This window comes from Diabrotica virgifera, chromosome 9, assembly GCF_917563875.1.
Source record: "Diabrotica virgifera virgifera chromosome 9, PGI_DIABVI_V3a".
In the NCBI taxonomy this organism is placed as follows: Eukaryota; Metazoa; Arthropoda; class Insecta; order Coleoptera; family Chrysomelidae; genus Diabrotica; species Diabrotica virgifera.
In genome coordinates, this window is record NC_065451.1 from 201790543 (window position 1) to 201845987 (window position 55445).

General features: G+C 34.1%; 2 protein-coding genes across 2 annotated transcripts in view; one reads left to right on the plus strand and one right to left on the minus strand.

Moving 5' to 3' along the window:
• Positions 1 to 912, plus strand: part of LOC114334089 (zinc finger protein 664) — a 16442-nt gene extending 15530 nt beyond the window's left edge. Inside the window, exon 3 of the mRNA XM_050661517.1 lies at positions 1 to 912. This exon is cut by the window's left edge and continues 2353 nt beyond it. The gene's annotated coding sequence lies outside the window, so the exon portion shown is untranslated.
• Positions 913 to 17357: 16445 nt separating this feature from the next.
• Positions 17358 to 47997, minus strand: LOC114334088 (zinc finger protein OZF). The gene is made up of 2 exons (XM_028284104.2): positions 47234 to 47997; positions 17358 to 18597 (listed from the first exon to the last, which is right to left on the minus strand). Exons 1-2 carry the CDS (start codon positions 47553 to 47555, stop codon positions 17564 to 17566), a joined length of 1356 nt encoding a protein of 451 aa, XP_028139905.1. The 5' UTR covers positions 47556 to 47997; the 3' UTR covers positions 17358 to 17563.
• Between the last annotated feature and the right edge of the window lie 7448 nt (positions 47998 to 55445).

Here is a 55445-nt window from a genome sequence, read left to right on the forward strand (position 1 = left end):
TTATTGCAAAAATGGTGAAATTTTTGTGCTTGTACCACGAGCGTTTCGTTTACAATACCATTTGCCGCCCCGCGCTGCAGTTTCGTCTAACATGACTATTAAGACTTAAGTTAGGAACTTTGAAAGTAGTGGTTCGAGATCACAAAAAAGAGGTGGCAGTGTCATAAGTAGTCGCACACTACAGAATATTGAAGCGATGCGAAATTCATTACACGCAAGTTCTTGAAGATCCCTTCGACGACTTGCATGTAACGAATTTCGCACCGCTTCAATATTTTGTGCTGTACGAGCAGTTCTGAAGATCCCTGAGACGACCCGTATTGTGACATTTGTTTGAAACATTTTTCTGAACGAGCAACGTTGAGAATTCACTCTAGAATACATACTGGAGAAAAACCATATCAGTGTGAAATTTGTTTTAAGCGATTTATACAAAATTGTAAATTAAATAGACATGGATGTTCACGTTAAAAATAAAGACACTTCCTATCAAATAGACACACAAAGTGGTAAAAAATGCACACTTGTGAAGTTTGTTTGCGTCAATTTAGTAAAAAAAGTAATTTAAATGTTCACACTGGAGAGAAACCTCATCAATGCGACATTTGTTTGAAACAATTTGGTCACAGTGGACATTTGAATAGACATTTGAAAGTTCACACTAGAGATTAACCGTAAATGTGAGGAAGACCAAGAATGTCAATTAAGGGACTATCATTGTGGGTATCACCATGATTCTTAATCAAAACAAGAGGGTAAAAAGTGGTGTGAACCTGGTTCTTCGGTTATTATCGGAACGAGCTCGTGTACAGAAATCGGCCAAGGTGTTAGCATAAGTTTTTTGGATGTCGAGTATTATGTGACTGAAAGATATTTAATAATAAATATATATCGGATTACCTCAAGGGTCAACATTGGAACCACTTTTATTTCTAATTTATATTACTGATCTTCCACAGACAGACCTTACCAGTTCATTTAAAAAAATTGAAGAATCAAGGAAAAAAATCTTCTGTGTAAAAGGTATATTTATTTGAAAACCCCAATAAAGAGCTACATTAAAAAACAGAACGTTTTCGCTCTATAGAGAGCATCATCGGTGTTCTAAGCCTAAAATAAGTATAACCATAATTAGTGAAGACAAAGTAAAAAATTTAAAGGTTGACTACGATAAAAAATTAGGTTATACTCACAAGCTCTACATGCTAAGCCAGCAAAATTACATGGGTTAGAACCCTTAAAATTTGGACTCAAAGTCTTGCATTGACGTGTTGAATATTAAATCCTGGCGATGCTATGGATGAAATTTAGAAAGATACCACAAAGCATCACATGACTATACCACGAGCATGTGGGTGGTTCAGTGCCGGTGCTAGGGTATAAGGCGCCTGCCTGCAACACTAGCATAGGCGCCCTTCGGTTTTTTAAATTGATATTTTGTATTGCACCAGCTGAACAAAAAGCTCAGTTTGGCGCCCCCTGAACAGGGGCGCCCGCCTGCAGTGCATCCCTTGCAGGCCCGTTATCGCCGGCCCTGGGTGGTTGAGTCGATTTCTCTGTCTTCATAAAGAGAAAGGTGAAAGCCAACTGATTACAGGTGACAGGTGCGAAAGCGTTTCTGACTAATGACAGTACGAGACAGACAGTGTAACATGAAGTTTTGTGAACTGATATATTGTTAGGTACACTAGCCACTAGTTTTAAAAAAATAAGTTCATTTACTCTTTTTGCTGATGATACTACTATTACCTGCAAAGATTGGGATTGTAATGCAGCAATAGAGGCATCAAAATAAGCATAAGATAAGGCAGAACAATGGTTTGCAGCAAATATGTTGCTTCTAAACATCAATAAAACCCAGTCTTTGATTTTTTCAACAAGACAGCTTCCATCCGGAGATGCAGACAAACAAATAAAATTTTTGGGGGTTTACTTGGATGTAGGACTATGTTGGAAAGCTCATACACGGTCCCTTGTTGCTAAGTTAGGAACTGCAACTTTTCTGATTAGAAGACTTTCTGAGTGTGTATCTCAGTTCACTTTACAACAGGCCTTTTGCACTGTGTCATTAATACATCAGCTATGCAATTTTGGCATGGGGGTCACAGTGCTGGAGCCAAAGATGTCTTTCGTATTCAGAGAAGAATAGTAAGGATAATTGCTGGCCTGTCCTATCAGAAAGAATGTCGGCAAGCATTTGTTGCACTGAACATACTAACTCTGCCTTCGCTATTGATTCTAGAGAGTCTTGTTCATGTGAAACAAAATATAGATCGTCATCAAATACATGAGGATGTACACCGATATGAAACCAGAAATAAGCATGCCTTAATACTGCCCTACACCAGGCTCCAAAGAAGTAGAGACGGACCAAACTCTTATGATGTAACATTCTACAACAAGTTGCCAAGGGCCGTCCGTTACCGAAAGGGGTGGGAGGGGTCCATAAAAAATCACGAAATGTCCAAATACACGTGATATAGGGTGTCTTAAACCTCTAAATGTATCACCAAGGGGGAGGGGGGGTTAAAAAATGCAAAAAAAACATCACGTGATTAATGGACGGCCCTAAGTCAAGCGTTTTACAGCAGTGATGAATTTTTAAATTTTAACTTTAATATTTGGAACTGGGTTGTGAATTGTTGAATTGTACTTTGTTTATTCTTAGAAACCCAGAAAGTGTTTGTCTTAATGGATGTATGTATTATTTCATATTATGCCTTGTGTTTTTATATTTGTGAACCAAAGTTGTACACTATTTTTGACGTATGTAAGTACTTTCGTATATTAACATGAATAAATGACTTGACTTGACTTAGTAGAAGCCCTGTGCATCTCATTAAGCAGTGTAAGCAATATTTTGACTAAAGTATTGGTTTCAGAAAATTCTGTTCACATTTGCTAACAACCGGAATTCCGGATATTCGCCGGAAATGACAGACAGCAGATGAGAAACATTTGGTTAGCATTGTACGTCGCGGCTAGCCGAGATGCTAGTTTATCTTTATGGGATGTAGCGCATCGACGAGGTTTCGATAAATTCACCTATTATTGGTAATTTTGAACGACTGTAATTAAATTCTATATTAGGGGTACAGGTCTAGAGTCTAGGACACTAACAACACGCTCTACTAAGGAGATTAGTATGGTCAACGTATAATATACGTCGTATTTTATTAATTTAAAAAGAAAGATAGGGGGTCGCCATAAACATTGTGATTCAAAATTAGGTCCCGAATACTTAAAGGTTTAAAATCGCTAGGTTAAGGAACAATCCTCGTACTTACTTATTTTTCTCATATCCATTTGCCCTATCAGGCATCGGATTGCGTTCCAGGTTCTTTTACCCATTTTTTTAATTCTTCAACAGTCTTCTTTTTATTCCTTTCTATTTCTTCGATTTGGTCTATCGATATCCTTCTGAGTCTTTTTATATTCTCTTTTTCCTTCTACTCACCAAATTAGAATGAAAAAGACAAGGGGAAGATTCATACCCAAATTAGAATAAACAAACAAATACGTAATGAAACAATAATATTATATTCACATTGACTAGGACATAATAAAAGGGGTTTACAAACGTGAAAATGGGATTGAACAATAACAACAAATACTATGATTAATTTCCAACTAGATCATCCACCGTCACAGATTATCCAGTATATTCCAAGTAGTGTAACAAAAGAGATCTGGGCAGTCACTTGAAACATATGTACCTTTGTTAGATAATAATCAACGTAGGTACTGGCTTTTTCCCGCAGTGCGATCGCTGGTGTACTTTTAAATTAGAACCTCTTTGAAATCGCTTAGAACACAATCCGCATGTCAAAGGTTTCTCTTCTTCGTGACTCTCCATGTGTATTAACAAATTATCCTTTCCTGAAACGGTTTCGGAACAAATCTTACATTTCAACTCTTTGACGTGAATTAGCGTATGTTTCCGCAAATTACCCCTTTGGGTGTATTGCTTGGGACAATAATCGCAAGTAAAAAGTTTTTCTCTAGTATGCAATCTAACGTGAGTCCTTAAGCAATTCTTACTAGAAAATCCTTTATAACATATTTCGCATTGATGAGGTATTTTTCCTGAGTGAATTTGTGAATGTGTTTTTAAACTGCTGATATTTATGAATCGTTTGTCGCAAACTCTGCATTGTTAAGGTTTTTCTCCAGTATGCGACCGCATATGGGTGTCCAAATGGCTTGCCAAGGAAAACTGCTTCGAACAAAACTTGCAGCTGAGCGTTTTTTCTCCGGAGTGAAACAGCATATGGCTGTTTAAGTTAGTCGCTTGTGAAAATTGTTTGGAGCAAATATGACAACTATATGGTTTTTTCCATAGACGTATATATTATCATAGACTGAGCCTACCCTCCTCGCTTCCTGACAAGATCTCTTGGATATGTTTACGGTATCTCTTCCTAGCACATTGTATCGAGAAACTAACATGAAACTAAATGGGTGTATAGACACGGAAGGGAAGGACTACTGTCGCAGAGCGAAACACCTGTAATGTATGCTACCTGTAACAGTTATGTTACTTCCCACCTCTACAAATCTATCTATGACCAACTTCACAGATAACCTACAATATGTAATTCAGATATTAACCTATGTTCATTTAGTATAATGAATAAAGGTTTTCATGCCGTCTAAATTGTTTAATATTCTTAGATGTGGACACCACATAATTTGGCGACGAAGATAAATAAGCAGTAGACAATTTTACAAGCAAGGCGCTTGAATAATTTAGTATTTGCAAGGTGCAAAATGGAAGGTGCAGTATTTCCTTCAACTCAAGTGAGTGTTCTAAGGGGCGCAATAGGCAGCTTACAAGAGTACCGGATAGGTACTGATTGGAATATATACCAGGAGAGGTTAGAGCAATATTTTATTGCAAATTATGTAGAGAATGATAGAATGGTTCCAGTATTATTGACAATAATTGGTGATAAGGCCTATGAAATATTAAAAGGGTTGTGTGACCCAGTTTTACCTAAGAATAAGACTTTCGATGAACTATGTATCCTTCTACAAAAGCAATTCACTAAAAAAGTTTCTGTTTTTAAGGAACGAATAGAATTTTATTCTTTGAGACAAGCTGAAAAGGAGTCCGTGGCAGACTTTTACGTAAGAATTAAAAATAAAGCAATAGATTGCAAGTTTGGGACTACATTAAACGATGTTTTAAAAGACAAATTCGTTTGTGGTGTGAGAAAGGGACCAGTCCTGGATCGCTTATGTGAGGAGGATCATACAAAAACCTTAGAACACCTATATGAGTTGGCGTTGAGAAAAGAGGCTGCAGCAGTAGAAGCCAACACTTCAGTTCCAGTAAATAAGATATCAAGCACCAGTGTTAACCAAGGCAGAAATAGAGAAGCACGAGAAGGAGGTTCAGGAGGTTTGTATGGAGAGTCAAAGTGTAATGCGTGTGGAGGAATAAAACATGACTTTAGAAATTGTAAGTACCGAAAATATAGTTGTAAGATCTGTAGGAAGGTTGGCCATCTGGCTAAAATGTGTAATAAAAACAAAGGAAAAAGTACTCATTATGTAGAACCTGTAGAGAGTGAAAATTCTGATTCAGAAAATGTACAAGATTTTGATTTTGTAAACATGTACCATACCTCTTTTGATAATGTTAATAATGGTTTTATAAAACCACACAAGGCAAATATGTTAATTAATGATTGTACTATTTTAATGGAACTGGATTCGGGCGCAGGTATCTCTGTCCTTCCTGAAAATATTTATATCAGATATTTCAAAACCAGTGCATTACTTCCAACTAAAGTTAGACTCAGATCATTTGATGGAAGTATTATTACACCTTTAGGTGAGATTTTCGTAACTATTCAATATAATAATGTTAGGGTAGATAACTGTAGGTTAATTATAATAAAAAATGGAACAACAGCCTTAATTGGTAGAGATTTAATGAAGACATTTAATTTCGAGATTAAATTACCGGGAGTTCCTAACATTAATATAAATAAAATAGATCAGGATGCAGAGATAGCAAGGTTAGTAAAAAAATATAGTTCTCTCTTTAGTAATGAATTAGGGCATTATAGGTTTGAAAAGGTTGACTTAAAAATGGAACCAAATGCAAAACCTATATTTTGCAAACCAAGGCCATTACCTTTTGCTTTTAAAAGGGATGTTAATGCAGAATTAGATGAACTTGAAAGTAAGGGTGTCATTACCTTGATTGAAAATGCTGAATGGGGCACCCCACTGGTTCCCATTGTCAAGGAGACAGGCAAAATCCGTGTATGTGCTGACTACAAAATAACCGTAAATAAATTTCTAATTGATGTCAAGCATCCATTGCCAAGAGTGGAGGAGTTATTTGCAGCCCTCCAGGGTGGGCACCTTTTTACAAAACTTGATTTCAAAAATGCTTACAACCAATTGGAGCTAACGGAGGAGACAAAAAAACTTTTAAGTTGGAGCACACACAGAGGTATTTATCAGGTAAACAGGCTACCATATGGTACAAGACCGGCCTGTAGCATTTTTCAAAAAATTGTAGAAAAAGTTTTGTTAGGTATTCCAAATGTTATTAATTTCTTAGATGATATTGTGGTAACAGGTCCTAATAGAGAGGAGCATCTAAAAAATTTGGAAAATGTCTTTAATAGACTTCAGAAGGCAGGCTTTAAATTAAATTTAGATAAGTGCATGTTTTTCCGGCCTGAAATAAGGTATCTGGGGCATATTATTGATAAGGAAGGGTTACATAAAGATCCAGGAAAAATTAAAGCCATTATTGAGTGCCCCAGACCCCAAAATATCTCTGAAGTTAGGGCATATGTCGGGATGATCAATTATTATGGTCGTTTTGTGGCCAACTTATCAACAGTACTGGAGCCATTGTATAGGTTATTAAGAAGAGATGAACGTTTTAAGTGGACTTCAGAGTGTGAGAATGCATTTTTAAAGGCAAAGAGGGAAATTTCTTCAGGTGCGGGCCTTTCACACTATGATCCACAGAGGACTTAAAATTGGTTTGTGATGCTTCCAGCGTGGGCTTAGGTGCTGTTTTAATGCATGTGTATCCAGATGGGTCAGAGAAGCCAATCAGTTTTGCTTCAAGAGTGTTAAGCAAACATGAAGCTAAGTATTCCGTTATACACCAAGAGGCTTTGGCAATATATTGGGGTGTACAAAAATTTTATCAATATTTATTAGGGAAGCATTTCTTTTTATGTTCTGATCACAAACCACTGATGGCCATATTCGGAGAGACAAAGGGCATTCCGCAAATGGCAGCAGGGAGACTGCAGAGGTGGTCACTATTTTTAAGTGGATTTCATTACACCTTTAAACATATTAAGGGAGTAGAGAATAAAACAGCTGATGGACTTTCACGCTTGCCTCTTTCCATACCTAAGGAGGTACAAAGTGATGTTGAGTTTGATTATTTTAATTTTCTGGTAGAGGATAAATTACCAGTTACCGCTGTAGAAATAATTAAAGGAATACGGTCAGACATCTGTTTGAGCAAAGTTTTTAAGTATGTAAGAGATGGCTGGCCAAAAACAGTTCCAGATGAATTGAAAGCATATGCTAACAGCGTTGACTGATAAATATACTGGAAGATACGAAACTAAATGAGCGTTTATGTACGACACCAGTGGTTTTAGAAATAGATGGCGTTAGCAGCTTTCTAGGTGCGAGATTGAATTTACCTGAGACAACGATGAGACGTATTCAGGTAGCTTTGGTTATCGGAATATGGGGTCGGTCGGGTCGATCGGATTAAAATAAAAATTATTTAATTCTTTTGATGCATTTAAATTTGAGTTCTCATTCAACGATAACAATGGCAATCTTTAAAATAATTATTGGAGTGTACCTATGTATTACTTTCTAAACTCGTTTTTAAATTAGCAAGAATAATTTTGTAGTTGTAATTTGTCTTCTAATTTGAATTCTTGAAACAAATCATTAAATATTCTAAAGTTTATTTAATAATTTTATATAATATATATGTATAATAATATAATTTATTTAATAAAAAATTTATTTAACGAGAAAAATACTCACTCGGTGATTTTAGATATTGTACATTTCTTATTTGCCTCATAATCTCGATAAAAAAATAGGTAGTTATTTTCGTTAATTACAGTCTCTTCTGATAATTGTATATTTGTTTGGAGATATTGCAAACGTATTTACTTAAATGAAATTGACTTAGTAACCCGCTCGGCCACTTTAAACTCTTCGAGAGAAAAATGGTAAGGACTCATGAATGGTTGCAATCGCGATTTCCAACAATTTCTTCCAAGTTTTTTCGTGCCGTTGATATTTTCCGAGTTAGGGAGAAAATAGTTACTAAGTATAATTATTGAATTATTTATTATTAACTTTACTTCTTAAAGGTGCCGTGTATTTCTGCGTAGACGTCCACCGTGCATTGTATTGTGAGGTGAGATATTAGATAGTCACGATTACATTATTCTATTAAGAGTAATTTCATTATTATCATTTGGCGAATATTAACCAGCCATGACATCTTTTTCTAGACCTCTCTTACCCTCTATATTTCCTTCGAGTTCCAGTTGCCGACAAGTATATCGTTCTCCTCGCAATATGTCCCTAAATATGTCCATGATATTTTAAGCATTCGGTGCAGGCACCTCATTTCAAAGACTTCAAGTTTGTTAGTGGAGCTGGCCTTTACTATCCATGCTTTCATTACATACAAGAGAACAAGCCAAACGTAACACTTTAGCGTATTGTACAGTAGAAAAAATGAAAGAATACCCATGAACGAACATAAAAAACACGCTGTATTTTCCTGTCACCGTGTCACACAAAAAATTGGCCAGCACAGGTACATGTAATAATTATTATTACATGTACTTGCGCTGGGCAATTTTCTTTGCGACATGATGACAGGAAAATACAGCGTGTTTTATATGTTCGTTCATGGGTATTCTTTCATTTTTCCGACTGTATCTCAGGTTGAAACCCAAATTTCAGTGAACAGTCATAAGAGTTTGGACGTCGACATCCCATTGTTTATGAGAGATATTTTTCATTAAGTTGAGCGGAGTGAGTGTATATTGTCTTACCAATATAGACGATTATCCAGTTTTATTCCCAAGAAGTTAATCAATTATGAATAATTTATTGTAAACTCTTTAGGAACTACTTATTAACTTTTGCTCTCAGAACGAATTTCGAATGAACAATACGTTCTTCAGACACAAAGATCAAGAAAAATATACATTCAAAAATACAAGAGCACACAGATCCGATATTGATTATATATTGACAAACAGAAACATCCATCATTCTCAAGTACTAGACATAAGATGTTTAAGTGCAGCTAATATCGGAAGTGATCACAACCTAGTACTTGGAAAAATCAGAATACATCTACAAAAAAACAGGAAAAAAGACCCTATTGAATGTGAGACAAGAATAAAGGTAAAACAGCTACAAGACTTGTCAACACGAGATTTATACCAGAGAAGACTGCAAAAAGTACTGAACGAAAACTACATAACACCAGATGAAGACATAGAAGAAATTTGGAGGAAGATTAGAGATAATATCAAAATGGCAGCAACGGACGCATTTGGAGATCGTAAGATAAGTAAACATATACGAAAGAAAAGGAGAACACCCCATGGATCTGTGAAGAAATAAAAATTAAATGCCAAAAAAAAAGAAAATCTAGCTAGAATACAAATTCCAAAGAACGAGACAAACATATGTGAAGAATATAAAAGAGTTTGAAATGAGTTAAACTCAATAGTAAGAAGGAAGAAAACAGAACATTGGTAAGCATTTTCAAAAGAGATGGAGCACGACTTATACGGGATGCAAAAGGAAATGTGGAAAATGATAAGAGGTCAAACAGCAGAGATGAAGGAATTGATAGTAGAAGTAAAACATATTGATACAAATACATGGACAACTTACCTAGAAAACCTGTATCAAACAGCTAATCATGAAGAACTGGAAAACCAGGATTAGAATCGGATGAGCAAACAGAAATTAAAGAGGAAGATAACGAACGCCTTAAAACAGATGAAAAATCGAAAAGCACCAGGGAAAGATGGAATAGCTAATGAACTTTTAAAATACGGAGGAGAGAGACTTCACAAATAACTGAATATCCTGATAAGTAAAATAATAAATACAGGAAGAATTCCAGAAGAATGGAGTACCACTTAGATGATAGCGTTATTTAAGAAAAGTGATAGGGCAGACCCCAGTAATTATAGAGGGATTAATTTACGGAGCACTATACTGAAACTCCCAACAAAAATACTGATGAAGAAAATAATGGCGTGCATAAATATATCGGTTGAACAACAAGGATTTAGAAGGGGAAGATCATAAAGATGCAGTTTTTGTGATAAAACAAATAGCGGAGAAATCATTAGAGTATAACAAGCGAGGGTTTTTCTGTTTTATATACCTAGAGAAAGCGTTTGATAGAATACAATTAAAAGACGTGATACACCTACTATATGACAAAAATTTACCACTGGATATTATAAAACTGATAGAAAACCTTTATGTACGAAATAAAATAGAAATGAAGTCAATGGAATAATAACAGAACCCATATAGAAGCAAACACAGGAATCAAGCAAGGAGATTCACTAAGCCCTCTGCTGTTAAACATAACGCTGGATGCAATGATAAAACAAGTGAAGAAAAAAGAGGGTAAAAAATGGGCGATAAAGAGATAAAAATACTCTGTTACGCTGATGACACCGTGTTAGTAGCAGAGTGCGAAGACGACCTACAAAGATTACTGCACGAATTCAACATTAGCGCAAAAGAAATGAATATGAAAATATCAGCCCAAAAACAAAAAGCTTAGTAATATCCAAAGAACCAATAAGATGCCAATTGGACTTAGAAAATAAAAGTAAATACCTGGGAATTAATCTATCAGCCGACAATAATATCGAAGAAGAGGTTAAAGACTAATAATTAAAGCCAGTAGAACGGCCGGATGCCTAAACGACACAATTTGGAAAAACAAATACCTTAGAGTGGAATCAAAGGACCGAATATATAAGTCATTTGACTGAAGTTATTAGACCAGTTATGACTTACACTGCCGAAACAAGACCAGATGCAAGCAAAATACAAAGATGTCTGGATACCAACAAAATGAAGATTTTAAGAAGGATTGCTGGAAAAGGACTACGGGACAGGGTAAGAAGTGAGGAAATCAGATGCATATGTGGGGTAGACAATATAAATACCTGGGTAAAGAATAGAAAAGAAGAGTGGAATCAACACATAAGCAGGATGTCTGAATCAAGGATAATAAGAATAGCCAGGGACAAGTCACCGTTAGGCCGAAGAAGTATAGGATGCCCAAGGAAAAGATGGAATGACAATTTAGGGACAGAATGAAAGGCACCGTTGAAGAAAAACAGGCAGTACTGCCTATATAAAAGAAAAAGTAGAAGAAGAAATTCTTTAGGTAGATTTTTGGTAGTATAATGTGCTTCTTTGGAGTTTTACTGAAGATTATTGTTTTCGTTTTAGTGGGAGAAAATTCTAGGCCAGTAGTGTTTGACCAATTCTCTAATTTCTAAATGACTAGTGGGTTAAGTGATTTAGCGATGTCATTGATTGCAATAAGGAAAAGTGCAACGAGTAGACCATTGAGGAATGTCGTTTAATTGGATTTTTGAGTCTAAAAGGACGTTATCTATTCGAATAAGTTTCGTCTATATAGGAAATTAGTAATAAATTTTATGTTTCCTGGAATTGACCAACTTAATAGAATTCTTATATCTAATCCCCAAATGGTACGCGTTATACAATATAATAAAAGATAGCCAGCCATAAGCCAAACATACTTTATCAGATCCAAATTACCCATGAATTACAGATTCAATATCCACTAGGTTGTCTAATGTAGATGTGGACTTTCTAAATCCACTTTGTATAAGGCTAGGTAGCTATAATATCAATAAGTCTAATACTATCTAGTATCTATCAAGTGGATAAACTGATTAATTGTAGCAAGTTTTATTCCATTCAGTTTTTTGACTAAGCTAATACTTTTCGAGTTATTTGAGAGTGAATATGTTCGTTTTTAACAAAAAAATACACGTTTTTAGACGGTTTTACGCAAATAACACAATAAGTATTTTATCGAAAAAGGTATTCATTAAAAATATACTTTATAAAAAATTTAAAAAAAATGTCTGTATAAAATCTTTATACTCAGTAGATGCAGAGTTGTAGCTAAAAAAGTAAGTTCTTATTCGTCAAATTCCAAATCGAATATTTCAACGTGAAATAACCAAAAAATAAAGCACATTTCTTTAAAAAAGGTTTTTGTTTTTAAAAAAGTTTCTAGCATTAAAGTAAGCACTTAAGTTTCTTGTAAAAGATAGTTTTAAAAAAGCGTGAAAATCACCCTCTAAAAGGGAACTTGCATAACATTTTTATTTCGAAAGAGATGCTATAAATTTGCTAACTCATCGCAACTTTTTTAAAGTGTTTAAAAAGCTTTGTTTTTGTTTTTAAAACTGTTTCTAGCATAAAGTAAGCACGTTACGCTGAAAATAAAGTTGGTCCTTTTTTGTAAAAATAGTTTTAAAAAAGCGTGAAAATCACCCTCTAAAAGGGAACTTGCATAAAATTTTTATTTCGAAAGAGGTGCTATAAATTTGCTATAAATCACAACAGCACACGATTTAAAAAGAAAAAAAGTAGTTTGTGTTTTTCGTTTGGCCCCTCAAGACGAATAAAATCAAATTATTGTTACCGCTTCACAAGTGACTTTACTTATGTATTGTTTATAATACACATGATCTGTAAATTTCATCGTAAATTTAGTTTTACAGTATTTTTTTTTATTTTGAAAAAAATGCCTTTTTTTTAAATAACTTGTGATACGAAATATCCCAAAGTTTAAAGATTTTGGTTTTCTGAATATTTTGTTTTTCTGTAATACAAAAATTGGTTAAGATATGGCTGTTCCGAATTTGCATATACTCGTGATTAGTGACTCATTGAAGCCCTTTTAACTACAGCCTTTCAAAAATAAGCACTATGAACCGATGAAACTTACAGATCCTCTATAATAAGCATACATACGTAAAGTAACTTATGAAGCGCTACTGATTAATTTCATTTGAGATGCTAATTAGGAGGTGATTTTTAGATATTTTTACAAAAAAAAGGATCAACTTTATTTTGTGCGCAACTTGTTTACTTCTGATACTAGAAACTCAAAAAAATAAAGCTTATTTTAAACTTTTTAAAAAAGTTATGATGAGTTTTCCCCGAAAAGTTCTTAATTTTTTGGTTATTTCATGTAGAAATATTCAATTTTGAATTTGACAAATAATAAGAACCTACTTTTCATTAGCTATAACTCTGCTTTTACTGGGTCTACGACTTCATAATATGTCATATTTATATAAAACATTTTTTTCACTTTTTGATAAGCTGTATTTTTGCTATGAATGTTTTTTTGGTGAAATACTTCCTTTTTATTTATTTGCGAAAATCCGTCTAAAAACGTACTATTTTTTGAGAAATGAATATATTCACTCGCAAATAACTCGAAAAGTATTTACTTGTGAGGTCAAGAGTAGTGAAAAAAACTCTATAGTCAATTTATATTTTCAACATTTTTGCAGAAACAAAAACAAAAAAAATTAATACAGATTAATATGATAGTGACTGCTGCGTTAAAATTTTGAATACGGGCCACGTGAAATAACCGCGTGTTCTTGGCTAGTTCCTTGAGTAGGGAGAATTTTACACTTCCCTCTAAGGCTAGTTCCAACAAATTTAAGCTAGGCGCGCCACTATACGGGCAGGTTTTAAAGACAACAAAATAATGCATAGGGTTTCGTATCTTTCCGTATTTATCAATCAACGCTAACAGGGCTAATGAGCTTACCATTGATAATAATTTAATTATGTGGGGGTATAGGGTAGTGGTACCTTCCAAGTTTCATAAACAAATCTTACAGGAATTGCATAGTACTCATAGCGGAATAGTTCGAATGAAGACAGTAGCAAGGCAATATTTTTGGTGGCCTGGCTTAGATGGAGATATTGAATTGTTTGTAAAATCTTGTGAAGCATGTTTAAAGAATACTACAACTCCACGGAAGGCACCTTTAATTAAGTTCCAAGAAGGAGCTCATGTGTTTGATAGAATTCACATTGATTTTTTAGGACCGTATCATGGGAAGAATTATCTTGTTATTACAGATGCATACTCGAAGTGGCCCGAGGTATATGAGATGTCAAAGACTGACTCAGAACATACCATCGGTAAACTTCGAGACTGTTTTGCCCGATTTGGGTTGCCAAATCAAATTATTTCAGATAATGGTCCACAGTTTAATTCAGAGGAGTTTCAGCGATTTTGTAAAAATAATGGCATTATTCATAAAACTTCAGCTCCTTATCATCCAGCGACAAACGGAGCGACCGAAAACTCAGTTAAAACCCTAAAATATGCAATAAACAAAATGTTAACAGGCTCCCAGAGCAAGAGTATATCTGAGCTAGAGAACAACAGATAAAATACCATAAAGGTAATAGGGTGGTATATTATTGGAGAGTATCAGACGGGCTTCCGACGGGGAAGATCGACACTGGATCAAATATTCACAGTAAAACAGATCTTGAGCAAAGCATGGGAACACGATGTTGATGTTCACAACGTGTTTGTAGACTTCAAACAGGCATACGACTCAGTCAAAAGGAACAAACTATACTATATATTGGCTGAATTGGCAATACCACACAAGTTAATAAGACTCATTAAAGCCACAATGGATGAAACTCAGGCATGTGTACGAATACAAAACCACCGGACAGACTTTTTTAACATTTCGCAGGGACTAAAACAGGGAGATGGGCTGGCCCCAACATTGTTTAACCTGGCACTGGAGTATGCGGTTAGGCAAATGCAAACTGGACGAGGAAATCTACTGACCAACCGAACGGTTCAACTGGCCGCTTATGCTGATGATATTAATATTATGAGTAGAACATCAACAGGAGCACAGGAAACATATGCAGAGTTAAAAACACAAACAAAAATGCTAGGTCTGGAAATTAACACAGAAAAAACAAAAATAATGACTCAGACGAGAAGAAATATAGTCCCAGAAAACATTATACATGAAGATGACATTGAAACGGTTGAAAAGTTTACATACCTGGGAGTAGAAATATATGCCGACGGATCAGAAGATGGAGAAATAAGGAAGAGAATAACGCAGGCAAACAGAGCTTATTTTGCCCTCTCCCATATATTTCGGTCAAAAAGTGTCCACCGAAATACAAAGATGAGAATCTATAAAACCTTAATTCGACCAATAACATGCTATGGCAGTGAAGTCTGGGTGCTGAAAGAAACATCCAAAAACAAACTCGACACATTCGAAAGGAAAGTACTTAGGAGAATACTAGGACCTGTGAGGGAAAACGGAATCTTCAGAAGTCGATACAACAACGAGCTTTATCAACTTTATAAGGAAACGCCCCTGTCAGACTTCATTAGATTACAAAGATTGCAATGGGCCGGACATGTGATAAGAATGGGAGAGGATAGGCTACCAAAACGAGCACTGAATGCTAGAATGCAAGGAAAGAGACCGGTTGGGAAGCCACGAAAGCGCTGGGAAGACACAGTAAACAGCGACGCACAAGCCCTTTTAGGAGTCCGTGTATGGAGAAGAGCAGCCACAGACAGGCAAGGGTGGAGGCAAAAAATAAAGGAGGCCAAGGCTCAATTTGGGCTGTAGTGCCGTAGAAGAAGAAGAAGAATAGGGTGGTAGAATTTATAGAAGGAGAAGATGTTTATGTTAGGGATTACAGAGTAAATGCACAAAAGCCTAAATGGGCAAAGAGTAAAATAGTTAGAAAATTAGGACATCAAACATTTCTATGTCAGCCTTTAGATAATCCAAGTCTTGAATGGAAAAGACATTTGGACCAAATTGTTAAATGTGGTCATTTTTACGATGAAGAAATATCTAAAATTTCTGATGACAAGGATAGAGATACGGGTGATCCACTAAGTTCAGTTCCAAGTACTTCTGTAAGTTCGCCATTACCTTTAAGTGAAACTGAAGCTTTGGTAACCTTAAAAAATACCAGTGAGACCCAAGGAGTGTCCGGTAGTGTTGAAACCGAATTTTCGAGTGAAGATATCAGTGCGGTTCCTTCGTCAATTAAAGACAGTGCATCACAATCAACCGTTGGGTTGCAGTCACCTAATATTAAGGAAAGATTGAGAAGAACCATCAGACCGCCTGATCGTTTAGATTTATAATTAAGACTATGACAATGTGGTTTTTATATTCGGATCTTGGTGTGGAGGGATGTAATGTATGCTACCTGTAACAGTTATGTTACTTCCCACCTCTACAAATCTATCTATGACCAACTTCACAGATAACCTACAATATGTAATTCAGATATTAGCCTATGTTCATTTAGTATAATGAATAAAGGTTTTCATGCCGTCTAAATTGTTTAATATTCTTAGATGTGGACACCACACACCACTGACCCAAAAAAGATGTCGTCACTTCGCTCAACATGACACTATGTCTATGTTAATAATATGTCTATGGACTTAACATTTTCATGCCAAAACTATAGTTCTATTAAGCTACAAAAACGTGGAGCTGATGATCTAGGGTTCTTCAAGGAACAATTTTGTGGCTATGGTTGAAACTTCTCGTAGGGACTCTAAGCCGCGAGAATGTTCTGATATTCGTCGGAAATAACAGATAGCATATGACAAACATTGGGTTAGCATTGTACGTGGCTATCCACCGAGATGCTAGTTTATCTTTATGGGATGTAGATCAGCGACGAACTTTCAATAAATTCACCTGTTTTCGGTAATTTTGAAGGTCTGTAATGAAATTATATATTAGGGCTACTGGTCTAGAGCCTAGGACACTTACCAATACGCTCCTTAGGACGGAGGTTAGTACAGTCAACGTATAATATACGCTGTATTTTATTAATTGAAAAAGAAAGATAGGGGGGTCGCCATAAAAATTGTAATTCAAAATTAGGTCCCGAATACTTAAAGGTTTAAAATCGCTAAGGAACAATACTCGTACCTACTTATTCTTCTCATAACCATTTGCCCTATCAGGCATCGGATTGGGTTCCAGGTTCTTCTTTTACCCATTTTTTTAATTCTTCAGCAATCTTCTTTTTATTCCTTCCTATTTCTTCGATTTGGTTTATCCATTTCCTTCTGGGTCTTTTCCTATTCTCTTTTTCCTTCTACTTACCAATTTAGAAGGAAACGGAAAAATGGAAGATCCTCATATCTACATTGGAATAAACAAACAAATACGTATGGAAACATCGATATTATGTTCACATTAACATTGACTAGGACATAATAAAAGGGGTTTACAAACGTGAAAATGGGATTGAATAATAACAACAAATACTGTGATTAATTTCCAACTAGATCATCCACCGTCACAGATTATCCAGTATATTCAAAGTAGTGTCACAAAAGCAATCTGGTTAGTCACTTGAAACATATGTAGCTTTGTTAGATGATAATCAACGTCGGTGCTGGCTTTTTCCCGCAGTGCGATCGCTGGTGTACTTTTAAATTAGAACCCCTTTGAAATCGCTTAGAACACAATCCGCATTTCAAAGGTTTCTCCTCTTCGTGACTCTCCATGTGTATTAACAAATTATCCTTTCCTGAAACGGTTTCGGAACAAATCTTACATTTTAACTCTTTGACGTGAATTAGCGTATGTTTCCGCAAATTACCTCTTTGGGTGTATTGCTTGGGACAATAATCGCAAGTGAAAAGTTTTTCCCTAGTGTGCAATCTAACGTGAGTTCTTAAACAATTCTTACTAGAAAATCCTTTATAACATATTTCGCATTGATGAGGTATTTTTCCTGAGTGAATTTGCGAATGTGTTTTTAAACTGCTGATATTTATGAAACGTTTGTCGCAAACTCTGCATTGATAAGGTTTTTCTCCAGTATGCGACCGCATATGGGTGTCCAAATGGCTTGCCAAAGAAAACTGCTTGGAACAAAATTTGCAACTGAGCGATTTTTCTCCAGAGTGAAACAGCATATGGCTGTTGTTAGTCGCTTGTGAAAATTGTTTGGAGCAAATATGACAACTGTATGGTTTCTCACCCGTGTGCATTCTGATATGGTTTTTTAAATGGCATGCTTGTAGAAACTTCTTGGAACACAGTTTGCACTGGAAAGGCCTTTCCCCAGTATGCAAACGCATGTGGATTTTTAAAGCGCTTTTATGATGAAATCCCTTTGTGCAAATTTCGCATCTATAAGGTCGCTCTCCTGTGTGCGATCGCGTATGGACTTGCAAATGAGAATTTGATACGAATCGCTTGAAGCAAAGCTTGCATTGGAAATCATTTTCTCCATTGTGATATTTCATATGATTACGTAAAAGCCTGGGATCTGAAAATTGCTTGCAACAAATGTCACATCCATAGGAAGTTCCTACACTTAAATTTTGGTTACTGTGTTGTATATCCTCATTGTTTAATAAGCCGCATGAATCATTTTGTATATCCGCATTCAGGAAACCTAAAAAGAAATTGTATATTAATTTACATTAGCAGTATAAGCAACCATATGAAAAATTTACTATTTTTACTGGGAATTAACCACTCTAATGGCATATAAAACAACATAATGCTATTCTACACCCCACCAGATTGAAAACAATGGGAACCTTCTCTGGTTACACCTCCGAGGCTTCTACAATATGCAAGCCATACGGATGCAGAGACTAAGGAAGATGAGGGAATTCTACAATTTACAATTCACGTCCCATCTGCTCAGCGCGGTAAAGTTCCAACGAGAATGGTTCCCTTCGTACTCCAATCAGAGTAAATGTAAATCAAAAATGAATAACCATTTTCAATTTCGTTGCAAAACGAAAATACAGCCGAACCATAGTCTAGTCCAATCAGAGAGTGCAGCAAGCACCTCTACCGGTTTCGAAACTTATTAGTCTCTCATCAGGAGGCACATATGCTGCTCTCCCTGATCCAACCAAAACAAACCCCGCGTGCAGTCCCGAATTGCAACGAACGAAATGAAATAGATGCCCTAGCGGCAACTGCTACAACAAGACTAAGTTTTCACTCTAATGGCATATAAAACAACATAATGCTATTCTACACCCCACCAGAATGAAAACAATGGGAACCTTCTCTGATTACACCTCCGAGGCTTCTACAATATGCAAGCCATACGGATGCTGAGACTAAGGAAGATGAGGGAATTCTACAATTTACAATTCACGTCCCATCTGCTCAGCGCGGTAAAGTTCCAACGAGAATGGTTCCCTTCGTACTCCAATCAGAGTTAATGTAAATCAAAAATGAATAACCATTTTCAATTTTTAATTAACTTAACAATTTTCAAGTTAACTTGTGGTTAAGAGATAACCAAAGGTTACCCCAAAATATGCGTTTAAGTTTCAGGTCAACGGCGAAGTTGTGGTTAACTGACAGAATTTTTAACCAGAGGTTGGAGTGGGTTACCCTTATGGGTATACCCAGAAGGGTAACAATTATAAAACTGAAACGCATATTTTGGGGTAAGGGAGCGTTCAAGTATTACGTAACGCAGCTTGGGGGGAGGGGGGTTCGAACAACGCGTTACGTAACATTGTTTTTTAACTTATGTAAATAAAAAAGACTACGGAATCAAAATCTCCCAACTTTGCAACTTTCGTTTATATTTTACGGGGAACCCCTAGATTGTATTATATTGCCCCTTATGATCCGCTCATGTTCCGGCCCTTCTACAACTACAATAGGATAATATAGTATCTATTCAAGTGAAAAATCTTCAAATTTGTCCCCAGATCAAGAACAGTAACAGATGTTTGCAATAATTGACGTTTTTGGAGAATAAAAGCTGAAAAGATACAGTTACAGATGGGATTCAGACCAAAGAAATTTTAAGAGAGATTCATAAATCGTTTGTCTACTCGTTTTCTGAAGTCCATATGCAGTCTAGTTTTCTCAGTGTTCTGCAGTATTCATTAGTGTTTTAAATACGTAATACAGAGAAACGTATGTATTGCTCTTGTCAGTGTTGTTAAAGTGAATTAATTCATACTTTAATTAATTAAATGTCGTTTTATCATTACTGCAAAAAGTCTAAAAAGTTTTTATTATACCGCAAATGCGGTTAAATTATTTAAAAATGTCTTTAAATAAAAAGCATTAAATACCAAACCCACTATATTGATACGTAGTTTAGAAAATTGATAGATATTTTAAAAAATAATACCCTTATTTTAAGGTGTGATTCCTGAATTATTAATTTCAAAGTTTTATGTGAAATATCTTGACGAAAATTATACATAATTTCAAAATTTCACTTGAATTATTCATAATAGACCCTACATAATACACATTTTTGAGATGAGATTGTCAAGCAGCTTCTAAAAACAAAAATATACAGGGTGTTTAATTAAAATTAAAGATAATGGACTATGCTAGACTTGAGTGAATCACCCTGTATATTCAAATTTATATTTAAATAGTCCATAGTTGAATTTAAAAGTTGACGTATCCTAGCGTTTTTATAATTTTCTAAAATAATGACACATGACACAAGCAATTTTATTCCATAAGTAGTTTCCATACATTATAATTTTAAATAATCACCCTGTATTATTCATAAAGACCATGAAATCAGATTGTTAAGCAGCTTTTAAAAATATAAAACTATACAGGGTGTTCCTTTAAAAATAAAGCTTATGGACGGTAGGCTTGCGTGAATCACCCTGTACATTTAAATTTATGTTTAAAAAGCACACATTTTCATATATAAAAATCTACGGGTCTCAGCGTTTTTTAAAATTGTTTTAAACAAGGACATAAATAATTTTATTCCATAAGTGCCTTCTTATATACAGGGTGTCCCATACTCATTTAGCCACGTTATATCTCTTAAACGAATAGAGATTTTCGAATGGGACAAAAAGTGGTCTATTCTACTTGTAATATGACGTAGAAAAAATCATCCCCTAAATATTCATCCCTTAGTTACAACCCTTAACTTAAATTTTTTTAATAGCACCCTGTATATTTTTTATAGTTTTGGATGTGGTCTTGTATCGTCTATTCAACACATTTTTGAAAATAAAATCGGTTCGTAAATAACCAAGAAAATATCAGTTTAGTTTTGTTAATTATGTGTCCGAGACTAATTTATCCAGGCTATATTTCTTAAACGAATAGAGATTCTCGAATGGGACAAAAACTGATCTATTACATAATTGTAATACACTTTAGTATGGCGCAGAAAAAAATTTATCCTCTAAATATTCATCCCTTAGTTACAACCCCTAACTTTATTTTTTTTTAAATAGCACCCTGTAAGTTAGGGATGAATTTTTTCTACGCCATATGAAAGTCTATTACAAATGGAATTGATCAGTTTTTGTCCCATCCGAAAATCTCTATTCGTTTAAGAAATATAGCCTAGATAAATTAGTCTGGGACACACAATTAACAAAAATAAACTGATAGTTTCTTGGTTATTTACGAACCGATTTTATTTTCAAAAAATGTGTTGAATAGACAATAAAAGACCACGGCCCTGATTCTAATTCATTTCGACAGTCGCAATTTCATTTCGACACCGCCATGACAGATTCATTTCGATATTAGTTACAACTGGGGATATTAACCTTATCATGTTGAGACTGCTCAGAATTTGGGTTGGCGCTTCGGTTTATTGGAATTTGTTGATAGTCTGGGAAAATTATCGAAAAAATGCCATTTTTGGGAAAAATTATTTACCAGCTATTTTATTGCTAAAATCGAATCTTAAGATTGCATATATTAGTAATATGGGGTATGACAAGTCCGCAGAAAGTGTGTTATTTTATTTATAAACAAATTAGCACTCCTAAATCTTCTTTTTTTTTCAATTAGTGGTCTGTAACTCCTAAAATTTTTCCTTTGAGCCAAAAACATTCAAATAAAAATTCACCGTAATTTAGTTCTGCACAAAGTTATTTTTTTTTTCGATTTCCTTCAACAAAAATTTTACTCAGAAAATCCGAGTTTTCCCAAAAAATCTGCAATTTTCAATTAAAATTTTAGGGAAGTACCTAATTATTTATCAATAATTAAATAATTGATGACATGAAAGATTTATTATAGTAGATTATACAGAGGGGCTAAATTATGGAATAAATTCATTTCTTTAAAACGGACGATTTTGGAGCAAAATCCCAAAAGAGGTCGATTTTTATTTTTAAATTACAATTTTTTGGCATATATTTCATACTAGTGACGTCATCTATCTGAGCGTGATGACGTAATCGATAATTTTGTTAATGGGAATAGGGGTCGTGTGGTAGGTCATTTGAAAGGGCGTTCAATTCTCTATTCAGTAATATAAACATTAATATCATTAAGTATTTATACAGGGTTGCCAAAAAAAAATTTTGAATTAAATTAATTGGCGCAAAAAGAAGAATGTATGTAATTTATTTAACTCAAAATACATTGTACTGCTGTCAGAAAATAGAAAAAAAGGTTTATTTCACAAATAAACATTTCTTTTCGCTTAAATTAAATCACAAACAGCCTCCCTCCTACCTATTGGCAGTTTGAACATTTAATTTAAGCTAAAAGCAATGTTTATTTGCAAAATAAACATTTTTTTCTATTTTCTGACAGCAATAGAATGTATTTTGAGTTAAATAAATTACATGCATTCTTCTTTCTTGCGTCAATTAATTTAATTCAAAAATTTTTTTGGCCTCCCTGGATAAATAATGATATTAATGTTTATAATACTGAATAGAGAATTGAACGCCTTTGTAAATGAGCTACAACACGAACCCCTATTCCTATTTAAAAAAATAATCGATTAATTCATCACGCTCGGATGGATGACGTCACTAGTTTGAAATATATGCCAAGAAATTTAATTTAAAAATAAAAATCGACCTGTTTCGGGATTTTTCTCTAAAATCGTCCATTTTAGAGAAAATGAATTTATTCCATAATTTAGCCCCTCTCTGTATATCAGGAGAACGGCGACAATCTAACCAATAGTTTAGCAATAATTAAAATGTTAATTAAAAAATTTCGGTCGAAATAATAACCAGCAAGGTTATGATACACCAGAATAACTATGATTTTCGTATAAAAAAGCACTATACCTATTCAACGTACCTTACAGGATTGAAATTGGACCATTTGAGCGGTCTCAGGAATGTTATAAAGAAACAATTTTTTGGCTTATAAACAAATAGAACCCCTCAGAAAATATTAGATTAAATTAAATTAAGTTAACGCTGTTGAAAAGGGCACGGCTTCTGTGTCCTTTTCGAAGAAAAACAAATATAATTGCGAGGACTGATTCCAGGTATAACCGGTCAAATTTGACCGGCATTTGCGACAGTTATAAACAACAGGATTTTAATCTTTGAACCATTAGATATCTTTTAATTCCGGTCCTCTTTGTACATACAAATTTTCATATCTTCAAGACACTCATAACAAAAAAGATTTATGTCACTGTCACCAAATTATTTAATTATTGATAAATAATTACTTCCCTCAAATTTTAGTTTAAAATTAAAGATTTTGTTTGGAAAACCCGAATTTTCCGAGGAAAATTTCCGTCGAAGGAAATTGGAATAAATTATCAATGTGCAGAATTAAATTACTGTCGATTTTTATGTGAGTGTTTTGGTTCAAAGTTAAAATTTTCGGAGTTATAGAGCAATAATAAAAAAAAAGATTTCGGAGCGCTAATTTGTTTATAAAAAAATAGCACACTTTCTGTGGACTTTGCACAGCTATATTACTAATATAGGAAATCTTAAGATTTGATTTCAGCATGTCCAGCAATAAAATAGCTGGTAATTAATTTTCCTTGTTTTTTACTAATTTTCCCAGATTATTACCTTACATCTTTCATTGAGTTGATGATTCATGTTGTGTACATTCTCAATTATTATATTTCTAATTTAATACTATTCTATCTAATTCCTCAAAACAAGCAAATTTCAATTAAACCCAGCTATATTATAATACCTTTTGCTTTAGTTTTCCTTGCAAGAAATAAACAAAACACATCTAAACTAAACCTAACCTCGCTTTTGGCCATTCATTCATCTCCGTGTCAAATAATTTCGACAGTCGAAATTATAATATCAACACCCTTTTGTAAGTCGCTATTAATTTCGATGGACAAAAAACAACCGATGGACAAAACGTATTGTCGAGTGGAGGCCACGAGAAGAAGCACTACGGAGCAGAGGACGACCACCAACCAGATGGGCTGACGATCTGAAACGTATTGTCGGCAACTGGATGCAAGCCGCACAAAACAGAGAAAGATGGAAAGAGCTGAGGGAGACCTATGTCCAGCAGTGGACGCGTACGGGTTGATGATGATGATGATGATTAATTTCGATAGTCGCTATTTCATGACGTCACTTCGTTAGTTCAACTAAAATCCACAAGGCTCGCACAATCGCATTTCAACCTTCGCCATATTGAAAGCGACTTGTTTTTGGTCGAAATTTGATTTAGAATCAGGGCCCACATTGAAAACTATAAAAAAATATACAGGGTGCTATTAAAAAAATTAAAGTTAGGGGTTGCAACTAAGGGATGAATATTTAGGGGATGATTTTTTTGTACGCCATATTAAAGTGTATTACAAGTATAATATGTCAGTTTTTGTCCCATTCGAAAATCTCTATTCGTTTAAGAGATATAGCGTGGGTAAATTAGTCTGGGACACCCTGTATACAGAGTGTTTCAGAAAAAGGTAACACGATCTCTAGGATAGGTGAAAAATTGAAAAATAATTGGGGTTTGCTTACTAATTCATTTTTGTAACGGCATGCTTTTTCACGAAACAGGGCGTTGAAGAACAAAAAGTTTTACACATTTTTTCACTATTTTTCCGAAACTACTGGCAACATCGTATATTATTCGTTATACAAAAATTTTTACTAAGCAAAATAAAATGTTGAAATAATAAATATGTTATTTTATTTTAAGCTTTTATTAAAAAAGATAGAATAGAAAAATGCATGAGAAGAACAATAAAGGATGAAGCCAAAAATGTATGCGAGGATGGGGCCAAGTAGGGAAAATGTAAATGTAAAATTAGTAATAAAAGATTATTATTGTAAGTTTTGGACATAATATGTCATGTCATGGGACATGAAATTACGATTAGCAGGGATAACCAGACACATGAACTGAATAGAAGAATCGTTCTTGGGTGGGCAGCATTTGGGAAAAAAATGGATGAGAGCGGCGCAGGATAGACGAGAGGAGTAGGCCTATGTTCAGCAGTGGACATTTGAGGCTGGATTTTGATTGTAAGTTTTTATTATTACCTCAAATGAGATTAAAATAATAACAAAGTTCTTTTACAGAGTTTCCGGTACTTTTCGCAACCTCGTTTTCCATTTAGTTTCAAATGGTCACTTGGGTGTTACGTAACGTTGAGGTAGGGGGAAGGGGTACAGAAAAACGTTACGGTGCGTTACATGGGGGGGAGGGGGGTCAAAAATCTTCAAAAATTGCGTTACGTAATACTTGAATGCTCCCTAACCTCTGGTTATCTTTTAAACACAAGTTAACTTTACTTTGTGAAACCGGCCGTAACATAGTTTTCTTTCATCGGTGGCCTTTTATTTATAACAAAATTCTATTTAATGTCAGTCACATTACACACTACGCATGCGTTTCACAACAATTATGTTAAGATTTAACTATCGGTGTAAAACAAGGATCAATGGAAAAATTGTATAATTTTACTACATATATTTTCGTTATTATTCTTGAAATAATTTTCGAAGTAAATCTCGGTCATGTAAAACGGCTCTAACGCATTACAGTTGGAAGTGACAGAAAAAAATGTACCTCTGTGATTATTATACATCGAATTTAGAAAATTATGTATTCCTTGACGGGTATTTGCATATTAAAACGACATATAAATAGATAACCAATCAATAATGGAATGAAGATAATTTGACACAAAAGTAATCGATTCTAACAGTATTTTGACAATATCATATGATAAAATGACAATTGTAATTTCTAGGTTAGTATTTTTGAGCGAAGTTAATATAAATATTTTAGGTCATTGGTATATTTGGACATTGTAGAGTGAAATTTTATTTTATATTTATTTATTTTTACATATTTTACAGATTAATATTCTGACAAATATTTGTATAAATATTGATGTTTATCATCATCATCAGTAGCTCGACAACCCTTTTTGGGTCCTGGCTTGTTCTGGGATTTTCCGCCGTTCTGTTCTGTTCCTTGCTTTGTTCTTCCAGTGGGTAATCTCAAGTGTTTTCAGATCTTGTTCCACTTGTTCCATACATCTAAGTTTGGTTCTTCCCTTTGACCTTCTCCCTACTGGTGTTTGCTTCATTATGTGTTTTATTGTTTCGGTCTCCAACATTCGTTCAACATGGCCCATCCAGCACAGATGTCCGATCTTTATGGATGTTATGACGTCGGGTTCGTTGTATGCTGCGTATAGTTCAAAATTATATCTTCTGCGCCATACGTCATTTTCTTTCACCCCCTTATATATGTGTCTAAGGATTTTTCGTTCAAACGTACCTAATAAGTTCTCATCGCTTGTCGTCAGTGTCCATGTCTCTGATCCATATGTAAGGACCGGTTTTATCAGGGTTTTGTATTTGGTTTTTCTCGTGATGTTGTTAGATCTTAGATGTTTAATGAGTCCATTATATGTTTTATTAGCAATATGTATTCTTCTCTTAACCTCTTCGCTGACATTGTTATCTGCGGTAACTAGTGAACCTAGATATGTAAAATTTTTTACGCTTTCGATGTTATAGTCTCCTATTGTCAGATTCTGTAGGTTTCTTTGGCCTGTCGATTTGCTGGCCTTCATGTATTTGGTTTTTATTTCATTAATATTTAGGTTTTGTGCCGCTCTTTCTATAGCATCAACATCATCTGCAAATGCCAATATTTGTACACTTTTTGTTATTATTGTTCCTCTGGTGTTGACTTTTGACTCTCTAATTATTTTCTCTAATGTGATGTTGAATAGAATACAGGATAGGACATCTCCCTGTCGTAGGCCCGTTCTAACATGGATTGTATCTGTTAGTGCGTTTTGAATTCGAACCCTGCTTTGTACTTTAAGCGTTTCTTTTACTATTTCAATGAGATGAGTTGGAATATTAAACTCTTTCAGGGCGTTGATCAGAAATTCTCGATGGATACTATCATAGGCACTCTTAAAGTCAATGAAGAGATGATGTGTTTCTATATTAAATTCACTAGTCTTTTCCAAGATTTGTCTCAAAACGAAGATCTGATCTATTGTGGACTTCTGCCTGCAGAAACCACATTGATATCCCCCAACTATTTGTTCCGCATATGGTCTCAATCGCTCAGACACAATATTTGACAGTATTTTATATGCCACAGTCAGTAGCGTTATTGCCCGGTAGTTGTTACATTGAAGCTGATCTCCCTTTTTATGTAGTGGAATGATTACTCCGGTATTCCAGTCTTGTGGCAGTTGTTTATTATTCCATATGTTCACTATAAGTTCTGTATCGCATTCAATAGGGAGTCTCCGCCTTCTTTTATTAATTCTGCGCTAATGTTGTCCAATCCAGGTGACTTGTTGTTTTTAAGTCTGGTAACTGCTTCTTGCATTTCAGCTTCTGAAGGGGGGATTGTTTCTCTGGTATCCGTTTGATCCAGTATAATTTCATCGTATAGTGGATCTTCGTTTTGTTCAAACTTCTCTTTGAAGAATTCAGTCCATCTTTGCAGTATTTCACTCTGTTGAGTTACTATATCTCCTTCTTTGTCTCTGCACATCATTGTTCTTGGTTTAAATTCTTTTCTGCTTTTGTTAAGTTTTTGGTAGAATTTTCTGGTTTCTGTTGGTTTATTTAATTCTTCAATTTCTTGGAGTTCTTTTTCTATATGTTCTCTTTTCTGCGGTGTATTTTCTTCTCTTCCTTCCTTAGCATTCTATATTCCTCCTCTGCCTGTCTTGTTCTATGTTGTTGTTGTAGTCGTTGATATGCATTATTTTTTCTTTTTGTTATGTTACGACACTCTTCATCGAACCACTTCCCTTCAGTTGGTTTGACCTTTTTTTGTAGACCCAAGGTCTCTTTGGCAGCGTCTTGTAGGATGTTTTTATACGCTTCTCATTCTCTGTTTATATCCTCGTGCTTTTGTCTGTTTTCTAGCCTTCCTTTTATATATTCTTTGTATTTCTTCCTTTTGCTGTTGTCTGCTAAGTTTTTTATTTCATATTTTTCAATTTTGGATCCATTTTCTTTTTTAATGTTTGAGATTCTGGCTCTTATTCTACTTTCCACTAGGTAGTGATCTGAGTCTGCATTTGCCCCTCGTCTGCTGCATACGTTTATTACGTCTGAGTGATGTCTAGAGGGTTTGGTACTAACGATCACTTACAAACCATCAGAACACTGGTAGAAAAAACCACAGAATATAATGTACCCTTACATATGGCATTTATTGACTTTCACAAGGCTTTCGATAGTATTGAAACCTGGTCCTTTTTGTCAGCCCTCAGGGATGCTCGAATAGACTCACGGTACACTACACTCATTAAAAACATTTATGAACAGGCCACATTCCACATCAAAATCAATGAAGACCAAAAAACCGAAAAAATACGCCTTGGTAAAGGTATTAGACAAGGTGATACTATTTCACCAAAACTTTTTACCTTAGCATTGGAAAATGTATTCAAACAGCTCGACTGGGAGGAAAAAGGTCTAAACATTGATGGTGTACGTTTGAGTCATTTGAGGTTTGCGGACGACATAGTATTATTCAGTACAGATATCAAGGAACTGGAGCAAATGATGAAGGAACTAAACCAACAGTCAAATAAAATAGGTCTTAAAATGAATCTTCAGAAAACAAAAATAATGAGTAATGTACAAACTAATCTTGTTATTGACAACGTCAGTCTTGAAAATGTAGACCACTATATATATCTTGGACATACCATCAAAATCGGCAAAGAAAACCAAATAGCTGAAATAAAAAGACGCATACAATTGTCTTGGGTAGCTTTCGGCAAGTTAAGCTTTATCTTGAAGAATAGAGATATACCAATGTGTCTAAAACGTAGAGTTTATGACAAATGTATCTTGCCTGTAACTACATATGGACTGGAGACCATGGCCTTTACAAAGAAAACCTTAGAGCAGCTCAGTACAACTCAAAGAGCGATGGAGAGGGCCATGCTAGGGATTAGTTTGAGAATAGAAGAGACTAACAAACTGGAGACCAAGAGAGAACAGGCGAGGAGTAGGCAGACCGCAGAAGAGGTGGGCAGATGATATCAAACAAGTCGCGTTCAAACAGTGGATGAGAATTGCCAAGAGTAGAAATCGATGGAAGCAAATGGAAGAGGCCTATGTCCAGCAGTGGACGAACACAGGCTGAAGAAGATGTCTAGAGTCAATAATAACATGATCAATCATGTTTACTGTAACCCCATCTGGAGATCTCCACGTTCCCTTATGAATATTTTTTCGCTGAAAGCATGTGCTGGCAATGACCATGTTAAGGGAAGTTGCTAGATTTATTAGTCTGATGCCATTGTCCTTGGATATTTCATGGAGGCTGTGCTTACCTATCGTTGGTAGGTATTGTGGCTCTTTTCCTATTTTTGCGTTGAGATCACCATAAATAATTTTGATGTCAATCTTTGGGCATGAATGGTATGCAGCTTCTAGGTCTTCATAGAATTTTTCTTTGACATCGTCTTCTTTTTCCTCTGTAGGGGCATGCACATTTAAAATGCTATAGTTACAAAAAGTTCCCCTTAGTTGGGGAATTGATGTTTATATAAATATAAATATTCTGACAACTGTCAGATTGAACTAAGATGTCATGTAATGATTTGTGATTTGTCATGTAATTATTTGTCCCATGCCAACTCAAAATTTCTACTAAATCAAAGAAGAAAAAGAAGATTGTGAATTGATAGACAGTTGCCCCCTTAGACAAGGAAAGAGAGGTTGCCCCTAGCGTGAAATTTTTTTTATCTTGTCATGTTTGTCCCACACCAACCAAAATTACTAGTTAACTAAAGAAAAGAAGAAGAAGAAACAAATTGTAAAATGTACTAACCAATGAACTGTCAATACGGATGGAATGGCCATGTCCCATTCAAATAGTGAAGCAAGATTGACACCAACATACAAGAGAGAGGTCCTAGAGAGAGACAGACAAGGTAGTGGAGAATTTGACAGGCCGTGTAATTTGAGTTGCCTATATAAATGGACCCGATTGAATCAGTATTTACAGTTCCTTGAATATTTTAACTTGGCTAAGGCCTAATGCTGATTGGCAGTACATATTTCAAAATTTAACCACTTTTTTGTATTTAGGGGATAAATAGAGTACACAGTGCCATACTTGGTGTTTAGATACTTTTCAGAATTGTTATTTGTATTTATCAAAACAAATACCGACTTTCCTAAAGTATTTGGGAGTTAATAATTTTAAAACCATATTAAATTAGTGACTGTTTTATACAAAGTGAAGAAGTCCTTGATTATGTTTTAATGTTACTTTTATATTTAGACTTTTATATTTCCCCGATTTAAGTTGATATAGGCAACTCAAATTACACGGCTTGTCAAAGTTTCCACCACCTTGTCTGTCTCTCTCTAGGACCTCTCTCTTGTATCGTGGCTACATTAGTTGTCTTTGTGCCTATTCCATCCGTATTGACAGTTCATTGGTACTAATTCCAAATTGTAAGTGAATAAGGGATTTTTCCCTTGTTCCGAGACGATGAGCTGGCCAAATACCCAAGTAGGTGGAGGCCAATAAACTGAAGAAGAAGAAGAAGAATGATTTGTGACAATGGCTGCGTTCACCAGAAATAATCTGTTTAAGTTTCAACTGAACAGCTGTGTTTCAGCGCTTTAAAACTACGTTCAGTCTGGTAAATGGTATTTTTTCTGTTTGACACTTTCATAGTTGGTTTTGTTTTATGTTCTCGCATGTTTTATGAATTATGAACTTAACCTAAAACGAGATTCGTTGTTTTTGTTTATTTTTATATCGTGCTATCGTTCAACGAGAACTTGGACGTGTCTTACACAAATTTCATTAAAAAATAGACAATATAATACTACCTTTATTGTTGTTTGATAATGAAATGAACAAGAAATAATTTTTAGTGCTGCTGGCTGTGCTGAACTTTGAAATAATAATTGTCACGAGAAATATGAATTATGTTGAAAATATTGTTCCCCAATACACAGATTTACAATTTCGTGAGCGTATACAATAATTATGTATCAAGTTTCAATTACTTTATAATTAAAACCATTGTAAAAGTAAATATTTTCAAATCAGCGCGCCATTACAATATATTTCTTCAACACGTTCAATATTAAAGCGATACAAATGCTACGTTGAATAAAATGGCGACCGCTTCGTCAACACGTTGAAGTTTAGGCTAAATCGACATGACGTTCACCGGAAAAATCTCAAACAGTTTCAAAGCGCTCACATAGCGCACTGGTCTGGTGAACGCACCCATTCTTAAAATCCTATATGACGTCAAAATTAATGAGGCACTGAAAAAAGGTAGGAATCAACTGTACCTGATACAATTTTACTATTTTTAAGTAAATAATGAACAAAACTCACCTCGTATGTCACACCAATTTGGACGCATTTTCTGGGTTTATTTTTGCCATGCATAAAACTCGTTGCATTGTAACCAAACCACTTGGGGGTAAAATTCTGTCCTGTACTAGATTTCTTCATTTTTTTATAGTTCCTTCTTTCACGTTGATATTGTGAAATTATGTTTCTTATTTTTCTTTCAACTTCTACCCAGTCGGTGTCAAACAATTGGGCAATTTCCATGTAGGAATTCATTTTCTTCATTCTATTTTTATAGTTGGCATCCTTGGGGTACCCTTGGGGTATAGTGAGAAGTCATAGAGGGGCAAACAGCAGCTACGATCACCACCTTGTGCTAATTAAATATAAACAAAAAATTACCGCCAAGGAAACAGAGAAAGGTGAAAAAAAGATCAAATACGCTTCAGATATATTGGCCTCTAATGAGGAAAAGAGAGCAAGATATGAAACAAAAATAAAGAACATAATTGAACGATGTAATCAAGGAAATGAAAATTCAGAATTTTTATTTACTCAGTAAATGCAGAATTCTAAAAACCAAGAAGAGGATATTGTAAGTGAGGTATTTGAAAAACAAAAGAGAATGAACAACTTAATCATTCATAATCTAGGTTAATCTGTGGATAAAAGAAATGCTGCTTCTGATGATTTGGCTACTGTGACCTCAATTTTCAAGGATATTACTCAAGAGGATATTAAAGTTGTCAAAGCTGTTAGATTTGGTAAGAAAAACAAAAATGGTGCTCGTTCCCTAAAAATTGTACTAACAAATTCTTTTGATGTAATGAATATTTTAAAAAATAAGATTCACGTTGCCAAAGCAAAAAAGATATTTATAAATTCTGATCTACTCCCCAGCAACTCAACAAACTCAATAAAGTTAAAAAGGACCTCAAAAAACGCCAAGAACAAGGTGAGAAAGATTTATTTATAAGATATGTTAAAGGTATACCTGAAATTTGCAAAAATGATAATTCCACACAAAAAACTAGACACAACGAAACATATAAGCTCACCCTCTTTATTAATTTATTATCAAAATGTTGGTGGATTAAGAACTAAACTAAAGTCTCCGGAAATTGCCATAGCTCAATGTAATTATCATATAATCATTTTGGTGGAAACTTGGTTAACTTGTGATTATATCGAAGCAGAATTAGGACTTATTGGTTATAATGTGTTTAGAAATGATCGCAATCCTTTTCTACAAGAAAAACTAGGGGTGGAGGTGTGTTGATTGCTGTTAAAAATGACATAAGTGCGCAGAAAGTGATAATCCCTGATTGTGAAGTAGAACAAATTTTTGTATCACTGAAAATTAATAATAAGTGCATAGTTATGGGTGGAGTTTATATCCCTCCTGCATCCGACCTAAATGTATACATGTTACATTGCAGTTCAGTTGAATATGTTATGGAGAAGTGTGGAAACTTGGTACTGTGTGATGATTATAATTTACCAAATGCTTCCTGGAGTAATGACAACTTTGGATTAAATGTTGAATGTCCTGATGACTCTCCTGCTGTGTATTTGGCAAATTCTTTTGGTTATTTTAACATGTTTCCTACCTACAATAAACACTTTACCTAACAGTCGTAATATCTTTCTAGATTTAGTATTTACAAATTTAAACAATGTTGATGTAGTTATTCCACTTGATTCGCTATTTGATAATAGTATCCATCATTCGCCTATGGTTGTAGAATTAACTGGTTTTGAAAAGCATTATCAACTGAACTAAGAGGAATTTTATTATGATTTTAAAAATGCAAATTATGTCGGATTGAATGATTACTTCGCAAGTATTAATTGGGACTTACTTTTATCAGATGATGTGAATTACAGCTTAGCAGTATTTTATGATTTTATGTATACAGGTTTTGACTTATTTGTTCCGATCAAAAAATTTAAAACAAGTTCGTTTCCGATTTGGTTTAATGGTAAATTAAGGAAGTTGATATATTTAAAAAAGAAAATACATAAGCAGTACAAATTATTTGGTAGAAGGGATGAATATTTAAGATTTTCTCAGTTAAGAAATGAATGTAAACAAGTCTCCTCTCAATCTTATAGTAACTATTTGAATAATATTGAGAATGGGATTCTATCTAATCCTCGACATTTTTGGAAGTATATCAATAATAAACGTAAAAGTTATAATCTGCCATCTAATGTGTTCTACGGTGATAGTACAGGTGATAATGCTCAAGACGTAGTTAATTTATTTAGTAAGTTTTTCTCAACTACATATTCTAACTCTAAAGTTAATCAGATCCCAATGTTTAACTATCAGCAGAGTGTAAATGTGAATAATTATAGTATTGAGCTCTCAGACATAATTGACAGTGTTTTAAAGATGCCTTGGAAATTATCGCTTGGACCAGATTGTTTGCCAGCTTATGTTCTCAAGCATTGCATTTTTACTCTCGTAAAACCTATCTGCTAATACTTATTTAATTCCTCATTGAGTACTGGCATATTTCCTGATTTTTGGAAAACTAGTTATTTAACACCAATTTTTAAGTCTGGTAATAAAAATGATGTTGAAAATTATCCAGCGGTTTGTAACCAATCTGTATTACCCAAACTTTTTGAGTGCCTTGTAAATAACTTTTTGACATGGAATTCTAAAGATATAATTGATGTTAGACAACATGGCTTTTCTAAAGGTAAGTCTACATGCACGAACTTAATATTGTATACTAATTTCATTGCTAATTCAGTTGAGCAGAAGGGTCAGGTTGACGCTATCTACACAGACTTCTCTAAAGCCTTCGATAGAGTTAACCATGATCTGCTTATTGCTAAATTGAAAGGCTATGGATTTGGAGGTAAAATAATTGAGTGGATAGGTAGTTATATATCTGGTAGATGTCAGTATGTTAAATATGGAAATTGTTTATCTCAACAAATATCTGTAACCTCAGGGGTCTCATATTGAGCCTCTCTTATTTAATATATTTGTTAATGATATATCCTCAGTGATTAAAAGTAGTAAATTTCTAATGTTTGCTGATGACCTTAAAATATTTCGAATAGTTAATAACCTAGTTGACGCCTCTTTGTTACAGAATGATATTAAAAGCTTAGCTAGTTGGTGTGAGGTAAACATGCTATACTTAAATATAAAAAAAATGTTTTAAAATTACTTTTGGAAGATCAAGAGAGTTTGTAAATTATGATTATTGTATAAATAATGTACCATTAGAGGCACGTCATAATATTAAGAATTTAGGTATAAATTTTGATTCTAAATTAACTTTTAAATATCACATTAACGAAACTTCAGCTAAAGCTTTAAAAATGTTGGGATTTATTCTAAGAAACTGTAATCAGTTTTCAGTACAAATAGTCCTGTCGCCAGTGGGGGTACAACGGCCTCCTTAATTCAGATGGACTTACCCAATTTTTTTTATGTATTTTGACCCGTAGAACACGAATTTTTTGGGTAACAGTCGATCTGGATGTCGATATAAGATTGTTATAAACAAAGAACTTGAGGAATCACATAACAGCGATTTTTCGCAAAACAAAACATTGTTTTGTATTTTTTGGGTCATTCTAAGCGAAAAATGTTTTTACAAGTGTTTTCGTAGGATGTATAACATTTTTCGACATACACACGGTTGAACTTTCAAAAAATAGAAAAATTGCAATTTTTGAACCCGAATAACTTTTGATTGAAAAATAAAATAGCAATTCTGCTTACCGCATTTGAAAGTTCAAGTCAAATTCTATCGGTTTTGATTACTTTCATTGCTAAAACTTAATTTTTTATTGTTAAACAAAGCTATAAATACATAGTGATTGAATGATGTTTTCAATGCATTTCCTATTTGAAATCGAACGAGTAGGCGCGCATACAGACAATTTTTACGTAGGTTACGTACATTAAAACGCATGCATTGGGCACGGGAAACACTATGTGTTTATGGCATGGCTTTGTTTAACAAATAAAAACTTAATTTTTAGCAATGCAAATAATCAAAACCGATAGAATTTGACTTGAACTTTCAAATGCAGTAAGCAGAATTGCTATTTTATTTTTTAGTCAAAAGTTATTCGGGTTCAAAAATTGCACTTTTTCGATTTTTTGAAAGTTCAACCGCGTTTATCTCTAAAATTATGCATCCTACGAAAAAACTTGTAAGACCATTTTTTGCTGAGAATCACCCAAAAAATACAAAAAAATGTTTTGTTTTGCGAAAAATCGCTGTTATGTGATTCCTCAAGTTCTTTGTTTATAACAATCTTATCGACATCCGGATCGACTGTTCCCCAAAAAAAAATTCGTGTTCTACGGGTCAAAATACATAAAAAACTTGGGTAAGTCCATCTGAATTAAGGAGGCCGTTGTACCCCCCATGGCGACAGGACTAAAACTTTAAAAATGTTATACTTTAGTTTAGTCCGATCAGTTTTGGAGTATGGTTCTCTCATTTGGTCTCCTTCATCTACAGTATCGAGAGAGTTCAGAATAAATTCTTGAGGGTATGTGCTTACAAGATTGGTTTTATTAGACAGCAATACATATATGATGATATACTGTCAATACTAAATATCTCACCACTACATCATAGAAGGTGTCAAGCGTATTTATGTTTCCTTTTTAAGATTATCAATGGATATGTTCAAGATCCAGAGTTACTAAATTTAATAAGTTTTAATGTTAATACTAGAAGAACTCGTAACACTGAGATTTTCAACATTCCATTCCACACTACAAATTATGGTCAAAATGAACCCATTACAAGAATTTTACGAACTGCCAATGAGCACAGCAATAGTTTAGGTTTAGAGTTATTTGGAATATCTATAGCAACGTTTAAGAAATCAGTTGAGAGATTTTGAGCATTATTTAATAACTTAAGCTACTACTTTTATTGAATGTTGTTTAATTTTAATTTTTGGTTTGTTTTTTTAACGCAACCTATTGAACCTATGCTTTGTAAAGGTTGATGTCGTATTTTTGTAAAAATGGTATATCCGTAAAAATAAATAAATAAATAAATAAAATCAGGTCAGAAATATCGAAGATAAATGGAGGGTTTTAAAAGAAGCAGTGATAACAGCTGCAAAAGAAGTAGTGGGGGAAAGCAAAGAACCTACCCAAAAAAGATGGTATGACAAAGATTGCCAGAGACTAATGGAACAAAAAAACCAAGCTCGGCTTAAAATGCTGAACAACAGTACGGAAGAAACCAAAGAGGGATATACTACAAGAAGACGACAATTAACAAAACATCTGAGATTTAAAACGAGGAAACACAATAAACAAAAGATTGAAAGGCTAGAAAAACATGAACAAAAACCTGAAATAAAACTATTCTATAAAGAAATAAATCTTGAAAAAAAAAGGTTTCCAACCGAGAACAAAATTATGCAAAGACAAAAATGGGGACTTAATAGCAGACGAAAAAGGAGTGCTAAATCGGTGGAGAGAACATTTTAAATAACTGTTGAATAAACAAAATCAACGTTACGAAATAGAAGAGCTAAGATTAGTAGGAGAAGCTGAAGTAGACCAATATGCACCAACAGAAGCAGAAATAAAAGACGTAATAAAAAAAATGAAAAATAACAAGTCCCCAGGATGCGATACAATAACTGTAGAAATATGGAGGACATAGAATACAGAGTGAAATATCAAAGTTAATACTAGAAATATGGACCACAGAAATAATGCCGGAACAATGGAAAATTGCAGTGATATGCCCTATACATAAGGGAGATACGTTAGATTGCAATAATCACTGGGGAATATCACTGCTAAACGTTGGATACAAAATATTTAGCAAAATATTGGAAGGAAAACTAAATAATATAATGGAACAAACAACAGGGATTATCAAGGAGGATTCAGGAAAGGCAGGTCAACTATAGACCAAATATTTACAGTAAGGCAAACGCTGGAAAAATTCTACAAGCGGAAAACCGAACTACATTATCTATTTGTAGATTTCAAACAAGCGTATGACTCAATAATTAGAAAGGAATTATATAGCGCAATGCAAGAGTTAAATGTGTCAAAGAAACTAATCAGATTAGTAAAACTATGCCTAACCAACACCAAAGCAAAAGTAAGGATCCAAAATCAACTGTCCGATGAATTTAACATTAATGAAGGTCTAACACTGTCAACAACACTTTTTAACCTTGCGTTGGAACAAGTAATCAGGAAAACTCCTATAGATAGGGATGGTACAATATTTACAAAGCTCAATCAGGTCGTTGCCTACGCAGATGATATAGACATAATCAGCTGGACATTAAAAGATCTAGAAAAAATTTATACATATTTTAAAGAAGCGGCACAGACTATGGGTCTAGAAGTTAATGTCTCAAAGACAAAGTACATGATAACAACTCGGGAAAAAGTACAAACGAAAAGCAACATATCTCTGTGCGGGCAAATATTTGAAAGAGTAGACTGTTTCAAATATTTAGGATCAACAATAACAGAAGGAAATAAAAACAGTGATGAGGTAACAGCAAGAATTTCACTTGGGAACAAATGCTTCTACAGACTACAAAATATCATAAAGTCAAAATCAGTATCTATTAATTCAAAAATAAAAATATACACAACAGTAATGAGACCTGTAGTAATGTATGCATCAGAAACATGGACCTTGACTAGTGAACAAAAGGAAAAACTTCTTAGATGGGAAAGAAAAATCTTAAGGAAAATATATGGACCTATACAGGAGAATGGAGAATGGCGTATAAGAATGAACCACGAATTAAATAAAATGTTTAACAGACCGACTATCATAAAAGAAATACGAAGTAAACGACTGAGCTGGTTAGGACACGTAGAAAGGATGGATGATAAGAGAAATACAAAAAAAGTACTTAGGAAAGAATTAAATGGGAAGAGACCGAGAGGTAGGCCTAGAAAGAGATGGATTGATGGTATTAATCAGGATTTGAAAGACCTAGGAATACGAGAATGGGAAAAACAAGCGAAGGAAAGAAAAACATGGGCAGCTATAGTCAAACAAGCAAAACACACATAACATGGCCCTCCATGGGCTGTCAGCGGTCACCAACGATGATGATCCTTGGGGTACCACAAATTTCTGTTTCCGGAAGGCGTCTATTAGGGTACATATTTCTTCAGTCGACCACTGCCTTTTGGAAGCTCTGCCACCTTCAGACATGATCTATTAATTTTCACTTAATTCACTAGTTTCACTAAAATGTATGAGTGATGTGTTCAGAAATTCTCCGAGCCAAAACAAAAACTAATTTAGTTAAGTTTACAAAAAAGCGAAAAATTAATAAACATAACAGACTCAAAACATGCTGAAACCCTTTGACGTTACTGCTACTGCAAAAAAACAAAACTCAAACTGTTTCAAAACAGGAGTCTTCAAAAAATTTTCTATTTTGTTTTATTCAACACGAGTTTGTGTTTTTGTTTTGTCTATAGAAATATAACAAAAACTTTTTCAAAAAATACAATCCTTTGTCAACAGATATATACCCTAATAGTTTCGGCAAGATGGCGTCAGCTATGAAACATGCGAAAGACGACGCTCCCGATAAAACGGCATTTAAATGCTGCAAAACGAAAAGTTCTACTGTGGTAATCTGTGTTAAGTGCGGTAGCCTTTTCCACAATTCCTGTGTAAACAGAGATTGGGCCGGAAAAGTAGTTTTCGTCGACAAAAGTCGTATTTACTGTTGTGATGCGGAAGCTCAGAAGACCGAGGTTAAAGAAGACAAAGATAGCCAAAATGTAACACCAGAGAACATAAAAGATTTGAGAAGGTTAGTGGATGAATTAACTGACAAAAACAAGATTCTACAGGAAAATGCCAATCTGTGGAAGGAAAAGTATGAGAATGCCATAAAAAAACCGGAGACTTCACGCTCAAAGAAAGGTAAACATCCTTCGTCCTCTTCCCCGCACCTTCCTTCATCATATCGTCTCACGCTGACGATGTCTCAGGCGCCGGCGCATTGAAACCGGATCAAACGGAGCAGATGGAAACGAAAATCGAACGCAACGAACAACAGTTGGTAGCAATGGATTCGCCAAAAGTCAAAGTCAATAATGTCAACGTCAACGACATGACAAATAAAACAAAAACAAAACAGATTCCGGATTCGGAAATCAATAATTCTGAGTCCAAAATATCTCAACTTCAAAAACATCAGTTAACAAATACCAATGAGAGTGAAACTACTGAAGGTTGGACCATTGTCCAAAACAGAAAGAGAGCAGCCCCTAAAAATCGTAGACCGGCACCAATCAGAGGCACAGCTGCAAGTGTCACAACACTCAAGGTAGCTGAATCACCATCCCCCAAAACTTGGTTCTTTGTAACCGGCTTCCACCCCTCAGTGGACTCGGCAGCCGTTAAGGCTCATTTAATGGAGAATGGAATGAAAGCAGGGTTTATTTGCGGAGGGGGTTCTGCGATCTTCGTTAAAAATACTATATGTTTTAATGTTGTTAATAATGACACTTTTATAATTGATTTTTGTATAGAATATTGTTGTATATGTCTAAAAGATTTTAACTTGTTAGTTTTAGCAGTATACCATAGCCCCTCTGGCCCGTTTGACATCTTTTTGGACTCTCTTGAAGGAGTTCTAGGCACATTAAGCCCAAATAAACAAGTCCTTGTTCCTGGGGACTTCAATGTGGACTTTCTTGTTGACAATGCAAGTGCCCGTAAACTTCAAGGCGTTCTTGAAGGTTTTCACCTAGTCAAGACTATAAATGAATCGACAAGGGGTAATAAGTGTCTTGATAATATTTTCATGGATCCTGGATTGCCCCTGTACTCTGCTGAGGTTATTGAGACTGGTTTTTCAGATCACAAAGGCCAGATTGTCAAATTTGAGATTCAAAAAAAGGTTACAGGTTTTACTGAGACAACTATGCTTATTAGGCCTATAACTGAAAAAGGTAAGAACATATTTTTCAGCAAAGTATCGGAAGTAAACTGGGATTTTATCTATGAAGATAACACTGATGTTGAATTAAAATTCTGTCACTTTATGAATATTCTTGAAAGTTGTTTTTTAGAATCTTTTTCACAAAAAAAATATAGAGTAAGATCAGACCAATCTGAAAAAATCACATGGTTTACAAATGACCTACAGGCAATGCGGGAACATCTAAAATTTTTAGAAGAATTTTATAGGCAACATAAAAATGATAATAACCATCATATACTTAAACAATTCAGAAATCAATATAAAAATGAAATTAAGAAAGCCAAAGTGAGGTCAAATGACCAAATAATATTAAATTCAAAAAATCCACAGAAAACCATGTGGAACATGATAAACAAATATCGAGGAAAATCAGGGTCTTCATTAGAAGATCACAAGATCACGCCAAACCAGTTCAATGATTATTTTTCCCAAATTGCCACTAATATAGTTAAAGACATTCCAAAATTAAATATTGACTTTATTAATAAAATTAATTATGTCAATCATACAAACACCTTTTCATTTCTTGAAATTACCTTTAATCAAACGAGGGATATAATAAACAGCTTAAAGAATAAAAATAGCCATGATATATATGGATTTAATGTTAACCTTATTAAAATGATTAAAAATATTATTATAAGCCCACTCACTAAACTAATAAATCTATGCTTTAAAGAAAATAAATTTACATCAGTCCTTAAAAAAGCAATTGTTACACCAATTTATAAAAAAGGCGACGTTAAGAATCCAGAAAACTATAGACCGGTTTCGCTGCTTCCAATAATCTCTAAAATTGTTGAAAAAGCTATGGCAGTACAAATAACCACATTTTTTGAAAATAATAACTATTTCTCAGATTCTCAGTTCGGTTTTAGAAAGGACAAATCCACAGTACTTGGCATACTGGACTTGGTCTCACATATTGTAGACTCCTTTCATATGTTGCAGTTTAATACTGTTCTGTTTTGTGACTTGAGCAAGGCATTTGACTGTGTAAATCATGGAATGCTCTTGCAAAAACTCAAAAAATACTACTTCTGTCCTTACAGTGTAAAACTAGTTCAATCTTACTTAGAAAACAGAACACAGGTTGTGAGGGTCTCTGGGGTGTTATCGGGAAAGAGTGTTGTTAATATTGGGGTTCCCCAGGGCTCTGTTCTGGGACCCATTCTCTTTCTAATTTATATTAATGACCTTACGAGCATTAACACAAATGCAAAGTACACACTCTTCGCCGATGACACCACAGTGTCTTTTACAACTGATACACTTGTGGAGTCGCTTGAGGGTTCTATGTCTGCACAGTCAGTGACCAATGAATGGTTTTGCGTAAACCGATTACTGCTCAATGCAGCAAAAACCAACAGAGTTGTTTTTTCTCTCAGAGACACACAGAATGTAAATGATGGTATGAGCAGTGTCAGATTTCTGGGTGTATTATTAGATCCCAAGCTTCAATGGGGTGAACATATCAACAGTCTAAGTAAAAAGCTAGCAAAAAATCTGTTTGTACTCAGGAATCTGGCATCTAATGTTTCACATAAAGTCTTAATAACAGCGTACCATGCAATTTTTCAGTCTCATCTAGCCTATGCCATTTTAGTCTGGGGTCATTCAGCAGAAATGTTGACAGTCTTTGGTTGGCAGCGTAAGGCAGTTAGAGTTCTTGCTGGTCTTTGGTATAGGGATGATTGTAGGCAAGCATATAGGTCCCTAAGAATTCTCACTGTTCCATCTCTATATATACTTGAGAACCTAATGTTTATCAAGAGGGGAGGGGCGCACTTTGAAACCCATGAGAACATACACCAACATGACACCCGATATAAACACCATCTCGTGCCAGCCTACTGGAGATTGAGGAGGTGTCAAACTGGGCCAGGATACTGGGCTATTAAATTTTTCAACAAACTTCCAGATAGTTTAAAGTGTCTTCCATTAAATCAATTTAAGAGTACAATTAAAGATATTTTGTTAGAAAATGTTTTTTATAGTAATGAGGAATTTCTTACATTTAAATTTTAGGATTTTATGACTTTAAGCAATGTCCATTGTTAATGTAATCAAATTTAATGTGATTTTAATGTTAGTATTTTTATTAATACTCTTAGTCGTATTGTGCATCTTTTTAATTTGTATTGCGTCCAAATCTTTGTGTAATTTTATTTGACATGTGTTAAACACTTGTGTTATTGACATGAATAAACGAATCTGAATCTGAATCTAATATTGAAGGTACATACTTCTTTTATAGTCTCTGAAACGTTTTCTCCTTCATAGATTCCAGTAATCAACACCATCAATAACTTTCGTCGATACACACGTTTTATAGATTCTATAATACATTATTTCGCCATCTTTTAGTTCTTTTGGGTCGGGATGAGAGGGTGCGTTCTCCCTCAGCAAGACTGCCTTTCTCGGAAGATCCGGACGGCAGAATTTATTTATTTTTTATTTATTTATTAATCATACGGGAAAACCCCATTAAAAGTGTAATTATAAAGTCAATAATAATAATAACTAGCATCAACACAAAAAAGTAGTACACATAAGAAGATACAATGCAATAATACAAGCAATCACAATATACCTAAAATATAAGATGTAACAAATATATCTAACATACAACACTAAATTTAACAAGGCGTATTAACAATAATGAAACAGACATTTTTGCAACAATGAACATCATAAAGCCAGAGATCTCTTCAGCTCAGTTGATCCAATGAAATATTGAAAACATCGACATTACTAGCATTCAATAATCCCATATACCTATCGACTGGGCTATAAAAACCATAGGACGTTCTGTGGTAAGAGACATTGAATGTTTTATGATAGCGAAGGGCTCGATTGGGAACATTAAAATCAATTTGGCGCAAGAGACTTGGACAATCAATTTGTGCGTTAATCAACTTATGCAGAAAGACTGCGCCAGAGATCTCACGACGTAATCTGAGAGGAAGTAGAGAGAGATGGGACTCTACAGTTGAGTAATCATGGTTAACTATAGTTAGATAAGATTTGAATGCGCAGTAACGTAAAAATTTATGTTGGATCCTCTCGACCGTATCGATATGGTTTTGATAGTAAGGGGACCAAACTACTGAACAGTACTCCAACAAGGATCTAACAATTGAGCAATAAACCAATCTCGTTGCTACCACAGAAAAACACTTACAATTTCTCATAACAAAACCTAGAAGCTTAGATGCCTTTACAGAAATAGAATTAATGTGTTCTATAAAAGAAAGTTTTTCATCCATAATGACACCTAAGTCTTTAATGGAAGAAACGCGATTGAGTTGTTGGTTACATATAGTATAACTCGTTTCAACCCTCCCAACCTTATGTGTAAAACTTATGAAAGAGCACTTATTGGTATTTAAATTAAGTCTATTTTGAACACACCAGGCATGTAAACAGTCTAAATCCTCCTGTAGTAAATCTTGGTCTCTAATTGTTTCTATAACTCTCCAGAATTTTAAATCATCAGCAAACATTAGACACTTACTATTACGAAAGCTGTCAGTTATATCATTAACAAAGATGTTAAAAAGGAGAGGTGAAATATGACCACCCTGAGGAATTCCAGAACTTACTTTTATTTCATCGGAGAGATGACTACCAATCTTCACCCTTTGACTGCGACCCGTTAAGTAATTTTTTATCCACTCCACAAATCCAGCATGAAAACCAAACAAGACCAACTTACACAAAAGAACTTGATAATCCACACGATCAAAGGCCTTAGAGAAATCTGTGTATATTGCATCGATTTGCCTACCATCCTCGATCTGAGTTAGAAGGTCAGACTGATAGCATACCAAATTTGTCGCAGTGGACCTATTTTTGCAAAAACCATGTTGTGACTCAGATAGTAAATTTCAACAAGACCAAGGAAAGCTGCTTAGCTACAAGGCCGTCAAACAGCTTAGGAATAGCAGATTGGATGCAGATACCACGGTAGTTTTCAACATTATCCTTCAGACCACTCTTAAATACAGGTACAATATAACTTTCCTTCCAGGCTATCGGAAACGTCGAAGTTTCCAACGATTTATTAAATAATAAAAATAATGGTACAACAATCGTACAAACACACTTTTTCAGCAGGAAATTTGGAACGCCATCAGGACCAGTAGTGAGCTTATTGGGAATCGAGCTAATACAATTAAAAATATCAGAAACAGAAATAGGATGTGTATGAATACTTATATTAGAGTTTTTAATTTCGGAAATTGTAGGCAATTGAGAGTGATTGTTGTTAGGTATGTACACTGTCTGAAAGAAATTCATAAACAACTTGGCTATATCAAGACCATTACAAGCTGTATGTTCCTGGTAAAATAAGGAATTAGGTAAATGATGACCTGACCTTTTGTCATTAACATACTTCCAAAAGGATTTAGGATTATTAATTAGGTCTGACTCAATCCTTCTAATATAGTTGTTAAAACATATTTCAGATAAACGTTTACAATCAGCTCGAAGACGTGAAAACTTCATATACTCAGTGTCAGAATGATTTTTAAGATAAAGAAGGTGCGCATACCTTTTTTCCCTTGTTAATTTTCTTAGGTCTGAGGAGAACCATTTAGGAAATGTAGATGTTCTATATTTTTTCAGAGGAATAAAGAGAGAAATCCCTGTTAAAAGGATATCATAATAGAAGAGACTCGTTGCATCATCAACGTTATTATCCAAACACCCATCCCAATTAATGAATGAAAGAAAGTTATTCAGTTCAAAATAATTACCGTTCCTAAAATCATAAAAAAAAATCTTCATAAATCAATTTTGTAGTGTTAGTGTCATTTAAGTTGAGAGCTATGGAACATTCATACGTCATACCCTACATGGTGTAAACTTGGATCAACAAGTGGATCTCCCGCTTTGATGACATTCAGTTCCCTAACATTAGAAAAAACTAAATCTAAAAATACATTACGATTGTTAGGGACATTGTTATTTTGGAAGAATTTCAAATAACCAAAAGCTTGTGCTACATCCACCGAAGGATCTCCACCAGGACAATTCACCAACACACCATACTCATCATTATCCCATGCTGCATTAGGCAAGTTGTAATCACCAAATACGAACATACTACAAGATGAGTACTGCAATACAATTTTTTGAAAAGGTAGAAGCAAAACAAACATTATTCACATCATTTGAATAAGGCCGAATTTATATTAATAACGAACAACTTTTATTTTACTATGCAGTTCACAAATTATGTATTCCAATATTAACTTACTATACATACATTTATTATCTGCTAGCTTTACTTAGGTCCATTTTTCAGATGTAAAAATATCTAATAAACGCAATATTGATTAAATTAAAAATAAAACAATTAAAGTTGGTATGGGATTCGAACCACGATTATTCACGTCGTGAACAAAAGACCATTTCTCGCCACCACCTGCTCGAAGTGTCAATACATAATACTCGATAAAGTATTGGGATAGCCACGTCGTCGACATTCCCCTTAACCCTTAACTACAGAGATCCGGTATTTTTTTACCGGCGGGCATTCCCAAAATGTGGATTTCATGGTAACCTCACCACTTACAAGTTCATGTGTCTCTGTACCTCTCGGGTAGTTTGTATAACAATACAAACTAGTCAAAGCGTGTAGTGTGTATTTTCAATATTTTCTTTTCTAGTACACATCAAAAATCTTAACCGGTAAGACTTACTGGATGTCTGTTTTAAGTATTTTTATATGAGTACTATATTTGTAAATCTGAAATGTTTATATTATTTTTTGGTGTTTTTAGGAAAAAAGTAAAGAAATGGACTGTGGAAGTCATCCTGGACCTTCAATGAAGGTTAAATTTGACGATAAAAATTTTGCAGCCACTTTGTAAAAATGGAATTGGCATTTAATTCTGTGATAATTTTACCCCTTGCAGATTTTTTCTCATGGATGTAAAAATTTTCGTAAATGCTTTTTTATGTTTCCTTTGTCATTTTATGTTACGTTTATTTGTTAAAAAAAAGTCTAAATTTTTGTCCATAGCATGTATGGCTGTTTGTTTCTATAGACCAAAAATGTAACCAAAATTCTCGTTTAACATATTATTCTTTTAAAAACATGTATTATATTATTAAAATCACTCATTTTACCATTTTTTCCATATCTAGAGACTCCAGAAAAACACATAATGCATATTTTTTTGTTTTTTATTATTAACTTTATATTTTGCCTCTATTTTATAATGACAGGTAAAAAATACTGGGGATCTGTAGTTACCTGGTAATATTGGGATGTCTGTAGTTAAGGGTTAAATTAAAAAGAGACTAACGACCAAATAGGCTCATTTATCTCTGTCGCAACCGTCACCCATTTTAAGATGACAGGGTGCAATCTAGAGTATTATATATCTATATGTGTGAGACTAGCAACCTAACCATCAAATCTTTCGCTTTTTTTATTGAAAGACTGATGTGCCCTTTGCACCATTATGGAGTTATATAATTGATATAATAATAATGATTTAAAATTTACATACCATGTTCACTTTTTTGAGTCTCTTCAGTATAATCTAACATTTCATCTTTCAGAGTTGGTTCAGGTTTGAGATCATCAAGTGATATTTCCGATTTAATTTGGCTCAAGAAAATCTTGGAATCTCCAGAATCGTCAACATTAGTGGTACTGTAATCTTCATCAGGATTTTCTCCCTTCAATTCACATTTAATCAAATCAGGAGTATCTTCATAATTTTCCCAATCAGGTTCTATTTTACATTTTATATTGGACATTGCGTTTTCCTGTTTTATTTCCATTTTATTTATATTGGACAAATAAACAGTTTCCTCTTTTATTTCCATTGTATTTATATTGGACAATGAATCATTTTCCTGTTTATTTCCATTGTATTTAATATATAATAATAAAAATAACAAATGATAATAAAAATAAACAGATCGGTCTGAAGTTAGCGCTACTTTCAAGGGAAGATTCTTCTGTTCGTCTTTGTTTTTAGTAGGTCTGGTTCTTTGTTTTTAGTTGCAACATATTAGTTGTAAAAAAGTTTTTTTTTGATACACTGCATTTTTACAATCTACTCTAAACACGTTATTACCGAGGGCCGAAAGTCCCTGAAGACTTATGTAATGTTTATTTTAATAAGTTACAAGGTTGAAAATAAAAGAGAAAATTTAGCTTTACATTCTGTGGCTTTACTATGCGTAAGAGCATAGCCACCTTTACTTAACGTACGACGTACTTAACTTAAGAGCATAGCCACGTAAAGTAAAGGCACAGAATAGGGCTTTTCGTTCACAGTCATTTGTTTCGAGCTTCTGTCATGTGTCACATAATATTAATATATCTACGTCATACGTTATGGGTGTTTACAATGATACAAACCAAAGACGTATGACGTAGATATATTAATATTATGTGACACATGACAGAAGCAAGCGCGGCTCCTCCTTAGGGTCAATTGGTCAATGACCCCCCTAAAATAATCTCATAAAAATACCAATTTTATTAAAAATATCTTTTATCTAAAACTTCACTCTGAAATATAAAATTCTCTCTCAGCAGTCTGCATTGGCAAAACAAATATAATAGATATAATAACGTCGCGCCTCGCGCTATACACAAGCCCGTGGCTGGGCCGTATTTTAAATTGTCTATATACAGTTCTTATGGCTTATGGACAAATGCATGTAAAATAGAAAAGAGACGGCAGATAGCAATTTCGTGGGCGAGAGTGGGAGTGACCTTTCCGTCGTATACCTCTAGTAGAGTCGACGGCCTCACGTTTAGTTAGTTACCGTCTGCTGACCGCACTTCACGGCAGGTCTATATCGATCGCGGCGTATTTGCGTAATTTATTTTGTTTTGTTGGATTTTTTTGTGATTGTAACAAAAACAAGATGAGTGTTGTTGACGAAATAATTGCCTTAAAATCTGCTGGAACACTAAATTATGAACGGCGGCTTGAGAAAAAAGAAAGTGGTCGACCAAAACCAAACATGAATTTAAAACAAACAACAAAGGATAGGGGTAAGGACATTCAAAGATATTTTAAAGAATCAATGTACAATTTGTGTGATTGGATTTGTGGCTGCAGTGTGAGAAATGCATTTTTTTGCTATCCGTGTTTACTGTTTTCGAATGACGCTGTATGGGCGAAAAATGGAGTAACTGACATTAAGCATTTAAAAGTGAAAATTACAAAACATGCCTCTTCAACTACTCATATAAATTCATCAATGAGTTACGCAAGTTTAGGACGTGTTAACATAAGACAGCAACTTGATAGTGTATATCGTAAATCTGTGCATGACTTTAATGAATTGGTATCTAAAAATAGGTATATTTTAAACAAACTAATCGACTGTGTAAAATTTTGTGGAGTTTTCGAAATTGCATTGCGCGGTCATGACGAAAGTGACAGCTCCAATAATCGTGGAATTTTTCTGGGCCTTATCGATTTTGTTTCTGAACTGGATTTAATGTTTAAAGAACACATTGAAAAAAGTACAGTATTTAAAGGAACATCGAAAACAATTCAGAACGATATTTTAGAATCAATGTTAGCCATTGTGCATACTCATATCATGAAGGAGATTGGCCAGACAAATTTTGTGGCCATTCAAGTAGATGAGACCACAGACAGCTCCAATAAAACGCAGATGATTATCATATTGCGATATGTATTAACTGGTATTGTACATGAAAGATTTTGGAAATTTGTTAACCCCCTAGGTACTACAGCACAACATTTAACTAATGTAATATTGGAAGAACTTCAATTATTAAAAATTAATGAAGCACCTGAAAAATTGATTGCCCAAAGTTACGATGGTGCATCAGTCATGAGCGGTAAACTGGGAGGAGTACAAACAAAAATTAAAGAAATATACCCAAATGCACACTTCATTCACTGCTATGCCCATCAATTTAATCTTATCCTCCAAAAAGCGGCGAGTCAACACAAACCGATAAAAATATTTTTTGCAAATTTACACGGATTTTCGTCCTTTTTCGGCCGATCTCCAAAACGTACGATGGTTCTGGATAGAGTGGTTAAAGTAAGGCTACCTAAAGCTGCGCCTACTCGATGGGCTTTCAATACAAAATGTGTTGAAATTGTATACACTTATAAAGATGATTTAAAATCTTGCTTAGAGGAAATTATTGATGAGGAGCAAGATGGTAACAATATAAATCAAGCAACTGGTTTAAAAAGACATTTGGAAGATGAGCATTTTTTATTTTGGTTAAATTTTTTCCATAAAATAATGCCCCATGTTGATATATTGTTTAAACAATTGCAAATGCGAGACATTGATGTTATATCTGTCAAAAATTGTATCCTGTCTTTTAACAACAATATCCAAATAATTAGAAATACTATTTTGGAATCAGAAGTACCAAGCACATCAACAGCAAAAAAAAGAAAAACTACTGCAGAGGATCCAAAGCGACGAACTGCACTTGAAATTTGTGATATTATTATATCTGAAATAAATCACAGGTTTAGTTTCAATGATCATCTCATGATTTCACAGTTATTCTACATAGAGAAATTTGAAGCATACACTACCAACTTTCCGCAAAATATTTTAAAAATGGTGACGGCTAATTATCCCACAGTGAATATTTCCAAACTAAAATCGGAACTTGAAGTCTTATATTGTCGTGAGGATTTTCGCAATAGTGCTGGTGCAGTAGCCATACTTCAGCTTTTTATTAACATGAATTTGTCTGAAACATTTTCTGAAGCAGTGAAGTTATTAAATATTTTGTGCACACTCCCTATGACAACCGTGGAAAGTGAGAGATGTTTTTCTACTTTAAAAAGAGTAAAAACATTCCTGCGTAATACGATGGGACAACCTAGACTTAGTGCCTTGTCTATGCTGAGCATCGAGAAAACGCTTGTCAAGAGCATTCCAAATTTCAATGAGAAGGTCATAGACTATTTTGCAGAACTAAAGGATAGAAGAATTGACTTAAAATATAAAAATATTTAAAGTAAGTTTCGTTTTAATAAATTTACAATTTATTATACTATAAATATTCCTATCTATATATCAGTCAATAACCTGTTCATACCATTTTTCCTATATTTTTTAAAAGATTTACTCTAAAAAAAGACAAATTTAATTTTCGGAAAACTAGGGTAAATAGTATTGAGTTTTATCTAAGTCTGTATTTTTTATCTAAAATATAAATGCTAAAAGATCTTTTAAATACTTTAAAAAATCAACAGTTTGAAGTTTTCAAACCAAAATGACCCCCCTGAAGATTGACCCACGAGCCGCCGCTGGACAGAAGCTCGAAACAAATGACAATCGATGAAAAGCCCTATAAGGAACAAGCAGAACACAGATCACTTAACTCTCTTTAGATGTTTCACGCAGGTATCTCAAGGTCATACTAAACTAAATGTCATTTTTAGTAATGATACGTTTTTTGAGATGTCGCCATGCACCTGGAGTGAAGATTTCTTCTATATCACTGAGTCTGAGTGTCATTATAATTTGTCAATTGTCATCATTGTCAGTATGCCTTTATCTTTTATCTTTATGTCAGTAAAAATGTTTATCTGATTGTTAGCTATAATAAAAAATCCTGATTTAGATAAAATGGCTTCAAATACAGTTTTTGAAACAAAACGAATGTGATTTGAAGATCCCTAGGAAGATCAAATTCCTAGCTTACATTTGCATGGTGAGTTCAACAAGTATTTGTTATTAAGGCCGCTTTACAGCTTGCAATTCTACCTGCAAGACGCAAGAAAGTTGCCTAAAGGCATGCGCAGTATGTCGTCAGTTGATTATTGCATGCAACTTCTTGCAATTGCGCGATAATCGGTTTGGTGCCATTTTTTCTGCAAGTTTTCATGCAAGTCTAGGGGAATTTGATTTTTCCACAATATCAAATGTCATTGACGACACGAATTCACGAATACATGCCGATCAGCTGTTTTCTGTTTGTGAAATATATCAACGATGGAAATGAATGAATAATGAAATGGCACTTTCTGAGATTCCATAATTATTGTAAATTGTATATTAAGCTACGGAAGCCCTCTCTCCTCTAGCTAAGTACCTTAGGATAATAATTAATTTGTGTTTCGCAGAAATAGTATTTCGAAATATAGATTTCTTTGTAATTGTTCAATTTTTCCCAAGAGTTTATTAAAATGTACATTCATTCCTAGAAAATTAGAGTCATTTTCATCATCTACTTGGATAAATTCTTCTGTTGGAGATACATTATTACCCCTCTTCTTGTTCAACTAAGATCTTACTCACCATCTCCGATCTCGGCGTTCTAAATTAGTGACTAAAAGGCTGGCTGCAGCAATAATAATACTTAAAGTTGCTGCTATCGCCTTTTTCCTTTTATATTTGGTTATTTCTGATAGTCTTGGCATTTCGAAATTTACCAAGTTAAATAAACAGCAATAAAGTAATTAAAAAAAAACAAAAGTTTATAAGTTAGGTTAAGGGTAAAACTTTCAAATTGCATGCAAGCCGGGTTGCAAGCTGTAAAAGACCATGCAATAGACTTGCATGAAAGTCTTGCATGCAAGAAATTGCAGCAAGTTTTCTTGCAAGCTGTAAAGCGGTCTTTAGAGAACAAGTAACACATGTACGCCCGGTCTTTTCACCTCCGAATAAAAGTTATCCGGAGGTTTATTTGACAGATTTACATGTAATCTGCCGGATAAACTTCCTGATAAATATTTATTCGGAGGTGAAAAGACCGGACCTTAGGGAAGCAAACGAATGTAACACCAAGTAAGTAACCCCTACAGAAAATATATAATTAATACAAATTATTTTACGTGAAATGAATATGGTTATTATCAAATCAATTATATTAATTTTTTGTTTTAGTTGAAAGTCCTTCAACAAGTAGAGATGCACACATGTTTCAATCATTTGAGATACCCTTTTGTAGAAGTATTTGGAAGATAACTATTAATAATTTCGTTTGTAAAGATACGATTTGTAAAAAAGTATATACAAAGTGGTTTTGCTGGTATTAAATAAATAAATAAAAATACGTTGTCATGTCGTATTTTTTCCCAAATGGTATTTTGTATATTTGAAATTAAAAATAATTTGCATATTTTAAAACCAAATTATTTTTTTTTCAACTATACAAATATTTTAACCTAACATTTCCTTCCCACCAAAATTACATTTTGAAATTCCCGCTTGCATTAGTTCCGATACAAGCGGCATGGAGCGCTGTTTTTCATATTTAACCAAAGCGTTATCGTGAAACATCTAGAGGAGGTAGGTGATCTGTGAAGCAGAAGGCCCACTCTCTTTGGCGGGAGAAGTACGCGCAACTCGTTTGCGTCTGAGGAATCGGCCATTTGTTGAGAGGAAGCAGTGCTGTTCAGTGGAATTTCACCTCGTGTGCATTAGAAAGTTCAGTGGTAGCGTGTATTGTGTATTCACTGTCATTAATTTGTGTTGTGTCACGTTGTGTTGTTATTGTGGAGTTATCGTGTGCTATACATAAATAAATATATTATATACATATATTATTAATAATATAATAAAATTATTATTAATAATATTTATATTTTTAATAATAATTATAAATGGTTTATCTAATTTTAGGCAAGATGGGCAAGTCACATCTAGTATGTGCAGCAATAAATTGCAACAGCAAAGCATATAATTGCAATTTGTCTTTTTTCGGTTTTCCGAAAGACAAGGAAAGATAAAAAATACTGAATATAATACAGATGGCAATTTAAGTTGAATTATTAAATAATTATTATTAGATTGAGGGCCGGTTGTTCGAACGCTAATCAACAATGATCACTATCAAATATTTAATTACTGTCACCAACTGTGAATGTGAACTTTGATTGGGTTGCTGAAAACCTAATTGATTATAATTATGAGATTAGTTAATCAATTAACATAACAGTTAATTAACATAATTGATTAACTAATTTCATAATTGTAATCCATAATTACGTTTTCAGCAACCCAAACAAAGTTGACATTGACAGTTGATGACAGTAATTAAATATTTAATAATGATCATTTTTTATTAGCGTTCGAACAACCGGCCCTTTCAAGTTTACTGCTGTAATTCTTAAATTTGTTTTAAATGTATATTTCACCTTAGAAGATCTGAATACATAAATACTATACTAAAATCACAATAAAGATGCACTAGAAATAAACAAACCAAAATACATTGAATGTTACAAGGAGCACTCCCAAAACATGATTTACAATGTACATACATTGTAAATCCCAAATAATGATTCGGGAGTGCTCCTCGTAACATTCAACGTGTCTTGGTTTGTTTATTTCTAGTTCATTTTTATTGTGATTTTAGTGTAATTATTAATTTTCTCACCTTTCTGGATCCATCGGAAAAGTAAAAAACTTTCATTACATTTCAAACGGGTCTTTTTACAATTTTTAACAGCACATAATATGCGTCCACCCCTTTTTTCCACTTATATTCACTTTACTTCTAAAATAGTCAAAAAAACTTGCAATAGGGCTTTTCAACGATTCTCATTTGTTTCGAGCTTTTGTCAAGTGTCGTATAATCCGTGTATCTTATTCTTTGTATTTATTTATTACCTAATTATGTGAAAATTTAAAATTAAAATAAACAATTTATGAATGTCATTTGTTTTTTTTATACTAATTTTCCACTCAATTAATAAATTCAATTATCAGTTGTTTATTAACGGGGTAACAAAATGTTTTATTGTATTATTTATTATATTTTAATTCAGTACATTTCAATTATATGTTTATCCAGGAATGGAAAAATTAATTAAAATTGATTCAAATTAAATTTATTTACGGCAACCATACAGTCGGAAAAAGGAAAGAATACCCATGAACGAACATATAAAACACGCTGTATTTTCCTGTCACCGTGTCACAAAGAAAATTGCCCAGCGCAAGTACATGTAATAATAACTATTACATGTACTTGCGTTGGCCAATTTTTTGTGTGACACGGTGACAGGAAAATACAGCGTCTTTTATATGTTCGTTCATGGGTATTCTTTCATTTTTCCTACTGTAGACATAATAATATACAATATTTCATGTCCTACTTTTACTTGAAGAATGCACATGAAATTATTTCAAATTTACTAAATTAACGTCTGAATATTTAAATTACGGTTCTGTCGTAGCTTGTCACAAATTTCTCAATCCGAACCTGTGCTTTTCCTCAATACAAATGGCGGGCGCGTACTCGCAAACATCAAAGGCGGCATCCGAGAGTGGGCCTTCTGCCTTCTGCTTGTTTCCTATTCTGTGGTAAAGGCGTAAAGGTGGCTATGGTAAGAGTGAAACAGCACTAATCCAAATAAAGATGGTGGTGTCGTCACTTCCTTAGACAAGGAAAAATCCTTGTCTAAGGTCACTTCGCTCTGAATGACATTATCTCTATATGCTCATATACAGGGTGTCCCGAAAAGATTGGTCATAAATTATACCACACATTCTGGGGTTAAAAATAGTTCGATTGAACCTAACTTACCTTAGTTTTTTTTTTGTATTTTTACTACAAAAACGTTATTACGTAAGTCAAAATTTTTGACGTAAGAGAACTGTCAAAACATTAGAATGTGACTTTTCATTATTGCTATGGGTGCATTCAGCAGACACAATCGCTAACTAATCGATTAGTGATTTTCTGCTGAATGCCACATAAATTGTGACATTCAGCATGTAAATCACAAATCG

Bases quoted from the DNA above. Each gene is read 5' to 3' on its own strand.
- LOC114334088 (XM_028284104.2), bottom strand. From the start codon at position 47,555: ATGGAAATAAAAGAGGAAACTGTTTATTTGTCCAATATAAATAAAATG. The intron at 18,598-47,233 runs GTATGTAAATTT...ATTTCTTTTTAG, and splicing joins GACTCAAAAAAGTGAACATG to GTTTCCTGAATGCGGATATA.